General features: G+C 41.0%; 2 protein-coding genes across 2 annotated transcripts in view; both read left to right on the forward strand.

The window, feature by feature from the left end:
- Positions 1-10,076: 10,076 nt before the first annotated feature.
- On the forward strand, positions 10,077-49,206 carry LOC139475787 (taurocyamine kinase-like). Its single transcript, XM_071258993.1, has 12 exons — positions 10,077-10,642; positions 38,845-39,113; positions 39,265-39,413; positions 39,527-39,692; positions 40,141-40,321; positions 40,996-41,140; positions 41,869-42,023; positions 42,910-43,178; positions 44,275-44,423; positions 45,292-45,457; positions 45,749-45,929; positions 46,500-49,206. Exons 1-12 carry the CDS (start codon positions 10,489-10,491, stop codon positions 46,682-46,684), a joined length of 2,169 nt encoding a protein of 722 aa, XP_071115094.1. The 5' UTR covers positions 10,077-10,488; the 3' UTR covers positions 46,685-49,206.
- Positions 49,207-57,321: 8,115 nt separating this feature from the next.
- The window catches only part of LOC139474683 (transmembrane protein 181-like), a 22,257-nt gene continuing 12,797 nt past the window's right edge, over positions 57,322-66,781 (forward strand). Inside the window, exons 1-3 of the mRNA XM_071257778.1 lie at positions 57,322-57,568; positions 62,990-63,161; positions 66,135-66,225. Of these exons, the coding sequence (XP_071113879.1) occupies positions 57,432-57,568; positions 62,990-63,161; positions 66,135-66,225 (400 nt within the window). The 5' untranslated portion in view covers positions 57,322-57,431. The remainder of the gene's footprint in view (positions 57,569-62,989; positions 63,162-66,134; positions 66,226-66,781) is intronic.

Raw genomic sequence — 66,781 nt, forward strand, 5'->3', positions numbered from 1 at the left:
CCTTTAAACAAAATGTGGAACTGTTTATGCTCAGGCAGTTTGTTTACACCGTGATACTTCACTCGAACATAGGACAGGCATAGAAATCATATAAGCACGGCAACTTGGTAAGCTAACATGGGATAGGCACCTAAAGAAAACAAAGCAAGCTTCGCAAAGCTTTCGTTCTACGTTTCACGTCACCATCACTCATTGTGACGCAAAAGATGACGTCACAGTCGTATATAGAAAAGTGTCAAATTCCAAGCTCTCTGTTGTCCTCAAATCATAAAATACGTTCTCTTTGTAGATTTATATCGTGTGTATTGCAAAAAATGTATTGCCAAACATCCTTTGAATATTGTAGTCACCGCAAATTTGCATTTTAAGTTATAATTGTAGATATAATTATTAAAATACGCATTCCGACAAAATGACGCAGTTGAAAAAAATACTTTTCTATGAATATTAGCTCCCGCGGTGATGCGCTGTCAAATTGGCTGTTTCAGTCAGAGGGGGTTTATTGTGATTTGAGCTCTCTGACCAATCAGAATCGAGTAATTTCCAAATTTATGGTAGAATTTCTTTTGCCCGACAGTTTATTTTCACCCCAGTGTAATATAATATACTGAGGAGCAAAAGAAACTATACCTCTCAGTTTTATCATGTTTGATTTTCAATTTTCTTTATATTTTGAGTTCTAATTTGAATTTTCAACATTTCGATGTACGAATTTCTGTGTTTCATGTTTGTTTTTGGATGTTTTGGGAACTAGTCCGGATTATCCTGGTGTTTCTCGTGTCCGTTTTTCAGTTGCAGTTTCTAAACCTGTGTAATAGTTGCAATGATCTCTAAAAATGTCGAGAGGCGGTGAGGTAGCCTATAGTGGTTAAAGCGCTCACTCGTCACGCGTCGATTGCCCACATAATGTAGGTAAAATGTGTGAAGCCAATGTCTGCTGCCAACGCCGTGATACTGCCGGAATATTGCTAAAAGAGGCGTAAACCATACTCAGTCACTCACTCGACCCGTGAAGATCCGGGGTGGAATAGGTCTTCAGCAACCCATGCTTGCCGTAAAAGGCGACTATGCTTGTCGTAAGAGGCGACTAACGGGATCGGGTGGTCAGGCCCGCTGACATGGTTGATGCATGTCATCGTATCCTAATTGCGTGGATCGATGCTCATGGTGTCAATCGCTGGATTGTCTGGTCCAGACTCGATTATTTACAGACCGCCGTCATGTAGCTGGAACATTGCTGAGTGCGGCGTTAAACAACACTCACTCACTCACTCATTCACTGAACATGTCGAACCCGTTTCCAGGTTCCTTCTGTGCCACCTGTAAATAATCAAGTGTTAACCATGCGCCATTGGTTGATATAAGAAACGATTAATGCCGTCTTGGTACGCTAAGACACTCAGAACCGTTGCAGTCGGCTATATATGGCAGTGGACTTGGTCAATACTCAGTACAGCTTTAAACACTACAACTGCACGTATTTTTCTTCCAGTTCATGCTGGCAATGTACGTTCGCTGCACGCGCTGCTAAATATAGCCGCCCGCAGTCACCTGACTGTCGATCCTCAGCTCGGATCATTCCGGGACTTTTGTGATGTGAGGCCATTCAAGTGAAACTTTGATTTCTATGTGATGCATATATCACAAAGTTATAAATTCCCACAGCATTTGAAAATGTTTGCCTTGTTGCAGATTCATGGGCCAAAAGTCCAAGGTCCTTTCCCAGAATATAGCTCTGCCTCTTTCGGATTATATATATTAACCTCGCGATCAAAACTCAATTACATTTATCGCTAGCAAAATGGATATTTCTTGAAAAACGCACTTTGCAATTTCTGTCATTACTGTGATTAATATTTCTTATCGCCGGAATGGCTTGTTTTCACTTCAGAAGCATTAGCATACATGCAGCTATCTTCGTTAACTAATCATCACGATATTTCTTGTTTCTATTTAGAGAGGACTTCAGCTGCTCACGAAAGTTGGCCAAGGAAGCTCTATTTAGTTGCTCGTTGAAATAATTTAATATGTTCTTAGCGTTTTTAGAAGTTGTCGGAAACGTCTTGCACTAGTTTTGAACACATTACAATTTCATTGGCGTCAGATGGGAAGCCTGCTTGCGGTTAAAATCAAGGGAATTAACTCTGGTGGGTATGTACGCGATGACCATGGCCCGATCGTCTGAATCAGCCACGTGCATTGTGGATTGAGGCGAACCGAGTGACGTTCGCTATTTTGCCACGCGACTACTGAACAGTCGCGAATTGGGCACTTTGTGTTTAAAGCATGAAGCGAGTATTGTATTCATATATAAATATGTCTAATATATTACCTTTCTGAAATCATCAAATCATATATTTTGGAGCTATTTCAACATATATGTAATTAATATATTTACATATACTAACATATGGATATCGTAGTACACAGGTTCATGGTACCAAATAAAATTGAAAACACACACTCGTTGATAATGTTAAGTTGTCAGGGTGCTGAATGATGGCTAAAATCTGATTATAAGCCATTGTTAGTCAGGCTAGTGATAAAATAACACAAAACTGCCGGGCGAAAGGAGGTGTATACCCAGTGTTAGAAATTGGCACTAGTCCTATAGTCCTTACCAAACTGCCCAATAGTAAAGGTATCCTAAGGACTAGTAGAAATTGGCCCATTTTAAGGGTTTTGCTATACGTTATCCTTATAAGGACTAGTGGACAAACACTGTTAGTTTCTAAGTATGTATACCCGTGTGTAATGGTGGCTAAACATGAAACAAACAAGAAATGGCTATTCGACGCGGATGTATTTGATAGCCTAGGGGTAGCATAGTTGTGTTGGTCAAATACAATCAAGTCTATAGATTCTTTTGCCCAGCAGTTTACTTAGAAAGGGGAGTTGTTTTGACCGACACCCTCTTCTCTCCTCAAATAATGTATGAATCAGTAGTGTATTTCTTTTCCTCTATACTTCAGTTGTTTTTTGCATATTTTTGTGGAGGGAAGACGAATTGACAAAGATCAGAAATTAACTTATTACCTCTAACGGTAGAAATATTTAAATACCTTTCCGATATTTGTACATGTACATTTTAGACATCGCTAATATGCTAATCACATATTGTTCTCACTGTGGGACAATGCGTAGGACGTTACTTTTTGTTCATGGCGTCACAGATTACGTGGCCCGTGAAGATCTGGGGTAGAATAGGCCTTCAGCAACCCATGCTTGCCGTCAAAGGCGACTATGCTTGTCGTAAGAGGCGACTAACGGGATCGGGTGGTCAGGCTCACTGACTTTGTTGATGCATGTCATCGATCCCAATTGCGTGGATCGATGCTCATGATGTCTTTCACTGGAGTGTCTGGTCCAGACTGGATTACTTTTTTACAGACCGCCGTCATATAGCTGGAATATTGCTGAGTGCGGCGTTAAACAACAAAATAAACAAGCACAGATTACGTTACGTTTCTCAGTTAGATCGTACTTTACTTGACTCAGAAAATAATTCATGTATTTCCCTCCCTCTCGCTCTGGAAATACAACAATTCTGACGCCCGTTTCGTAAAATCAGTATGACACATACTCGTATTATAATCTCTATATATTTTCTGTACTGATATAGGCAAGTAATTTCTGTAATTCTCCCTGAGCATTATAACAGTTGTTCCGTAGTTGGCATTGTTTGCGAAGAGGCCCATGGCAACGGAGCCACATATGAACGTATTGGTGCATATGGTTGAAGATGACGTCATCAATTGTTCATGATCTGACGTCATTCCAACAGGAGAGTAGCTGAGCTGATTTCTCCACTGATGATCAGGAAGAAAGGACTGTGGTAATATAAGAATAACCTACTCGCAACTCGGAAAAAGCCTTGTTCAAAAGAAAATTAATTCACTCGGGATAGATACTACGTAATTCCGAGTTGCAGATTATCTCTTTCTCGTGAAGGAATGGTGATGATGATGATGATGATGAGGTTTTATCCATGTTAATGGATCATTTGGCACTCGATTTTTATTCTCAGCTCCGAGGAGAGTATATAACTCAAGCTGCCGGTGAGGCACAGAAGGCACAGTCACAGAGTTATATCTTGATATTCAGGAAAACATGTTTTCCATAAAAAGAGAGAGCTCGATATCAATCAACAAGGACATAAGCAGTGTATCTTTCTGGATCAAACAACATATGGATCAGACCTTAAAGTCGAAGTTAAACTAGGCCGGGACCATTTGGTAATCCAATAAATATAAGTCGTGTTATTCAAGACTCATTTTGTTTATTTACATCGAGACATTGTCTCAGTGTCATAACGCCTAGATCTAGGATGGAAATAGGCTCCAGAACGTGAAGAAGAGGTGTTTCCAAAAGGAAATGACTTTTTCGAATTTATTTTTAACCAGCAGTATAATGGGTACCCGGTAGGATGACGTAAGATGGTAATGTGAATGAATTAGGGGCCTAACAGACAGACTGAGCTGTATACCACGAAGCAGAGATGTAATTGAGATCACACTGGTACATTGGCTTGTGAATGATTCTGTTGCGCCTTGTGAATAGACGTTAAGATTATATGTGATGTCAAGACGGCCTATTGATGAAATCTGTTATGCAAACTTGAGGTTGACTACAGTGTGACGGACCCGTGAAGATCCCGGATAGAAAAGGTCTTCAGCAACCCATGCTTGTCGGAAGAGGCGACTATCGGAATCGGGTGGTCAGGCTCACTACCCCACCGCCCTCCATAGATCGATGATTCGTGTCATTAGTGGATATTCCCTCGAGGTTTAAGGACTGGTTTTACCCTGGCAACCTGACGAAATGTTAATCCCCAGGATGCATTCCTACTTGTCATTGTCATTTTATTAACGCAGGCACATAGGTATATGCTATCCAATTATTGGGGTACACGTAGATATCTGCAATCTAATTATTCAGGTACACGTTGGTATATGCTATTTAATTATAGAGGTACACGTGGGTATATGCTACAAAATTATAGAGGTACACGTGGGTATATGCTACAACATTATAGAGGTACACGTGGGTATATTCCACCTAATTATAGGAGCACACGTCGGTATATGCCACCCAATTATTGAGGTACACGTAGGTATATTCTACCCAATTATAGAGGTACACTTGGGTATATGCTACAACATTATAGAGGTACACGTGGGTATATTCCACCTAATTATAGGAGCACACGTCGGTATATGCCACCCAATTATTGAGGTACACGTAGGTATATTCTACCCAATTATAGAGGTACACGTGGGTATATGCTACAACATTATAGAGGTACACGTGGGTATATTCCACCTAATTATAGGAGCACACGTCGGTATATGCCACCCAATTATTGAGGTACACGTAGGTATATTCTACCCAATTATAGAGGTACACGTAGGTATATGCTACCCAATTATAGAGGTACACGTAGGTATATGCTACCTAATTATAGAGGTACACGTGGGTATATGCTACCCAATTATAGAGGTACACGTAGGTATATTCTCCCCAATTATAGAGGTACACGTAGGTATATTCTACCCAATTAAAGAGGTACACGTAGGTATATGCTACCCAATTATAGAGGTACACGTGGGTATAGTCTACCTAATTATAGAGGTACACGTGGGTATATGCTACCCAATTATAGAGGTACACGTAGGTATATTCTACCCAATTATAGAGGTACACGTAGGTATATGCTACCCAATTATAGAGGTACACGTGGGTATATTCTCCCTAATTATAGAGGTACACGTGGGTATATTCTACCTAATTATAGAGGTACACGTAGATACAGCCCACCCAATTATAGAGGTACACGTAGATATATTCTCTCTAATTATAGAGGTACACGTGGGTATATTCTCCCTAATTATAGAGGTACACGTGGGTATATTCTAACTAATTATAGAGGTACACGTAGATACTGCCTACCTAATTATAGAGGTACACGTAGGTATATTCTCCCTTATTATAGAGGTACACGTGGGTATAGTCTACCTAATTATAGAGGTACACGTAGATATAGCCTACCTAATTATAGAGGTACATGTAGCTATATTCTACCTAATTATAGAGGTACGCGTAGGTTCAAAGCACCAGGAAACTCATTTCCAATGTAAAAACTCCAGATCGCAACATTCCGCGTGGAAAGAAACTGGGCGGGGAGCACTAAAGGGAGTTAACTCTAGATCCACACATTCAAACAGGTAATGTACTGGTATTGAATTGTTTAACCTGATGATATTTGTGAAACGTTGGCCTTTGATCCCTGGCCCAAATTATCAAGATGGCTGGCACAATATTTTACATTATCTATTCTTTTGTTGCATTTTGTTTTTTGTAAGTTTATTTGATAACATTATTAACATAGTCAGAGTGAGTAAGTAAGTGATGCTTCTTTCAGCAATACCCATGCAATATCATGGCGGGGAACAAAAAGAATGGGCCTCTGTCATTTCTTTTTTTGTTTGTTTGTTTGTTGTTTAACGCCGCATTCAGCAATATTCCAACTACATGACGGCGGTCTGTATATAATCAAGTCTATATCCAGACCAGACAATCCAGTGATTGACATCATGAGCATCGATCCACAGAATTGTGAGTTAAAGCCGCTTTGAACAGTATTTCATTTATGTCAGCTTGATATGGGCGGAAAGTCCGAAGTGATACAGGTGTTGGACGTTTACTAATTTGTGAAACCAACGAGCACGGTCGTGGTGCTGATGAAGCTTGAAATATCATCAGCGCGAACCGGGATTCGAACCTACGACCATAGGTTTTCTTGCACCCTTAGCGACGCGCAGCCAATTTGACATATTTGACGACTCGGCCATCCGTTGCGCCCGTATCGTGCTTCGGTTGCAATTTTTCAAGGACAAATTGTCCCACAAATGTTAATATACTAGACTGGAACCAGTCTCCAAAACAGCACAAAAAATCTCTTATGTACCTTCGTCACTAGTGTATTCCGAATGCATTAAAAACTCTTTTTGAAACAATATTTCAGTGTTATTGTTGCAGGTTTTTTGGGTTCGATTATTTGTATAAATATTTGTTTGTTTGTTTTGTTTATTAGTGCGTTTGTTCGAGGTTATTCCCGACATGTATTATATTTGATTATTATAATTTTGTGCCTATGTCAGCATGATTGCTTACTTCCTCCTCTAGATACTGGAATACGATCCTATAACAGATGCATATAAATATGATTATGCACAAGCACTCACTTAATATGAGCGAATCGAACTTTAGCCTATTAAATGTCAGTGCCACAGTAACAACAACTATAAACAATGATTAATGGGTATGAATATTCATGTACATACTCCCAGCATGATAACAGTGCATTAGACGGCGCCAAGTTGCACCCACACGTGCAGCGCAGGCCACACAGGGAACCATGCTGACGTGCAGCCTGTCAGGGTCTGATTTGACCGGTGTGGGACACAGGAGAACTCATTCATGATCACTCGAGTCATTCCGGGACAGGTCACGGAAAGGAGCGAGCGGTGACGAATGGGGGAGCTCAGAATCCCTGAATCTTCGTTTTATGCAAACTGAAAACGTATGAAGAGACTTGATTTCGAAATGAATAAAAATATTAAAATGTGAAATGTGTTTTAGTTTCTTGGTAACATGTTAGGCCTGTCGGGGCTAACAATTTAAAGTATAAACATTAGTGGTAATACATGGCTGTCACCAGCCTCGTTCCTATTTTAACGGTGGGGTGACCATATGGTTAAAGCGTTCGCTCGTCACGCCGAAGGCCCGGGTTCGATTCCCCACATGTGTACAACTTTTAACTTTAGGGACCTGAATCGATACGTTAACTATAACGCTGCTTTGCCATTCATATGTTACTGAGTTTTTGCTTAATGCCGAAGGAAACGTTCAAAGTGATGCAGTTCGAAATAGTTAACTTCTTCGGTGAAATCTTGGATTCGAACCTACCACCAGTGCATCCTGCAACGCCTAAGGGAAAAAACTCTGTCTCACGAATCTCGGGCCAGCTTAATGCCTAATATAGACTTTTGCACATTTCGGTGATGCACATAAGGGCGGATTCGGTACAAACACACCAAGGACCGCAAACGACAAGCGCGCCTGACAGCTAAGGGGCACAACTCCGAATGACGAGTAACTGCAGCTTAAATAACAAGACCACTGGTTACTCCTGAATGGATTATTTCAATGAAAGTAATCAAAACATATTTGTGCAATGAACTGAATAATAATGATCATCATCATCATAACATTCACAGTAATACTCAGAATACTTATCACAATCCATTCACATCTCCAGCGGACCCGTGAAACAACAAACCAAACCAAACTATTTCAAAAACATTATTTCTTGAACAAACGCCAGAAAGAGAAATAGCCCATTCTCTGATTGGATTTGTCGGATTATCCCGGCGCTTTGATCCCCGTCATTAAGCACCATGGCGATGACCCTAATCACCCCGATAAGATTATCTATAATTAAATCGTTTGCTTTCAATTGACTACATTGCCGTACAAATAACCGTGAAAAAACAATGAATTAATTAAGACAATTAGACTTCATGAAGACAATAAGCCGTCATTAAGTAGCTACCGCATTCGCTGTACATTGTATGAAAATGTGGTACGGGCGAATATCTTGCGCTGACTCGCTGAAGTAGTGTTTGTTTGTTGTTGAACGCCGCACTCAGCAATATTCCAGCTATATGACGGCTGTCTGTAATAATCCAGTCTGGACCAGACAATCCAGTGATTGATATCATGAGCATCGATCCAATCAAATGGGAACGATGACATGGATCAACCAAGTCAGCGAGCCTGACGATCCGATCCCGTTAGTCACCTTTTACGGCAAGCATGGGTTGCTGAAGACCAATTCCACCCCGGAATCTTCACGGGTAGTTTTTGAAATAACATTTGGAATAAAACGCACCGGGCCTGCAATATCATTTTTGGACAATGATCTTTAAATTATGTCGGGTGGAAGAAATATTTATTCATGTTTGAACAATATATGAAAACGAAACTTTTTTATTGCTTGTGGCGACGTTTCGTGGCTACTTCTTGCGCTTTCATGGAACAATATAGTTGATTTCTGAAAAAGATAATCCTATCTATAATTCCCCCACTCATCTTCAGCTCTAAGTCGCACCTTCACGTCATGAACCCGCGAAGATTCCGGGTTAGAATAGATCTTCAGCAACCCATGCTTATCGTAAAAGGCGACTATGCTTGTCGTAAGAGGCGACTAACGGGATCGGGTGGTTGACCAGCTGGCTTGGTTGAAGCATGTCATCGATCCAAATGACGTGGATAGATGCTTATGATGTCAATCACTAGATTGTCTGGTCCAGACTCGATTATGTACAGACCGCCGTCATAGAGCTTGAATATTGCTGAGTGCGTCGAAAAACAACAAACCAACCAATCTTTACGTCACGATGTAGTGTGCATACCTTCAATAAGCAGTGTTGGGAAATGCTGTAACATTTTATCGTTGTGCTAACTTCGTTTTTAATTTTATCGCTGTATCCGCCGTGGAATAACTAGCCGTTTATAAATATATTGCTGTTAAAGTTATTTGCGGTGCCATGTCAAACCGCACCCTAAAAAACTACAACTGAAAAGCAATCTCATTTACTTTCATGGAGAAAGAAATTGACATATGAAAGAATGCAGCTTATTGTCTTGTTTTATCAACAGCTGTCTATCAAGAATTCGCGATAAGATAACGTTACACAATAATGTCAATGTGTCTTTTCACCCTAGAATGACTTATCACAAAGTAAGGCTTTATCTTTTTAAAGCAATCTTTGTACACCTGTAAATGTTATATATTTTAACGTTACGTTGCTCCCAACAGCAACACTCGTGGGAGACGAGGTGGACGGTGACGACGGCGGAATGTGTGATGCATTCGGACGGGGAGAAACATCATAGCGACAAGCCCAATGGTTGCTCGACTCGAGGCAGGCATCTATGAGACCCGTAAGGGGAACCAATGGCGACGAACAATACAGACTAGTTAGATGGTCGATTGATCGTAAACGAGAAATGCGCGTCCGTATAATGCGCTTATGTCTAATTCTATGAATGAACATCATATAACTAAACCGGTTATAGAAAACAGATACGGAAGCATGTTTCAACTCGAAAAGTGCCGGAGTTAAGCTCTCTCTCAGCCCTCCTTAAAACCCCGCACGGATCGATTCAGCAGTACGTCTGCTTGCTTCGGCTGAAACACATCGCTGTTACAGTGGCGGTAACTTAACGGGATACATTCGCTCCAAGGATAGCCGCAGAATTTGTTAAATCATTTAGTCGGTTTAGTGCCTGCCGCAGTTAACGTGTATATTCCTTGGAATATTTTGGAGCAGTGTTTGGAAAAGTACCATAAATTCAAGAAGCAACTTAATAATTTCTTTAAAAGGATCACATACGTGAAGTATATTGAGCTATCTTGTAAATATGGCCGATGAACAAGAAGCAATGTTTACCAAACTGTCTGAAGCTGAAAATTGCAACTCTCTTCTTAAGAAACACCTGACGAAAGAGGTGTATGATAAAATCAAGGAAAAGAAAACCAGTCTTGGAGGAACGCTTGCTGACTGCATACGATCAGGTGAGTTTGAACGCAGACGACAACTGTTGCATGTAGCAGACGACAGCGTGATGCATAACTTTGATGCTGTTGCATGCCAAATCGATGTTTAAATGCACCCAAAACGTTTAGAGTGTATTTGTCTCTTGCCCCTTCACACACAAGCAGGACAAGAGTCGATTTCGGTTACAGAAAAATCGTAGGAAGAATGTGTCAATGTTTAGCCAAGCTCTCACGAGCCTCCAACAAACGCCTTTCGCCTTAACACATTCTGCATAAGATGCCACCGTGTCTCACTATTACGCATCTAAAATTGGATTTGCTAGCTCACGTCGACCTATTTGTCAGTTTAATATGTCGTCCTCCCTAGCGGTATTTAGCATATTGTGCTGGTAAATATACTTGTTGTGGAATGGTGTAGGTTTCTGGTATCGGGTGGTCGTTATGGGGCGTGTGAACTGCTGGAATCAATCAATCACACCCTTCCTCTGTGCCTCCAGTGGAACAGAAGGCTTCTAGTATACGTGTATTAAGCGTGTATAAAGTTTCATGTCTCCGTGTCCTATACGTGGTCAAACGTTACGTTTCAACCCTCGCTGTGTTCAATTATTCATAACACTTGATGGAATAGATGAGTTGGTCTTATAATTGAATAACGTTCTGGTATATCGTACGAACCAGTAAACACCGAAAAATGTTTCTGACGCCAAAGATTTGTAATGTTAAATGTTCTACTGAATACATATAGAAATAAGGGTGTGTATTTTATACACTAGTGCTTTGCATGCGCGTTAACGAGGCGTATGCGTTTTAGTAATACTACACTAACCTGATGTTTTATGAATATAACGATGCTTCAAATTCGTAACCAAAAAACATCTTGAGAATACCTTTGGTTTAAATTGAAAGGTATAAAGTAATATGGATGAGATGATGTGAAATTGGGTGTAACGTCGCGTTCAAGATTATTGCACTAATAGAGCCACCAAGACGGTTTTAGTGAGATATAATCAGAAATGTAGCGATGAAGATGCATATCTGAATGTTGGGTTGGGGTTGTGGAAGGCACGGGACTTCTTTAAGATACGTTTAAGACATTTAGCTCTATTTAAAGAGAGCTGCGCCATAAACTGAATATCAGCTTCTAACGGGGAAGCTACATAGCCTCAAGAATATGTGAAATAAGGTCACGTGGAAGACTCGTAAGTTAAAAAACAGCCGAAAATCCAGAGGTCATGCAGAGGAGGACATGGGTTATGGCATTGACCCATATTAACTCGAAATCACTATTCGCAGGTGGTGTTAGATAGCACCATTACTAAGCAACCTGCTTCTGGGAATGAACACGGGTAAATAAAATGGTATAGTTTATAAGTATTAACGTATACGTGTAATTATTTATGTATATATATATACTGAAGAAAACAAGTTCGGGATCATGAATATTTTTTAGACATTTTTTACTTCAAGAACGTCCCCAAAATATTCATGATCCCTATTTTTTTGGTTCAGAATACATCCAGGTTTTTTTTATCAGCTCACAATAATGTCTTCTCGGATATACTATATCATGACATTACTTTTATTACGATATCATTCAGGTGTTCCCGTTCATGCTCTGTCATCCTGTCCGGATACAGTCAGAATATTTACTATAGAACGGTATAACATCACGATATTTACTATGTGTAAGATATATTCACGATATTTACCATGGTACGATATAATGAGGATATTTGCTATTGTACAATGCAATCACAATATTCACTCACCGCCTCCGTGGTATAGCGGAAGTACGGGGGTCGATTCCTCGCCGCGTCATACCAAAAGACCCTGCGCTCGGCATTTATGGGCTAAAACAAAGATTGGTCGACTATAAAATCGGCAATAGTCCGGACTAGCACACACACACACACACACACACACACACACACAGTGCATGCACGTTGCAGTGCACGTGCAATAATCTTGAACGCGACGTTTAACCCCTTTTCGCCTCACCTCACTTCATAATAGTCACTATGGTATGGTATAATCACGAAATTCACTATTTATGATATGATCATGATATCTGTTATTGTGACGATTATATACCTTAATAGGGTACACACTATCGATATATATGGTATGATATTATCACGATCTATACTATTGCACGATATCGTCACGATATATACCTTAGTACACTCACGATATTTATGATACGATATTATCACGATATTTACTATTGGACGATTCACGATATCTACTATTGTACGATATAATGACGATTTATACCTTAATGAGGAACACTTACGACATTTATTAATCGATGTTATCACGATAGTTACTATTATTCAATATAATCACGATATTCACAATATACGATTTTTCCTATAGTACGATATATATCCACGATATATACCTTAATGATGTACAATTACAATATTCATTATCATGTGATATTTACAACTGTACGGTACAATTACGATATTTACCTCGATACAGTAATTACGATATTCACTTTAAAATCACAACATTTGATAACACGGTATAATCGCATATAATTCAAGCACCAATTCGACAACATTACATTCTACTGTTTCCACTATACGACGAAGCCTATGAATGCTTAAAAATGCCATACATTTCTGACATTTCCACTATCTTAATCCTTTTAATGGATATTAGGTTTGACCATACAACTTAATTACGTGTTTTGGTCACTAGTGCAAGTATGCAAATGAACGCCGAAGGATTGATTAAAGAGTTTATATAGGTTAGTCACAGAAATAAGCTCCGATGACCCTTATATCACGAGCTTACACCCACGATGTACAGAACCTAGAATTGAAACACTAGACTGAATGAGCCAAACGTGTACTTGATGATATATGACCCCTATATTGTGATTTTCATTGCTAGAATAAAACGTTGTAATACGATAGCATGGCGAATGTAAAACGGTGGCATTTGAATGTATATAATTCTTTGTTCATAAATGAACAGTAAGAATTTCCAAAATGAAATTTTATACATGCGTAGTTACGGCGAGAAGGAAAATAAATAGAGGGAGAAAAGAAATGGGAACTAATTATAGAAATCTTTTGAACGCGCGCCATGGCCTTCGTCCACACAGCACCTCAGTCAAATCGAGGATAAATATCTCCAAGAACACAGTTTATTCGTCTCCGAAGAGTTAAATTAGTTGGTATCTGTACACTCGACAAACGATTCCCCATATGGCTAGAATACGAGAGGAAGAAGTCTAGTTTACTTAATGTCTTGTGTTACAGATTTGTAACTAACTCGTTGACATGAACACTCTCAGCCAGTAGGCTTAGGAGATGGTGATACGTAGAGCAATGCCAATACAATACCTGAACATTTTTAGTGAGTTAAAATTGAACGTCGCACTGGCATTATCTCAGCCATATATTATATAGCGGCTGAACATGTGTAGATGCGTGCGCGTGCGTGTGTTTAGAATAGGTCTTCAGCAACCCATGCTGCCATAAAATGCGTCTTTGCTTGTCGTCAGCCTCGCCGACTTGGTTTATGCATGTCATTGTTTCCCAACTGCGTGGATCGGTGCTCATGATGTCAATCACTGGATTGTCTGGTCAAGATTCGGGTTTTTTTACAGACCGCCGTCAATATAGCTGAAATATTGCTGCGTACAGTGTTAAGCAACAAACATACCAACTCGTGAAGATCCGGTTTAGAATTGGTCTTCAGCAACCCGTGCTTGTCGTAAGAGCGACTAACGGGATCGGGTGGTCAGGCTCGCCGACTTGGTTGATGCATGTCATCGTATCCCAATTGCGTGGATCGATGCTCATGATGTCAATAAACAAACAAACAAACAAACTGCATAGACATGAGTTTTAGGTATAGTCATGTATACAATAGGACATGGGAGTTTGCAGAGACCGTGAGGAATTCTACAGTTTGTGTTTGGTTCAGGTGTTATAACGGGGGTTTGCCTTATAAAAAGGTGCCGTAAACAACGTAAGCCTTCAAGCACATTTAGGTGCGAGTATAGCCTGTATCAACTGGCGGAATCGACACATAAAACTGCACTCTCGACTTTCAAGTGTTTAACCATGAAGATGCCGTTGTTCAAACAACGCCAGAGGGTGAGATGAATCCTATAATTTAGATATGACGCAAATATTAGTAATTAAGTGCAAACGGTTATGTTTGGAAGGTGTAGCTTAGAGAAACGCTGATTCTCCTGCCGGCAAGGGTAACAGTTTGACAACACAGTCAGTGTGTTAATCGCTTGCGGGTGAACAGTTCGCGACCAACGTTCATTCAATCAACACGTGTACATTGTTGGATGGAGGATGAAGCCATGTAGACTATTGCTGTCATCAAGCTTATTTTGACAAAATTGCATGTTATGAGTTTATGGGTGTGCTGTATACATGCATGTCGTCACCGAAGGTATCACGCCCAGGGAAGTCCTGCCTACCACATCCTCTCCCCACAGGGAAACCTTGCCCCACCCCGTATCCTCTCCTCCAAAACCACTCTGTCGTCTTTTCTTGCTTACATAGAACCGCCTCCGTGGTCTAATGGTTGAGCGTCCGCCCCGAGAGCGAAAGATCGGAGGTTCGATCCTCGGCCGCGTCATACCAAAAGACTGCTTGTGGTAAGAGGCGACTAACGGGATTGGATGGTCAGGCTTGCGGACTTGGTTGATGCATGTCATCGTATCCCAATTGCGTGGATCGATGCTCATGACATCAATCACTTGATTGTCTGGTTCAGAACCGATTATTTACAGACCGCCTTCATATAGGTGGAATATTGCTGAGTGCGGCGTTAAACAACAAACAAGTCATACCTAAAGATGTTTTAAAGATGGTTACCCTGTCTGGCGCTCGGCATTAAGGGGCTAAAACAAGGAGTGGTCGGCTCGATGTCAGTATACTGTGTCTGAGTGGGGTATTCTTGTTATGGTATCTCAGTGAGCTGGCACTATAAATCGGCATCGGTCCGGATGTGTACAAGCAGCCACACACACACGCACGCGCACACGTGTATGCACGTCGCTATATGAGTGCAATAATCTTGGACGCGACGTTAAACCCAATTTCACCTCACCTCGTTCAGGGCTGGGCGGAAGTGAACATAAAAGGGTTCAGCGAATGAAACAAAATTAGGACTGAGACAATCTCAAATCAAATCAGATCTCAGTTCTCGCAACCGCTGAGATCTGATTTTAATGAGATCGGGACTGAGACAGTCTATTTTAATACGAGTTCCTCAGCTCGCCAGTGACTTAGTCAAGGGTCTTTTATATAGCATAGTCTATGAACTATTCACGGAAATGCTTTTAGCTGCTTCGGTGCTTGAGGTTACGTTGTGTGATGTACGGCAATATGAGTTTATATCACACTATATCTGACGTGACTCTATTAATAGTGCAGCATCACCAAGATGAAGATAATACACGACCAGCCCCTTCTTCGTGGCTGATATATTGCAAAACACCACCCGAGTAAACTATTTTGTGGCTTAATTGATTATTTCAAAGTCAGTTGCGTCTTCACATCTGCTTGCTATGTGATACAACCGTACCCTTTGACCTTACACTAAATCGCCCTATCTAACCCGTTAAACCGATGTAATTGATATAGGGGTTTATTTTCTTGTGTACCTGAGAGAAGCTATACAAGAGTCAATGGTACCAGTGTTATCGCCCCTACTGATAAACATCCCACGATCTGTGTAATAGACTGGCATTAGGGCTAGAGGGCGCTGCGACCAGATGTGTAAGCTAACTCGGTTCTCCGTTGTCGCTACTTGACCGATCAATCCTGGGCTTCTACTGTGAGCAGAACACCTGGGCCCACTTGCACAAAGATATGTTAGCGCTACTGCTGTAGAGTATGTTAAAGTAAAGGATTTGCGCTAGTTTTAGCGCTAAGGTCTTTCTTGCAAGTGTGCTCCTTCGTATAGGGTGCAACCTCGCGTTAGAGAGGATTGCTCTTATATAACGACGCATGTGTGTGGCTGCTTGTACTTGTCCGAGCCGAACAGTCGTTATCCCCGTTATGCCGAGTACCAGGCAGGGTAACAACAAATACCATCACTGAACGTCGTTTTGGTATGACACAGCCGGGGATCAAACCACCGACCTACCGCTCTCCGGGCAGGCGCTCTATCCACAAGACCACGCTATCATATGTAAATCGCTTTCAGGAAGTTAGGAGTGAGTTAGGTTTAATGACGCTTAGAACAGTATTTCAGTTACCATGAATCTTCAGCTCAATCTGGAAGGAACGCCCGGGCATGGTTTTACCTCGAGCTGCAAACGTGGGATCCTCGCAGGCGATATGAGGGTCCCGTAAAGTAATGAAATGATGTAGTGTACTGTACGTTTTGATAATTACTTCAGAGCCTGGAATGAACCAATGATAACGTGGACAGTGGCCATGATTGATGGAAGAAATTACAGACACCCATATCTGCTCTTGATGTGCTGTAGGTACAATGAATATTGTTGTGCATCCTTCGGGACGCGGTATGTTCCGTTTTCGCGTCCAATCTCAACATTTGTGCGTCGTGTAATGGGAACGGTCATAATTTTGAAGGGCTATGAATCTAAATCGGGGTTAACATTTGATAAGATTTTGGATCTGAGATGGCCGAGGGACGCAACTCTTCACAGCGAAATTGCGACACCTTTGGGGGTGAGTGAGTAAGTTTGGTTCAACGCCGTTTGGAATAGCATTATAGGTACATCGCGCCATTTTAGCCTAGTGTTGGAGAGGAAAGCCAAGTGCAGGTCTTAGAATTTGGTGAAACACACGACCACAGGCATTGTTCTGACGAAGGGACGAAAGTCTGCACATCGAAATCCGATTCCATAGACGATTAGGCCACACGTAGTGGTTGCAGTAGTAGCATATGTGGTTGTAGTAGTAGTAGTAGTTGTTGTTGTAGTAGTAGTTGTAGTCGTAATGGTGGTGGTGATAGTAGTAGCAGTAGAGTTGTAGTCGTAATGGTGGTGGTGGTAGTAGTAGTGATGGTAGCAGTAGTAGTAGTATGTAGTGGTTGTAGTATTAGTAGTAGTGGTTGTAGCAGTAGTAGTAGTAGTAGTAGTTGTAGTCGTAATGGTAGTGGTAGTAGTAGTAGTAGTAGTAGTAGTAGTTGTAGTCGTAATGGTATTGGTAGTAGTAGTAGTGATCTCAGTATCACCAGTTGTGGTAGAATTAGTTTTGTTCGTGGCAGAAGTCGGAGTGGTTGTTGGTGTTGCAGTCGTATCTGCTGCGGCAGCACAAACATGGCATTGTGTGATGCGTGTGTTTCACTACCCATGGGACATTCCATCCTTCTGCACAAATACAGCCACTGGAGGCTGCACATAAACACAAAATGCCGCACATCTCACCCAACCGGCTCACATAAAGTGAGACATGTAATTACTATATTTCAATTAGCGTTAATCAGACGAATATCGTGGTGTTTTTTCCTCTAATGTATATATTCCACAGATGTGTATGAGAGTTTTAAGGGTCTGCTTCTTGGTTTGGATGTTTTTCGTCATTTAATTATCTTAATCCTATGTCGTCATCCCCAAGAGACATCGTTCTTCAACAGGGTCACGTGACCATTCACTTGTCATGCGCGGAAATGAAATGGCAAGCTATTCACGAGAAGGCACTTTTGACAACGCTGTGGTATATAGTATAAGGCGTTTCACGCCACTAGTGAAATGTTGAAGGAACACACAGAGTTTAATTGTCGGCTCGGCCACGATATTAATTATTGACCGATCACAGTCAACGAGAGTAGGGCTCCCTTTTTTAAAGGCCGTGTAAAGATCCCCCAACCAAAACGTGTTGACGTCTTACGAACTGGCGTACGTTTTATGGGGTGTATTTGCTTTGGTGTGTTTTGTCTGTATTCTATTTTGAACACGAACAGCCAAAGTCACCTCAGTGTAACACTGAACTGCCCGACATCGATTCTTGAGTTACACAGAGCATCCATCAGGTTCAACAGCATCCAATATTCTGTTGGCTAACAAGGGTAGTCCTGAAGCTATTGCCGAGATTCAGAAGAGCCCAGTGCTATGAGGTGACGCTATTGGATTGCATTTTATGACTTCTACCAACCGTTAATATTTAGTTTTCGTATCTCCGAAGTGCATCTCGCGAGAAGTGAAACATTAATTTTATTCCGTATGCATAATCATAATCAGAGTACATGCTGACAAATCAGCGGGCACGGTTAGCTCAGCTTTCTAAGACCTGCAGTTCTCAGTGGAGAGTTGTGTCCCCTTGCTTTGTCAGGATACGCTGATCATGGTTCGAATCCAGATATGCAGGGAATTTGATCTCTGGTTGGTCAGCACCATACTCTTGCTCGTAGGTTTCACCAAAGAGGGGAACGTCTTTGGTTTGTGGCACTTTGGCTCCCCAGCCCACCCCCACCCCACCCCACCCCACATCTGGCTGTCACGCCCCGTGAAGATCAGGGTTAGGATTGGTCTTCAGCAACCAATTGCTCTTGCCGTAAGAGGCGAGTAACAGGATCGGGTAATCCCAATTACGTAGATCGATGCTCATGATGTCTCTCACTGGATTGTCTGGTCCAGAGCCTCTGGTAGAGGTGATTATTTACAGGTCGTCGTCGTCATATAGCTGGGTGTGTGGTGAATGCATTGTTAAACAACAACGAAACAACTCAAGCTGACACAATGTGAAACAACTGAAACACTGATGAAACTGGCGGGGATAAATCAAGAGATAAGATACGGTTAGAAAAGACAATATACCTTTCACTAGCTAATTAATGAGGCCATGATTGCTTGACGTGTTAACGAGAGCGTGCAACACGTTAGTACCACAATTAACAACGATGACTGCAAAGCATTCTGGGTAATGACACCGGCGCCCGGGCAGCAGCTCGTGCACGTGCACCGTCACACACAAACCCGTGTTCGACACACAACTCGCTTCATGACAACCTTCTCGCACCGTGCTCCACGTGTTGGAACCTGTCATATGCACGATCTCACGTGCAGCATAAATACATATCCGGTGGCGAATTTCAATCAGCCGTGGACGAGTCTCGTGAAGAATTCAGAGCTTGTCGGTTGTGACATCTCTTTGATAGGCTTATCGGAGGTCTAGGAAAATGACGAACATTAACATGAACATCATGTGATGCTGTCATCGTTTTGCCAATGTATCATGCAAGCAGTTCGCCGTTAGAACTGCAACGGCAAACACTGCATTTTCCCAATCAGAATCCCGTTCTGGTACAGCAAACCTCGTTTTCGCGTTCATTGTATACTGGGAAATTAACTTTAATAAGCATCATACAAAATAAATTGTTGTAGGCAATGAAAATTGCAATGTCTAGACCAGATATGAAGGTTGTATTGGCAAATGTGGAATATGCACTCAGTGTATGAATATAATTCATATTCAAGTAACCGCATGTATTAACATTCATTGGCAATACAAAATATATTTTAACGTCCCCGTTATTAAAACCGCAGATACTGTTTACGATTACTCACTTTTGTTAAAATGGGGGATGACCTTTGATTTAACACTGACCAGGGATGATCATATATACATCATTAGCAATATTTCACCGCTGTTTGGAATTAACCGTGAGTAAGGCTATCATTTTTTTCTGTTTTTCTGTCTCGTCCTCTCCGCTGTCAAACCATGTGCCGGTTATTGATTTCCTGGCAACAGGATCAGACCGCATCGCCCTCTGTCGATACTTGGCTTTCGCGAATGCGTCTAAAATTTGGATTGGCTAATAGTGGCAACGAACACGGATTGTAACTCAAGCAGATAAATTCACGAGGCGGGAATCGGTGTTTGTTCTTGTCATGTTCACGAGAAAAAGAAATAGTCCGTGGTTCGTTTCGGTTGGGGGTTTGCTTTCATATTCACTTAGTTTCAAGGTTAGAACTAAATATAGACCTCGGTTCACCGATTGATCCGGGTTGACATTGCCGATCACATTATTTAATACATGATTAGTTGGAATGGTAGAGGGAACAATTATGTTCTTATCGTTGTTACGGGTTCAGAAGACGCGGTCATCATGGCGATGACTAATTGGCGAGACTGGTAACGGTGCCAAACGTCCTGCTTCCATAGCACTGCGGCTCCAATTGAAGTTAGTTGCACAGATATGGGTTTGCAAAACCTCAGGGGTGTCATCTCAGAAATTCAATTTAGCAGCACTTCATAACCTTTACGTGGAGAGGTTCTGGGCAGGCTCAATGTGTATTCGAGCGGGCCTCCCAAACTGGTCAATAACACCAAGGTGGTTCATCCAATAACAAAATACATGAATTCAACGAATCTTTCAGCAGAACGTTGTCAAATTGTGTCGATGTGTGCTCGGAATATCAATATAACGTCGTCCTACCCTACATCTAGTTTTAATCTTACCCATATATATCCACACTTCATAACCTAATATGCATATTATTATCCCACTTCGTGACAAATTACGACCGAAAGGCCGCAGCAGGGATTGTTGATTTGTGGTTGTAATTTGTTAAAAAGCGGAAATGTATCGATACCTGGATATCGGGCTGTTATCACATCAACACACTGTCGTGCCAAATTATTGAACAATACCCCAATAGTCTGTATATGTGTTCTGAGGTCCAAACACCCCTCGATGCCAACACTCGCATGTCAGGAAACATGGGCTGACAATACAAGGCGACTCTGGCTGGTCGATGAGGTGTTTTTTGGCCATTCGGCCTGCACCAGGTCACCATGTTCTAACGTTATCTTTTGCCAAATCTATTTTCCCTGTTACAAATCACATTAGCTTTGGCCAATGCATGCTTTTAGAAGAAGAGCTCTTCTCTCTTGAACAAAATCAGGTCATGCGGTCAGTGTTGCAGTGTGGTTTTACTCCAAAACCGTATTGGAATAATTTCTGGCACGCCAACTGTGTGTGATCTCTCTATATAATACCACTCTCACAGCGATTATACACATTTCATTACTTTCGTTCTAATTTTGTTTGTTTCTTGTTTAACGCCGCACTCAGCAATATTTCAGCTATGTGACAGCAGTCGGTAAATAATCGAGCCTAGAACAGACAGTCCAGTGATTGACATCATGAGCATCGATCCACGCAATTGGGACACGATGACATGCTTCAACCAAGTCACCGAGCTTGACCACCCGATCCCATTAGTCGCCTCTTACGACAAGCATAGTCGCCTTATACGGCAAGCATGGGTTGCTGAAGACCTATTCTACCCTGGATCTTCATTAATTTATCAGAATATCACCTGGTTGTAGTTTTAAGGACAACTGCGGTCAGCTGACCTACTCGAATAGGTAAAATGATAAAATGAATGATTTCACCCATCTTCTGATATAGTTATACACTGATTCTATCAAGCGTTGGTTTGTTTCTTCCAGTAAGTGAGTGAATGTTGTTGTTCGCCGCAGTCAGCATTATTACAGCTTCATAACGGTATTATGTAAGCAATGGAGTTTCGGCCACCCTATATGACAGCCAGGCAAATATGCACACTCACATCTGCTCATGCAACAAGTATGCAGTAGCAGAGACCTATTGTGACCCGGATCGTTGTTCCAGGCTCCATCTGTGTCTCTGCTGATATCTCGCATGATATCCCCATCTGTGTCTCTCATCATTTTGTTCTCGGGCGATCGGGTAGCCTAGTGGTGAAAGCGTTTGCTCGTTACACCGAAGACCCGGGTTCGATTCCTGGCATGGCTGCAATGTGTGAAGCCCATTTTTGGTGTCGCCCGCAGATATTGCTGGAATATTGCTAAAAGCGGCGTAAAACCACACTCACTCACTCACTCAGTCATCATTTCTCTGACGATGTCTCCCATCATAGGTCAACCAAAGTTATAGACACATAAATAATATTGATTAGTTATGGCATCTCCCTATATGAATAAGTCCCCTTGCTTTGTAATGGACGCTCAGACTATGTAATATTATGAAAGCGAGTGTTGCCAAGACAATGGCCTAAATTTATACGAGATGAACTTGAATACTTACATCTCCACGACTTTGCCACCAGACACCCTGTCTGCTAGAGATAATACCCTTTATCATGTAACCTAATCGTGGACACCTCTTGTCTTACGCCTACTCAAGGACATTCAATTCAGACGTTCGGTCTTAGGCTGATCTAATGATGAATTTGTTAATAGTGAGTTGGAAAGTTAAATTTTACGCCGTTTCTTGATTTTTGTAAGCCGTCACGGCGGGGAAAGCCACGGGGTTTCCGGAATTGCAGTCATGTGGGGAATCGAAAATTATTCTTTCTGCGTGACTAACCAACGCTTTAGCCACCAGACCTACCATCGCCCCGTATTTATTAAAAAACATTTGGATACATTATGGAGCTTCGAACTTCTGCATGTGAACGTTTGGGGAACACACGGGGGACAACAAAATATAAATATTGCAATGGCTATGAAAAAGTTTATAAATTATAATTCTTGGTTTGTCAGCATCATATCCAGTCTTAGATATTCACGCTTGTCCGCGGGGCGGTCGAGTAGCGGGTGGTTAAAGCGTTAGCTCGTCACGCCGAAGACCGGGGTTCGATTCCCGACATGGGTACAATGTGTGAAGCCCATTTCTGGTGTCCCCCGCCGTGATATTGCTGGAATATTGCTAAAAGCGGCGTAAAACCTCACTCACTCACTCACGCTTGTCCGCTCGCCCGAGACGATTAAATTGTGCAATATTCCAGCAATATCACGGCGGGGGACACCAGAAATGGGCTTCACACATTGTACCCATGTCGGGAATCGAACCCGGGTCTTCGGCGTGACGAGCGAACGCTTTAACCACTAGGCTACCCGACCGCCCCGACTACGTACAGACTGTGAGGACGAGTGAAATAAGGTTTAAAGTCCTTTGGATTAGTCTTGAAAAAAAAGAATTTCTAAGGCTGCTATCCACGGTAAACGGCTATGACTAATTGCCTTTACTCCCCAAATGAGTGAGTGGGTTATTGTGTTACGCCGATTTTAGAAATAATCCGTCATCGTACCTACATTGGGACTTGAACCCGGTCAGTTTTGGCGTGGCCTGTCAACACCGACTCCGCTACACCACCGCCCCTCATAGCAGAAATGATGTTTTAAGCGGCAGTAAACCCATCATCCCTCCCTCACTCACTGTCTCTCGTAATTGCCACCTCACATCAAAGGGCAACTGTGGCTCCCGGCAAGTTAGCGCATTATCAGGAGCCGCATTTGCAAACAACTCCGCCGTATACCCATTCTCTGCAACAGGATTTACTGCCACGAACAACAAGCCTCGCCTTCAGCAGCTTGAAGACTAGCAAGACCTTAACGGCCGCTGTTAAAGTCATTCCAATGCCTCGTAATTTCGTGGATTGGTATTTTTGCCATGGTAGAGGTAAATTCTACGACGATATGATCAGACAGTCTTCATCAGAAACCTGCCAATGCAGAACGCACACCAGTTAGTATTTGAGTCTGGTTGCTTCCTTTTTGTATATGAGTCACAGGGTTTGTCTGTTTGCTACAGTTCCCACGTCCTGTTAAGTTAAAAACTGGGGGAAAGTATATTTCACTGTTGGTCGTATGTCACCGATATATAGATATATGGCAAGTAGGAAACAACAAGAACGTTTACGTGAGTAGGTTTAGTTTGTTTTATTGAAACATGACACTTCTGACTTTGGTGCCAGTAGAGCAAGGTGAAACTTATGGTAAATTGTATCCAGTGGGATAGCAAATATTCTGTGCGCGTTTTTATACAGCGTCGCGACAAAACGCTCGCTCCCCTTGTCTACATTTTTTCGGCATTTTTTTAAAACTATGTTAACGGTGTAGTTACTGTATGAGTTTAGGTTTTTCGCAACGTTTTCCACGAGGTAGAATTCATGACACTGTTACAGACACAAAACTGTCTTATACAGTGCCTTAAAATGAATTTACGTGGGGTTTTAGATCATGATATCTTTTTGAGCCAACTCTTATTGCAGACAGTCTATCACACCTCTAAACAAACAGTGTTTGTCGTCGCTAGGCAACAACACAATATTTATTTTACTAAAGTGGTATTTCAAGGTTAAAGATTGAAATGTCTTAGAGAATGGGCCAAGGGTCACGTGGTCTGCGCAGCGCTTCAGGACTAACTGAAGCCTCATCTACCACCACCACCAACCAATACCCCAGCACTCAATGGAATGTTTAGACGTAGCAAATACAGTCAAATGCCATGCCACATGGCTTTTCTACATACGATTAAACTTGCACTTTGATTACAATACAAAAACATGCTAAAAATGGCATTTTTCGTTTATCTTGCAAGAACTAGCTTTTCTCCTATCAGAAATTGCCTAATCATTCCAGTTCAAATGCACAGGGGCACGTGAAGCTCATGGTTCCATATCTTCTACTGTAACATAAACATTAATTTATCTTCCAAACTATTTTTCAACATCATAATATTTGATTTCTAAACATTTTCATTTACAAAAACCTCAAATAACATGAAAAATATTTATAAAAATATATAGGTGAAATTATGTGGCAACATCTTTTAAACAGCTACAGTTTAGATCATAAAACTAAGATGAAAGAAAGAGCCAGGCTATAAATACTACTATCCACATGACTTATAAAGATGAGAAATTAAGCAGGTGTCGCTGACCTGGCTACTGCGGTAGATTGCTCTCTTCAGCGTCTAAATGAATACTTCAACAGGTGAAGCGCCTATTAAACCTCTCTGACGTAGTGTGGAGCTGGGATTGCCGTAAACGTTGCACATAGCTTCTAAATCGATGGCTCCGTTCTTGTGAAGAATAAGGTATTTTACTTGAAGCGTCAGGTCAGAAATACCGGCAACCTGAAGTACCTTTACCCCTCTTGTGCGATGGTTTAGTTAATTTCGCTTGATGGCGTGTGGTATTGAGGTCGGATGCCGAGCAATAAAACGTCGAATTCCTATCGCGAAACGTCATAAAATAAAAAGTAATACAAAACACGCTCTTCGGCATCAGGAAAATAAAGCTTTTAAGGCTAACCATTTCTACAATAGAAACAATTTGCGTTAGTGACAATGGCAATATATGTGAACATCTTTACACTATAAACATATGATTAGTTTAACTGTCACGTATAAACATAGATTACGTTTACTGTCACGTGTGGACATGATAGATTAAATGTCTCGTATAAACATATGACTAACTGTCACATATAAATATAGCAGTTAAATGTCACGTATAAACATATGATTTGTTTATTGTCACGTATAAACATATGATTTGTTTATTGCCACGTATAAAGATATGATTTGTTTATTGTCACGTATATAAACACGACTGTCACGTAGGAATATGATAGTTTATTGTCACTGTAAATATAGGATTAGTTAAATGTCACGTATAAAACATATGACTGAAACTGCCACGTATAAACATATGATTACTTTATTGTCACGTACAAAAAGGGCTATCACGTAGAAATATTATTAGTTTATTGTCACTGTAAATATAGGATTAGTTAAATGTCACGTATAAAACATATGACTGAAACTGTCACGTATAAACATAGGATTAGTTAAATGTCACGTATAACATAAACGTTGATTTGTGTCGTGTCGTTGAGGTGCTACTGGGTAGCTTTCTTGTTGCATCGTTCGCTCATCAGCACAAACACCATTATTCGATTACCCACTTCTGTAGATTATTACTAATGTGAAATCTTAAAAGCGGCGTAAAATTATTCTCAATCACTCGCTCTTCTCTGGATTACATGCACAGCTGGCAAATATTTAGCAGAATTGTGACATTGATTTATATTTTTTGTCGAAACACATTATTTTCAACAAGTCGATAAAATTGTTTGATTATGAACCTGTACGGGATGCATTGGATGAAGCCAATGACAACTGCGATCGTCTCTCCAGCCATTAAAATGTGTTATTGTTCGTGGTAGGGAGTACAGTACATGAAATGGCATGTGTTAGCGTGCATGGCGCTTCAGAAGAAATTGACATACCTAGTTGTCGTCTGCAGATGTGACCTTGATATCCTCCTCAAGGCCACAGCCAAGACGATCTGAGAACATGTGACTCACCCACGGTGTTTCTGCTGCAATTATGTGAATATTTCAAGGTTTCATGCCCCCCTGACTATATAGGATCAGATGGATCTCTGTATCGTTGAATAATCACCATCAGTTGTTAATAATCTCTATGACTTGAGATCGACCATTTTAGCTTTTTTTCAAAACGCAGCTGATTCATCGCTTGTCCATGGTTGAACCCAGACGAGACTAGCTGATAGAGGAGGGCACTCTAATCTCCATACAACATCGAGAGGCACTTTCATTTTTGAGGCGAAATCTTCCCTCAAATGACGTGAATGGTGCTGTGTACCTTGATATATACAAGACGGTAGGGTAGCCGAATGGTTAATGTGTTGGTTTGTCATACCGGAGACCGCCATGAGTGCAATGTATGCAGCCACTTCTTGGTGTGCCCATGTGTAATATTACTGGAATATTGTTAAAAGTGGTGTAAACCTCTACTCACTCACTCACTCATTCACTCATAGGTTTGTTGTTTAACGCCGCACTCAGCACTATTCCAGCTATATGACAGCGGTCTGTAAATAATCGAATCTGGACCAGACAATCCAGTGATAAATATCATGGGCAGCGATCCACACGATTGGGATACGATGACATGCATCAACCAAGTCAGCGAGCCTGAACACCCGATCCCGTTAGTCGACTTTTACGACATGCATAGTCGCCTTTTACGGCAAGCATGGGTTGCTGAAGACCTATTCTACCCCGGAATCTTCACGGGTCTCACTCATAGGTAGCAGCAGTTGACTGGGTCGATCCCGGCCGCGTCATACCAAAAGACTTTAGTAAATGGTATATAAGTGCAATAATCTTGAATGCGACGTTAATCCCCATTTTACTCACATCACCTTGGCCGTTGACAACGACTGGCTTAGGGACGATCACAGGGCATCTGAGCTACCAGACCTATTTATGGCAACTCTTGAAGTTGATAGAAGCTCAGAACTAAAATAGCATAGATTCTGTGGGAGTCCCGGTTTCTTCTATTCGAGTTTCGTTTGTCTATCGGATTCAATGACTCGGGAGGTATTAACAATATGATATGTTAGTTGTACGTAGGGCGGATTAATATTCAATAAGTCCGGCGATATCATCAATTTCAGGGTGAAAGAAGCCGACTGCAGCGTGTGTGCTTAGTCCACTTATAGGATGTGATTGAAGGCTATTGAACCGACACCAACTTCTTTGTTCAACATACGTAAATAAAGTAGCATGACTTTGATCCTTGGCGCCCAGAGGTTATTGAACCCCCCCCCCCCCCCTTTCAGTTAAGTAGCTCAGTGGGCTAGCACTATAAAACCGGCATTAGTTCGGACCAGTACAAACAGACACACACGTGCATGCACGGCGATATGATAAGTGCAATACTCTTGAACGCGACATTAACCCTACATTAACCCTACATTCAGTTAATGAACTATTATGTGCTACAGACTAGCCTTCCCTGAACGTTGGAGTAATTTAAAAATAATATTCAATTGAATTATTTAACCCAATATGATTTACTTCTTATTTCTTTGGATTTTCGTTAAAACTTATATTTAAAGAATTGGGTTGTTTTTTTAGAATGTGGAACCTAAATCAATCCTGAAAACCGTTTATCTTGCTTTCTGTCTCTTGGCAGATTGTCCTAAATCCGTAAAACAAGCGATTCAAGATCGAAAAGACGTTGTTTTCAACTGTAGCATCGCCAAAATAAAGTTTCATTACATGTGTATATATGTTCGAGTACAAGAATCTGTTTACGTCAGCAAGGAAAATAATATCCACACTGGGGTTTGTGATATCTGGGTGAAAGTATGGTGGTTTTAACGAGGTGTCGACTGCGCTCCTCTCACCGCTGATGCAAACACATAGGCATGCAAGGTGAAGGCCGCTGTCTCCACGTTGTATGCCGTAACTTTAGAACTTGGATAGATTTCAGTCTTTATTTTGCAGCGGATGAACTTGTAAATAACCATGACTTTATGACCCGGACGGTGCGCGTACATCATTGCAATAATATTCACGTAGCATGTGCGTCGACTGAAAGTACGTCCAAGCCATCACGGTTTGGATGCGTTTCAAGAGTTTTTATTTTGTTGTCAGGTTTGTGTATAAACAGCCGAGATTTAATCATGTTTACAATGTGTGTGAGTTGTCGAGAGAAAGTAGATGCTCTAAACTGCATAAAAATGTAAAGCTAAATAACATAACTGTTGTCAAGGATGTTTGTTGTAAATATATTAATTATTGTCCTAATGAATACAGGGAAGTAAGTGGACGTAGCTAAAGTCTGTTTCTTATATTATATTACCCATAAGGGTGTGAAGAAAGGGGAAATTAGCTATAGATAATCTTAATGAACATTGTATCTTTTGCTTCATGCTGACCAGCTTGTCAGGCCCACAATCAATGTGACGTATTAAATATTTGAAGACGACGTCCTCCATTGTTCGTGACGTCATAGACGGCTTTAAGTGACGTCGTTTCAACATTAGACTAATTGAGTTTATTTCTCCTGGCGGTGGGGTAGCCTAGTGGTTATTGCGTTCGCTCGTCACGCCGAAGAAACGGGTTTGATTCCCCCAACATGGGTGATATTGCTGGAATATTAGTAAAAGCGTCGTAAAACCACACTCACCCACTCGCTCATGTCTCCAGTTGAGATTAGGACATCTACAATAAGAGACAATGGATATTCAGCGATGTCATTGTAATATCCATACCAATTTATAACGTCAACACCTTTCCCCATCATAATTCCGCCTCCCACCACGCGCGTGTATCTACACTCTCTAGTGCATGACTCCCATTCACCTGTTCATTGCCTAGTCCATGTAACCTGTAAATACTGTAAATGAGAGGTGACCCCCCACCCCCCCACCCCCAACCCCCTCACATTGGTCCGCGTGCACCGAGACAAGGGATCATGTATTTAAATGTCCGGCTTCAAAACTGAGCACGTAGAGGTCCTGTAATACCTGCAACATTCTCACAGTTACCTGGTTTGTTTACCTGAGCGTCTCCACAACAAACTCCCCCCGCCCCTCCCCCCAGTGCAGGATGTCGGTTGTATTACCTCACTTAAGAGGGTTTTACACAAAGCGACGGCGACCACCACAGAATCAATCCCCTGTAATCGGCTTGCTAACAGACTCCACTTCAGCTGCAGAAGCGGTCATGATCTCGCGAAACTGGTCGGTCGAGCCTTCCATGAATATTCCAAGAATTATGGGGCCTCTCGTCTACCGGTTTTAGGAATTTATTCATCCGGCATAACTATATTCGGAATGTCTGAGGCTATATTCCGCGTCTGTTGGAAAACAAATGGAATGATGTGATTGCTTTTTTGGGTACAGACAGTGAATCCTCCTCTTGAGATGTCGAAAGGGAGACACAAGGATGATGTGCCGTGGAACTGATCCTGGGGGTAGGGCGACTGATTTTAATAAACCTACACACGAAATCAACGATGAATGAAAGTATAACAATCCTGACCGCTCTTCAAGGAGATGAGTCGGTGTTAGGCAAAATGACCCCATGCATATGTATGCGATAATAAATGTCTCTCTTGGGGTCGTTGTTACTTTGTCAAATTCGTTCTAAAATAATTGTTATATCATTATGATGTTAATCATTAGATTAGGTTAAATTTGAAATATCTATTTTTCGTACAACGGTCAATTATGCATTCTTTTATTGTTACTTTTCTTTAAAAATTACATCAAAAGTGTCCTTTTTAGACCTAAGTACATAAAGATATCTTTATTCAGGCCGATATTTCTTGGTGTAAATTGACTGATACAAGGACCTTTTAGAAGCAGATGTGCAGAGACACATGTGCTAGTTTTTGTGTTAGATTAACTCCGCTTGGAGTGAGTGAGTTTAAGTGTAACGCCGTTTTGAACATTGTTTCAGTTACATCACGGCATGTCTGATTAAGTGTTGGTAGAAAGTCTATAGTGACGGTCACATTCACCACAAAGAGCACGAAGTTATAGGTTGTTGAGTGAGTGAGTTGGGTTGAACGCCGCTTTTAACAGTATTCCAGCTACATCACGGCGTGTCAGCTTAATATGGGAAGAAAAGCCTGAAGTGATGCAGGTCTCAGACGTTTACCACTTTGGTGAAACCCAAGAGCACGGGTATGGTGCTGACAAACCTAGAAACATAATCGGGGCGAATCGGGATTCGAACCCACAGACATAGGTTTCTGGCGTGCCCAAGGGACACAACTCTGCACAGCGAATCGCGGCGCCTCAGACGACTGGGCCACCCGTGCCCCCTATATGCTGCTGAGGACCGACCAGTAACCGGTAGTCTGTCATGCAGACACTGAAACAAATATATCCAATACAGCCCATACAAGTCTATAATTGTTGGCAAGTCTACATTGCTGCAGTATCTGAAAATGAAAAGAGTCTCGGGGCTCCTTTTTAATTATAATTCATAGCGATAACTAACCTTTCCCATTCTGCCAAACACCCATCGACCCATCCTCGATTAATCAGTGTAATTTAAAACCATTTTGTTATGATAAATAAATAATGATTATTAAATAGTAATCGAGTGGAGATATAATACCCTAGATAATCGAGGATGACTCTATCATCAGTCTAGTACTTCAAGCATGTTTATACATCGTGTACATTATCTCCCGTCATACTGTTGTCCGGGTAACTACACACACATCCTTGGAACATCCACATTTGTAGTCGGGGTGCTAATAACGATAAATAACTCCCACTATCGTGTTTATCCATGAGACACGTCCTCAGACTTGGAACATCCCTCTCAATGAGAATGTATTAAAAGCGTCGGTATCTACTTTGGAGTATTTAGATTCTGAGTAAACAAAGATACGAAAATATCACTGAACAAAAATGATTGTAGCTATCTCCGTTCCAGACCTTGACTGCAAGTGGCTTCACTTAATTCAAAAACTGATTTTACTCGTCTTTCATTACGGCGGCTCAGAAGCCTAGTGGATAGTGTTGGATAGGATCACTCCGTCTTGATGCCCGTGGATGTGGCTGGTGTGATGTTATAATCAGTGTAAAACTTACTCATTCACTTACTCACTCACTCACCCCTTATATGAGGGGCTGGGTCAAATGGGTGAGTGAGTGAGTAGGGTTTTACACAGCTTAAATTCCAGCTACCAATCCAGGAGACACCAAGCATAGGCTTCGCTTGACCTTTTGTGCAAAGCCTTCTGACCCGTGAAGATCCGGGGTAGAATAGTTTTTCAGCAACCCATACTTGCCGTAAAAGGCGACCATGCTTGACGTAAAAGGCGACAAACGGGTTCGGGTAGTCAGACTTGGTTGATGCATGTCATCGATCCCAATTGTGTGGATCGATGTTCATGATATCAATCACTGGATTGTCTGGTCCAGACTCGATTATTTACAGACCGCTGTCATATATCTGGAATATTGCTGATTGCGGCGTTTAACAACAAACAACAACAGAAAAACCTTCTCAACAGATATGATTTTATTCGACACTCATCTCAGTGTAAGATCGAGATCACCATGTGTTCGAAACAACCGATTTCGAAGTTAACGTTTATGAAGACAGTTTGAGGTGTTGTTGTTTGATTATTCACACGCAGCAATATTCTAGCTATATGACGACGGCCTGTACCTAATCTTGACCAGACAATCCAGTGATTAATATTATCAGCAATGTCCCACTACATTGACGACGTAATCTTCCACGTCACCGAACCCAGCTACCTGTTCCATGCATTAGCCTTGGTTGATGCATGTCATCGTTTCCCAATTGCGTGAATCGATGCGCATGATGTCAATCACTGGATTGTCTGGTCCAGACTCGATATTTACTGACCGCCGTCATATAACTGGAATATTATTGAGTGCGGCGTTAAAGGGGAAGTGTACACGCAAAAATCACTTTCTTTCTTTTTCTAAACAAAACGCAATTTTAGAATTAGTTAGTATCTGTGTTTGAAAATATACACTCATTTTTTTTCACAGTGAAAGTAGGAAGCTCACAATAGTGTGAAAGTGATATGCCGTTATGAGGCCTTCGTTTTACGAGCGAAATAGGCCTGAGTTATCCCCCTTAGATTATAATGTAATTGGTGCCAATTCAACTGGGTCCCTGTCTATTCTCAACGCAAAAGATATCAAGGACCAGTTTGCGGTAAAACAACATGGTCTACGACACACTCCGGCGCAGTGGTGTCTCAGCATAACACAATTCTGGCTGGCATCTGAGATGCTAGAATCACAAAACTGTACCTCCCCCACGTGAAGCGGCTCTAACAAAGCATGATGACGTCATAATGTTTATCAATTGGCACCAATGACGTCATATTGCAAGGGACATAAGCCATGGTGTTTTTGTTATGGAAATAGAACACTTGGTAAATGTGTAAAATATGAATCGTTTTAGTGCAAAAAATATGTTAATTAAATATGATGTTTTTATATTTTTGTCTATGACACTTCTATGTTAACACTTTTAATGTGGAAAAAGTACAAGAAAAAATGGTTCATTTCCGTGTGAACTTGCCCTTTAAAGGGGAAGTGTACACGCAAAAATCACTTTCTTTCTTTTTCTACACAAAACGCAATTTTAGAATTAGTTAGTATCTGTGTTTGAAAATATACACTATTTTTTTTTCACAGTGAAAGTAGGAAGCTCACAATAGTGTGAAAGTGATATGCCGTTATGAGGCCTTCGTTTAACGAGCGAAATAGGCCTGAGTTATCCCCCTTAGATTATGACGTAATTGGTGCCAATTCAACTGGGTCCCTGTCTATTCTCAACGCAAAAGTTATCAAGGGCCAGTTTGCGGTAAAACAACATGGTCTACGACACACTCCGGCGCAGTGGTGACTCAGCACAACACAATTCTGGCTGGCATCTGAGGTGCTAGAATCACAAAACTGTACCTACACCACGTGAAGCGGCTCTAACAAAGCATGATGACGTCATAATGTTTATCAATTGGCACCAATGACGTCATATTGCAAGGGGCATAAGCCATGGTGTTTTTGTTATGGAAATAGAACACTTGGTAAATGTGAAAAATATAAATCGTTTTAGTGCAAAAAATATGTTAATTAAATATGATGTTTTTATATTTTTGTCTATGACACTTCTATGTTAACACATTTGATGTGGAAAAAGTACAAGAAAAAATGGTTCATTCCCGTGTGAACTTGCCCTTTAAACAACAAACCAAGAAAAAAATACAACCATTCGTTAGCTTCGGCCGACCAGCATAGATTGATGGGGGCGTGCTCTAACCCGGAATCCCCACGTTGTTTTCAGCTATGGATTAAACTGAGTTCTCTTGTAGGTGAAGGAGACGATTATCCATTTTGATTATCTATATATGGCGACATGGGATGTACAGGGCTAACTCCAACACCACGTTAACACCGGCGCATATGTTTACTTGTAACGATCGAATTATGTCTATGTCATAACAGTATGGCGCAGGTGGTGGTTTTGTTGAAATAAGAATCGTTCGAGAGGCAAAAAAATGGCGGACAAGAATAGTGATCCTCTCACCACACATGCTATGGGCGTGTACAGACGCCAACAGCGTACTCCTGTTGATTGCCAGCTGATAGCAGACAAGATATGTCTAGGCGTTTTGTTACACGTTATAATGTTGCTATGTACAACGCTAGCGTTTGCATAATACAATCTCAGGAATAGCATGCCTGTGCGGCAGTTATCTCTACGGAAACAAATTTATCTCAAGCGCTCTTCAAAACCCATGTGGTCTTCTGTTCCAACAATACGATATGTGTCACTCAAACATAATTGACAAATAAGTGGTATTGTATAGATATTGTATTTCGTACTGAGTTTACCTTTGAAGATCCGGGGTAGAATAGGTCTTCAGCAACCCATGCTTGCCGTAAAAGGCGACTAACGGGATCGGTAGGTCAGGCTCGCTGACTTGGTTGATGCATAGCATCGATCCCAATTGCGTGGATCGATGCTCATGATATCAATCATTGGATTGTCTGGTCCAGACTCGATTATTTACAGACCGCCGTCATATAGCTGGAATATTGCTTAGTGCGGCGTTAAACAACAAACAAAGAAACAAACAAACAAAAATAAGTTTACCAATGTTTATTGACATTGCGGGTTCGACTCCCAACGTGTACAATGCCTGAAGTCTGTCCCTGGGGCCCTTCGTGATATTGTTGGAATAATGCTTCAGTCGGGTTATCTTTCGTCATCAGGGTAATGGTTGGTTGTGTAGTAGACTTGCACAAGTCTCTAAGGCAATAATTTATTAGTTTAAATCATAATTTCTAGATTCTAAGAACAAGTTGGCCCTATGAGACTGGCGGCCTTCATCTTCCCGAGGCAAGGGAGTTAACTGACTATAAAAGTCCAGTTTCCACCCTTGCCGAACTAGGCTGGCATTTTGGAGTTACATTTTGGCTGGACTAACGAGTCTATGCATAGTCCAATCAAAATCGCGCAACGAAATCGTAATCCGGTTCGTAAACTGTCGTGCAGATTTCGGTCGATTGCAGGATTTGCAAAGCATGTGCACCGCCAACTCGTTGTCAACAGATATTTTCCAAATGTTTTCATGTTTTTAATGTAGGTGCTTACGTGATTTGATGCATTTCGCGATGTAAGACCCGTTTTATCACAATATAGATCTTGATTATTGATCAGATCGTCCTGACTGGACGCCGCCATTTTGTTTGAAGCAAATGCAAGTGATACGAAAAGTGGAATCTCATTGGTCCATGGGTGAGGCTGAGAAGGGACATAACTCGTAATAGCCACTGTTGGCGCTACGATCGAGCCAGAAATTCCAGCCATGTTCGGCAAGGGTGGAAACAGGACTTTTAAAGTCAGTTAACTCTCTTGCCTCGGGAAGATGGGAGTCTTAAGACTGCCCACAGATCTAGACTTGCTTATTAGGAGGATAGAATTACTACATATCCATATACTTATCTTTCAGTACAGCCTTGGAGCAAGGCTAGTTGTGTGGTTATAGTGTTGGAATCTTACGCCGGGACCGGGTTCGATTCTTCATACAGAACTGTTTTCCCCCGTTGTATAACTGGGATTAAAGCAACCATAATCAGCCGCATGGATAAAAGCCCTGTTTTATGTTGTTTCAAGTTTCATGATCCGGGACATTTCAGTAAAATGGACAATGCTAGGTTTGAAACGATTTGTTAATAAAAGAACATCTTGAAGACGTCTTATCTGGAGACGCCTATGAGTTACGTTAAACTAAGACTCATATGAAGGGAAGAGATTGTGTAGAATTCTTACTTTTAAAAAAAAATAAAAGATTTCTGAGCCGTCAGTGTAGTACGGAATGCTGTGTCTGTCTGCCCGCGGCTGCTTCATGTATTTGTGTTGCTGTCTGCCCCTCTTATCAAATTTCTCTTGGGGGGGAGGGGGACTAGATACGCTGCGCTCTAGCACGTGCCGCGGGTGGGATAGATTTATATTGGTGGTAATTCGTGTCGAATATCGCCATGCGCTGGCTTGTATCTCGAGCTGACCCGGAAACGATACGATGACCCTGACAGGTGCGCGAGCATTCCATCACTCTTGTTGCCGATTGCTGTATGGTTTGAAATACAAGCGCACGTTGTCTACGAACTTGAGACGAGCGGGGAAATTGAGAATTAAAATAAATGGAGGCGCATTTTGGCGATAACCATCACATTCTCTTAGCAGTGTTTTATATCTTGGCATCGTGTAATTAAGTGCGTTTGTTTTATCGCGTGGTTTTGGCGTTAACGTACAGGGAACGTAAACAACGCCATACACTTCTACTCAGCTCATAACCAGTGTGTACAGTTCTTAATAATTATTTCTGTGTTGAAATGGTAGTTGTGGTAGAGATTATGCAGTACCCTGTTTGTTGACACTGACAGTTCTGTATACAGAACATACCTTCGGGTTCCATGAAGCGCGCTCACACACTGATTTGTAAACAGGGAAAAATGTCGTCCGATTATCGGTGAGTTAAGAGTATTACTGAGTGAGTGAGCGAGTGCATATGGTTTAACGCCCCTTTAAGCAATATTCCAGCAATATCACAGCGGAGGACACCAGAAATGGGCTTTTCCACGATTATTCCCACATGGAGTGAGATGACGTGAAATGCGGTTTATGTCGCGTTCAAGAGTAAATGCAGTTATACAGCGACGTGCACGCAGAGATAGAAATGTTCGAATCAGTAAAGACATGAAGCCGAATTGTTACAGAAAGCTGACATCTGATTGGCTCACACATCCTTCGTTTTGATTGGGCGATCAAAATTTCCTGTGGGTTCACCTGAAGCGATCTTCCATGCATGTGTTCTCATATTTGTGACGCAGAGAGGTATCTATCGGAGGAAAATATCGGATTTTCATGAGATTAGTTTCACACGAATCTCTTGTTTGTACAGGGGGCACGGGTGGCCCAGTCGTCTAAGGCGCCGCGATTCGCTGTGCAGAGTTGCGTCCCTTGGACACGCCAGAAACCTCTGGTTATGGGTTCGAATCCCGGTTCGCCCCGATTATGTTTCTAGGTTTGTTAGCACCATACCCGTGCTCGTGGGTTTCACCGAAGTGGTAAACGTCTGAGACCTGCATCACTTCGGGCTTTCCTCCCACATTAAGCTGACACGCCGTGATATAACTGGAATACTGTTAAAAGCGGCGTTAAACCCAACTCACTCACTCACTCACTCTTGTTTGTACAACCAGTCGACTGTTTCTCGAATGGTGACAACATATGTGACTTGGCTGATTGTATGCCATTTCATCCCGACCCAGGCATGAGCTGGTGTGTCTTGTCCAGACTCATCCACAAGCCGTCCTGTGTATTGGAATAGTTGACTTAAAACAAAATGCCATTACTCACCAATCAAGAGTGAGTGAGTAAATACATAAAAAATATATATGTGTAACTGATGTTGTACTTCGTCAGTCACCCGTGAAGATCCGGGGTAGAATAGGTCTTCAACAACCCATGCTTGCCACAAAAGATGACTATGCTTGTCGTAAGAGACGACTAACGGGATTGGGTGGTTAGGCTTGCTGACTTGGTTGAAGCCTGTCATCGATCCCAATTGCGCAGATCGATGCTCATGATGTCAATCACTGGATTGTCTAGTCCAGATTCGATTATTTACAGACCGCCGTCATATAGCTGGAATATCGCTGATGAATACACAGTTACGGTTTGTTTCCACTCAGTTTGGAGTGAGTGAGTATGGTTTACGCCGCTTTTAGCAATATTCCAGCAATATCACGGCGGGGGACACCAGAAATGGGTTTCACACATTGTACCCATGTCGGGAATCGAACCCGGGTCTTCGGCGTGACGAGCGAACGCTTTAACCACTAGGCTACCCGACCGTCCCACACTCAGTTTGTAGACCTGCCTTCAACACATGCCTACATCTATCGCTATGGAAATATATAAGATGTTTTGAAGACATTAGCCCACGAGGCAAGAAAACATATCTGTTTACACTGTCATATATCCATCGTCACCATTATCAAAATGTCAAGGCCTGCATACGATATATAACCCTATATATAATACTACACTGACGTCACTGTGTCATGTTCATTAAAAAGAAAATGGAATTCTGTAATGCGTTTTGCCCCAATATATCTGTTCTGAGTGTGTACTCAATCGCAGCTCCAAGCTTTACTCTAATTCAGATTCCCTAAAAGATTGCCCGAGTTTCCGGCTTCCAGACTAACGAAACATAAACAAGAGCATAATGCCATCGTTTTCAATTATTCCAAAATGTATGTATGAAAGGAAGGTGATGCAGGTCTTTGAGTTCTACCACGTTGGTGAAACCCACGAGGATTCGAACCAGGATTCCAACCTACACTTATACGTTTCTGGAGAGCCCAGGGGCGCAAATCTGCACAGCAAATCCGGCACTTTAGAGACCTGTATATACCGAACTCTCGTTAATCTGGATGGGAGGGTTCCCAAAGAGATTACCCTTGTAGTTATGTTCCCAACGAGATAAACGGGGTCCGGCTTAATGAGGTACATATTAATGTAAGACTTTCCATTAATAACTTTGAACAACGTTAACATTGGACAATATATAATGTCATGTTTTCGTTACAGGGTGTGAAAACCTGGATAGCGGTGTTGGCATCTATGCTTGTGACCCAGAAGCCTACACGACGTTTTCTGACGTCTTTGACGCCGTCATCAAGGACTACCACAAGGTCCCGGACAACAAGCCCATCAAACATCCAAACTGCGACTTCGGAGATGTCGAAAAGATGAAGCTGGAAGATCTTGACCCGGAAGGGAAATATATCATCTCCACCAGGGTCAGAGTTGGAAGGTCACATGATGGACTCGGCTTTCCGCCAATTCTTACCAAAGAGGTTCGGGTTTTTTTTAAATACTTCTGGAATCAGTGGGTTATTTTCTTAACATATCTATATTTGATATAGTGTCATTCAGCATCAGTTGTAGTATCAGCCGAACGTGGGTTTACTAATAAGTTGGACTGTACTTGATGCCTTTTCGTTTCAGCAAAGAGAAGAGATGGAGAAAAAGACAACAGAAGCTTTTGATAAGCTCCCTGAAGAACTGAAGGGAACGTATCACCCTCTGACGGGCATGACACCGGAAACCCAGAAGGAGCTGACAGATGAACACTTCCTGTTTAACGACCATGACAGGTATTCCGTCTTTGAGGCATTACTATATTGTTCTCAAAGTAGAATCAATTTCCTTTTTCAAAAGTAATAATTCATTTGCTGCACATACTTACTGTAAACTGAATATGTTTCAGATTTTTGCGTGCATCCGGCGGCTACAACGACTGGCCAACAGGCAGAGGCATCTTCTTCAACAACGACAAGACCTTCCTTGTGTGGGTGAATGAGGAGGACCATCTCCGTCTCATCTCCATGCAGAAGGGCGGCGATATCGGAGCTGTCTACAAGCGTCTAGTATCGGTAAGGAACCTTCAGTAGAACTTCTACACTGATGGAGTGTTCAGAAAAATGTTGTTTTGACTCACATTTGAAATGTAACTACACCTTTGTCTGAGATACAAGGGTCGTATCATTTGTTTGTTGTTTAACGCCGCACTCAGCAATATTCAAGCTATATGACGGCGGTCTAAAAAATAATCGAGTCTGGACAAGTCAATCCGGTGATTGACATCATGAGCATCGATCTTCGCTATTTGGATACGATGACATGCATCAACCAAGTCAGCGAGCCTGACCACCCGATCCCCTTAGTTGCCTCTTACGACAAGCACAGTCGCTTTTTACGGCAAGCATTCTATTCTACCCCGGATCTTCACGGGTGGTCCAAGGGTCGGATAAGAACAGCAGTGATGTGGACACATTATACATGATGCACACCTCTATTCACAGCATTCATGTTCATTTCCAGGCTGTCAAGTCCATGGAACAAACCCTGAAATTCGCCCGGAACGACCATCTTGGCTTCCTGACGTTCTGTCCTAGCAACCTAGGGACGACCCTGCGAGCGTCTGTGCACATCAAGATCCCAGCCGTTGCGGCCAAGCCCGACTTCAAGGAGATTTGTGACAAGTACAACCTTCAGGCAAGAGGTGAGGAACATACAGAAACACAATTGACATCACCCCCGATAGACCCCTCGATGAACGAGTGGTAAAGCCAACAGAAAATGATATCGTTTACAAGCCAATGTTTCATCATGTATGCGAGACAAAAGATGCTTAGTAGGCCCGTTTTTTAAAATCTTAGTATAGTCATTCTGTGCATTTCCCATGGTATATGCATCTTACGACTTGATGTAATTTAGCAGTTAGCATGGCTATTGGTGTATATTCTAAATTGTTTGATAGGCATTACTTAGAAGTTGACGGATGACAAGATAGACACAATTTTATGGATAACAACTTCTTTAATACTTTGAAAAGCGACGTTTCGGTATAGATCCTTATACCGTTGCTTTCCGAAACGTCGCTTTTCACAGTATTAAAGAAGTTGTTATCCATAAAATTGTGTCTATCTTGGTGTATATTCTATTGTTAAAATGTACCCTCAAATACTTTCTATACATGAAATGTAGGCCTATGGCCGTATCAGTAATAAGAAATTGAGAAAAAGAGTGACAAATCGTTAAGAATATACCACAATCTATCTGCAAACATATTTTCTTGTATTCCAAAATACAAATTTATTTATTCGGAAAAAATGCCTTTAAAAATTAAACAACGTTATTTTGATTCAAATATTCAAAGAACTATGTTTTTTTCAGGTATCCACGGCGAGCACACCGAGAGCGAGGGCGGCGTGTACGACATCTCCAACAAGCGTCGTCTTGGGCTGACGGAGGCGCAAGCCGTTACTGAAATGTACAACGGTGTGAAGGAGATCCTGAGACTAGAGAAGGAACTGACATGGTGAGAGTTTAGTGTTTAACGCCGCACTTACCAGCTATGTGGCGACGGCCTGTAAATAGTCAAGGAACCAGTTATTGATATCAAAAGCAACGCTAGGGTACGATTTTATCGAAAAAAATAAATTGTCCCTAAAATTCTTAAAAAATAATTATGGTTATAAGTGTTAGAAAATAATTGCCTGACACAAAGATTACATTGTTGCAAGGTGTTTTTCTTAAAAATGAAGCTCGTAGTTTTAACTTAAAATATCCGGTGGGGGGGGGGGGGGGGGGGCACGCAAGAAACCTACGCCCCGATTATGTTTCTGTGTTTGTCAGCACCATACCCCTGCTCATGGGTTTCACCGAAGTGGTAAAAGTCTTAGACCTGCATCACTGCGGGCTTTCCTCCCACATTAAGCTCACACGCCGTGATATAACTGGAGTACTGTTAACAGCGGCGTTAATCCCAACTCACTCACTCACTCATAGGACCGGAATGAATCAAATTTTAAATTTTGTGACTGGTTGATTGTAATCCATTTTGCCTAGACCGCGTGGATCGTTTCACATTGCTGTCAAACATTGGTGTGCTGGTTGCATCACTTGCTAAAACAGACTGCCGTGATGCAGCTGGTATAATGATGTGGCGTGAACCGACATGCAATCGTTAGCTCCGATATTATTCCTTAATAACTGTCAATCCATTGAACGTTTTGAGACGATCTGTCACATGTTTCTCTGCTTCAGGAACCCCGATAGTCTGGAGGAAATGTACGAACACGTGTCCAAGGCCAAGAACTGCAAGTCATTGATGAAGAAGTACTTCAGCAAGGATGTCCTTGAAAAGTGCAAGGACAAGAAGACATCTCACAATGCAACACTGTCGGACTGCATTATGTCAGGTATAGAAAACAAACAAGTCCGCAAATTATTCTTTCGTTTCGTGTTTTAGTTCGAGTTTTGAACGTTCGGGGGTTATATCGAAATGTATTTCCCCAGGCAACCTAGATAGGTTATAAGTAGGCCCCTGAATACGTCACTGTCATCACTAAGTGTCTTCGTAGCTTAGTATTAAGTCCATGCGAGATAACACGAGACTGTCATAAGTCACACTGAAATTGAGGCTCCTGAGTGACGCGTTTGGGACACGTTAATTATGTTTTCGAAGATACAACAGGCAAATAGTATCGCGAATCTGCAACCTTGCATAGCAAATTAAGCCTGAAATAATGTACAACATATTCGTGAACGGAATATAAGAACAAACATGCCTGCGTTCACCCAGCAGTGAAAGGGTACCCGGTAGGTTGGAGTACGTATGTGGTTGAAGACCTTCCAACGCCTTATAATGTACATTGGGTTGGTTGTATACTCCAGTAGCTGATACTGAATTCGAATGCACACTGATCTACTGACCTGGGTAATGATACCTTTTTCGATGATGCATGATTAGAAAACATATTCCGACTGTCACTTTCCTGCTCTGGTAAGCTACCGTTTGATTGGTCGGATGAAAAGACGTTCTGACGTGACCCGTAATGGGATATCCTCAGACCTTTGTTTAGCCATAGCGAGAACTAAGATCCGATTTTAATTAGATTGTCGTCGTCATCATCATCATCATCATCATCATCATCATCGTCACTATCATTATCATCATCATCATCATAATCAAGGAAGGTGGTTGGGAAGGTAGAGCTACCCGTCACATGACAATAGTTAAATATCCCCGCTAGTTGCCAAGTGTATCATGCATATTTAACCCTATATCTCTCCCTCCTCCACCAGGGGTGAAGAACCTTGACAGCGGGGTGGGTATCTACGCCGCCGACCCTGAATCCTACAACACGTTTGCTGAAATCTTCGACCCGGTCATCCGGGACTACCACAAGCTGTCCACCAAAGAGCCAATCTCCCACCCGCCGTCAAACTTCGGCGACATCGAAAACTTGGGTTTTTCTGACCTTGACCCCGAAGGTGACCTCATCGTTTCTACCAGGATCCGCGTTGGAAGAAGTCACAAGGAGTATGCGTTCCCCCCAGTTCTTACTAAAGAGGTAAGAGAGGCGGGTCCTTAGTGCTCGTTAGGGAGAGGTTTAAGAGATAGTTGTGTGTGGTTCAGATAAGATAATGTAACGTACAGCTGTCACTGCAGATGGCAGGACGTTATGACTCATTACGTAATAATCGAATCTGCAACAGAGCACATATTTTTTTCTTATTTCATTATCTGGTGCGGAGTAATTTCAAGCCACAATTCCAGTGATAATGCTGTCAACAATTGACATGACTGTGAGCAGACACGAGTGGAGAAGTACTTGTTAATCAACATCGCGACATTCCTATCTCATCCCTTAAGAGGGAATTACGTTTGTAAAACATTTAAATCATAATCCGATCGTTATTGTTCAGAATATTTGATATTTTGAAATACGAACACTAATTTCAAGGTATGATCCCAGACTATGTCCATACTCAGAATAACATGCATTAACCAAGAGGATAAATACACAACGTATTTATTCTCGCTTCCCCACTTTAATAAATAAATAAAAACATTCCATTTCCCCCCTGTTCCGTCATATACGCGACTCAAGGCGGTTTGGATTAGGGGTAGTAGTAGGTACTAAGTATACTGATACATAATGATACACTAATATGTATCATTACACGTGATGTAGCCTTGAATATAACATACTGAGTTTACATTCGGAAATGTTACAGGTGATTGAGCACCTTACATGTTTTTTTGTATTTTCTTGGTTGTTGTTTGTTGTTAAACGCCGCGCTCAGCAATATTCCAGCTATATGACGGTGGTCTGAAAATAATCGAATCTGGACCAAACAATCCAGTGATTGACATCATGAGCATCTTTCCACTCAAATTGGGATACGATGACATGCATCAACCAAGTCAGCGAGCCTGAACACTCGATCCCGCTTGTCGCATTTTACGACAAGCATGGGTTGCTGAAGACCTATTCTACCCCGGATCTTTACGGGTGGTCCAAGGGTCAGATTAGAACAGCAACAAAATAACACGATTACTAAACGCGAACAACAAGTGCACCCCTCCTAGTCCAAAGCTCCGTGTTTGCATCCCAGTATGCCTGTTCTATGTTTAATTACCATGGCACTTGTACGTGTTGTCAGGACCGCGAGGCTATGGAGAAGAAGTGTCAGGAGGTGCTGGGCTCCCTGGAAGGGCCACTGAAGGGCTCCTATCATCCACTGGAGGGCATGACTTCGGAAATGCAAGACCAGCTCACCAAGGATCACTTCCTGTTTAACGATCACGACAGGTGAGTTTTCTTTCCAAACTTACCTATTAGACTAACACTTAATCAATGAAAAAAGTCTTTGAAATAATTTTAAAAAATTCGAAAGCACCTTTCCTCTTCTGCTGTGGATTCAAGCAAACTAGACTTGGTTAGTTTGATCTAGACTTACCTAGGCTTTTAGTAAAAATAAATTCCTAAAAAATATAAATTCCACAGTAATGGTGCAGGACTACGTTATATATGGTACACGTGTTGGGGGTTGGGGGAACAGATGAAAGAGTTTGGTTCTCGGGCCGGGAGTCAAAGACTGGTTAGGTTGCCCCCTGCAATATCAAAGCACTGGCGTATCAAAAGGATGCAGGGATATCCAGATAATTAGAATGAATAGGAAATGGGATATCTCGAGGTCATGACTGCTACTAGATACGAACTTTACCTAGGCTTTACTTAACATCGTATCACAGAACTGGCATGCTGTGCAGCGTTTGGAAACAAACACTTACTTCCTATAGAAATTATGTGAGTGGCGGGTGCAACCAACATGCTTAATCTTTTCGCGAACACCTGGTGTCATCACTGATTTTCAATTATCCATCCAAAATTTTCACAACTATTTTGCCGTTTACGCCCAATGGAATGTGTCGCGGCACATAATCGTCACTGGTTATTGTCGGGCGTGTACGTTAATTCATATTTACTTCTTACTGAAAATCATGACCAGGGTTAGAAATTGGCCATAGTCATATAATCCTTGCCAAACTGCCCAGTAGTAAAGGTATCCTAAGGACTAGTAGAAATTAGCCATTTTTAAAGGTTATCATTATCAGGACTAGTGGACTGAAACTGTTAGTTTCTACCGCTGATGACTATGCACGTGCATCTTTTGTAGATTCCTGAAGGCAGCCCGTGGCTATGACGACTGGCCAACTGGCAGGGGCATCTACTTCAACGACGAAAAGACCTTCCTTGTGTGGGTGAACGAGGAGGACCATCTTAGAATTATCTCCATGCAGAAGGGCGGCGACATCGGAGCTGTCTATAAAAGGCTTGTGTCGGTAAGTACTTCTGCTGTGATAGTCTGCAGAATAGTGTGCGTGAGTGAGTTAGTTGAGTTCAACGCCTCCTTGCACAGTATTTCACCGCAATGGGGAAGCAAACCCAAAGTGATGTATGTCCTAGACATTTACCATATTGGAAAAACCTACGACCACTGAACATAACGCTAACAAAGAATTATTAAGAGTTATTCCCAATCTCATAGGATTCTGGCACAACAAAGGGACGCAACTCTGCTCGGCTCTTTATGATTTTGAGTATGCACTGTATTTTGACCCTTGTTGCTACAGGCTATACAAGAGATGGAGAAGAAGCTGACCTTTGCTAGGGACGAGCGTCTGGGCTACCTGACGTTCTGTCCCTCCAACCTGGGCACCACCCTCCGTGCGTCCGTCCACATCAAGATCCCCAAACTTGCCGCCAAGAAAGACTTCAAGAACATCTGTGAGAAATACAAATTGCAAGCAAGAGGTGGGTAAAATACCAGCATATTCAATGAAATTTGGCCCCACTTTGGCACGATAACGAATGTTTTATGGTAGAAAGAGGACGAACATAATCCCACATTGTCCGTAAGGTAAATGTTGACTAATAATTAAAATTTACATATGTAACCAACCCCCAAAACAACCACTTAACAGAAATAACAATAACTAAAATAAACACATCATCATTGTCATCATCATCACTATCATCATCATTGTATTTAGGCTATGAATTTCAATAAGTAATTCCCACCCGTGAACATCCGGGTTAGAATAGGTCTTCAGCAACCCATGCATGCCATAAACGGCGACTATGCTTGTCGAAAGAGGCTGACTTGGCTGATGCATGTCATCGTATCCCAATTACGTGTATCGATGCTCATGATGTCAATCACAGGACTGTCTGGTACAGACTACGTTATTTACAGTCTGCCGTCAAATAGTCTGAATATTGCTAAGCGCGACGTTAAACAACAAACAAACAAACAAAGTAATATCACACAGATGTCTAACAATAATTCCTTTCTGTGGCTTGAAATAGTTCGTTGTTGTCCAGGTATCCACGGCGAGCACACCGAGAGCGAGGGCGGCGTGTACGACATCTCCAACAAACGTCGTCTTGGTCTCTCGGAAATTCAAGCCGTACAGGAGATGGTGACAGGAGTGCAAGAGATCATTAAGCTGGAAAGGGAACTCCAGAAAGGAAAGGGGAACAAATCGTCATCATGCGCCATCTTGTAAGCTACCCCGTCACCCTTGTCCAGGCAGCCGCCATCTTGATCCAACCAGTGTATCTGTGCAGCCGCCATCTTGAAACTATTGGCCGCCATTTTGATTCAACCAGTATGGTGATCAGGCCGCCTTTTTGAATGTACCAGTACCTATATACGGATATCATTTTGAAACGTCACTCTTATATATGCCCTTGAACATCATTTGTTTGTATGTCATTTAAGACAAAGACGTGTATATGACATCAACAGACATTTTCATGCAGAAGAATACCGAACCTTATCGGAAAATGCCGAATTCAAAGTACCACGTGACATTCATCTAGTCTAACGGTCACCTTATTCGGAAATATCACCTGATATTTCGAAATCGGCATTTTCCGGCAAAGCTCGGACATCTTCGGTATGGACATATCTATTGTTTTACCCAGCTGATGTGAGTGTGCAGATGTATATTACAAGTCGTCATGTTCAATCGATTATTTTTCAAGCATGCGCACTGCTTGAATCGGTGACGTCAGTGCCAAAATATTTATGTAATGAAACACCAATGATCTTCCAATCCAAGTTAGATGTTCTTCAGCCAAAGATTACTGTGAATAATATTCATGCTCTCTCTATGCTATAGTGTCGGGAATGCTAATTCTACTTACAGCAGTATTATTTGTTCGTGTAATTATGCTTATATGCAATAGATTCTTATGCAAGTAAAGCTTAAGTGAAAATATGTTATTGTCATTAATATTGCAACAAGCATTGGATCCTTTCACTAACTCAACGAATACGCATTTATTGGTCACTGGTGTAATAATGGATTGATGATAATGTAAGCTCTTCATAGTCCCTGCTTTCCGTATATTGTAAGTATTTTTGTCGAGATATATATATATATATATATACGTTCGGCGCCTTCAATACAAACCAAGTGATATTGTGCGTCATCATTTGCTGAATGAGGCAACTGGTCTCAGTAATTGTAGCTGTGAAAATACAACCTCTTTTTGATACCAGACATGTTAAGGAACGGCACAGATTGAAATCCGCCTTCAAATAGGGTCTTTGAAAGGCATTTAGAAGTGATACACATAAGGAAGAGAATATATGGATATCAACTTATTTATTATGAGGAACACTACCTTTCGGGGTATATGCTTACTCCTTCATCAGGTGAATGAAGGAGTTAGCATATACTCCGAAACGTTGTGTTCCTCAATATAAAGAAGTTGACATCCATAAATTCTCTTCCTCGCCTTTAAATGCTCAACGGTCTGGGGCCAAACAAACCAACAATAGGCCGGCCCCGAATATCCATAGGTCTGCCCTTAGACCCTGGGTTGACTGGTAGATTATATATGCGTGAGCAAAAGTAAGTTAGCAGACAAACATGATAGACTGTTTCTGGAATCACACTGTCATTAGGCCATTGCCTGGTTCTAGATTCTTTATTTCTCCGTAGACCACCGACGGTGGTTCAAGAGCATATATACAGAACAGGGATAAGTATAATATGTACATCATGAAGGCTGTGCACTTGAATGAAGTTTCCACTCAATAGGTTGTATTTTCTCGGCTGTGGAAGTTCTGCTTTATTGTGTTGAGGTATATTTTTCTACCACAATAAGTCTCATATTTTACGCTCTGTTGTTTTTTTTATTATATACCAAGCGCCTTGCGTCTGTTCTTGTAAAGTTTGGTGGCATTTTGTCTGTGTTCGCCTTCATTTCCGCTCATGCGCAGACGGTAACATCGCTCAAACAGCGTATATATTTATGAATATGTATTTTGCTATTCCTCTATATTGGTATTTCACTTTTATAACGTTTTTTGTACTTGATGGTTCTATCGTACCAACATGAAAATGAGAGTGAATAATTTTGTCCCTCTTTCTCTTTGATATTCTTCCAGTAAAACCGGAAGTAATAATCTTCAGTATTAGAACTGAATAGAAGTTGTTAGGGTTATTGTCAATACATACAATGTAAAAATAACGTTAGAAATAACATCAGTCCATCTTTTTGTAAACATCTCTTCAAATATAGAACTGAACTAGCCGCAACGTGCGCATAGCAACAAGGTCGTATCTCTCATAAATGTTGTTTATGGCTAAATGCGCAAATGGCTTGGTTGTTAAGAGGGAAGTCGACTTGGTTCTCTCCGAAAACCCATGATAATGTGTCTGGTATATTATCTAAGTCGTTGTGTCGACTGACGTTGGTTAAGTTGGTGCAATGCAAGCAGTCAGTCCTGTTGAATGCGTTATATTCATTGTCGAAGCGTTACTATTTATTCCGTAGGTTGTAGGCGCCAGTGAAGTCGGCACAAGTGGTATATAGTATCTCTTTGTATTTATTTATTGCCGGAATAAATGTGATTTTTGTATTATTAATCTCCGAATACATCATGTGATATAATGATAAGCTGTCTCTTGTTAACATTACTCGAAGCGTGTTGTTTTAATAAAGCATGCGCATTGTCTAAAGGCGTCGTGTAATTTATTTGTAATAACAGCTAGCATGCTAAGAATAAAATGGTTGAAACTTCAAAACTGTTTGTTATATGCCTCAGTTTCTTTTACAGACGATACAAAAATGTCTTCAGCTTGATGTGGGAGGCATCAACAAAACCACTAAAACTAGTATATAATCTATTGTCGCAGTTATAGCAGGGTTGGAGTATGCATCTTATGTATGGCCAAGTCCCGAAGAACAGTTCTTCAAACATGCAGCATCATGCATGAGGCTGCACAGCAACCATTTGACGAAATATGACAGCATTTGGTTCAGCCTTCCTAGTTTACGTTCATATTGCAATAGTGAGTGAGTGAGTATGGTTTTATGCAGCTTTTAGCAATATTCCAGCAACATCACGGCGGAGGACACCAGAAATGGGCTTCACACATTGTACCCATGTCGGGAACAGAACCCGGGTCTTCGGCGTGACGAGCGAACGCTTTAACCACTAGGCTACCCGACCGCCCCTCATATTGCTATAATGTCGTGAAGGATACTATTGATACAATGGAGCATATGGATTACCGTCAAGGATGTCAATGGGCATCTTCCTCCGTGTAACACAAGGTTTGTTGTGGAGAACATTTTCGTGGACTTTCGTAAATCAACGGACACAGCCCCCGCCTGTTGTAAACCCCGACTTAGACCTGCCTCGGTTTCTAGCCTAGAATCTAGAATACTATGAACATCGCAACGTAACAATTGGAACGGGATTCTTAAAACAATAGTATCCATACTAATATGCACATGTATATGTTTAAAGAGAGCATGTTGCAATCACGGAAAAGAGTGCACAGGGGTTAGCGAGAAAGAAGTGTAACATAAGGGAGGTAACTCTAAATATTCCCGGTTTCTTGCTCAGAGACGTGTTTAGAGTGCAAATCAAGTTAAGAAACCCTTCAGGTGAGCTGTAGGGATAATTTAACATGCCTAAAAATAGGCCGTGATATTTCTGGAATATTGCTAAAAGCTGCGTAAAAACATACTCATTCACTCACTATAGCAATATGATCGTAAACTAGGAAGGCTGAACCAGCTGTAACAGTGTCGTAGCCAGACGGGGGTTGGGGGCAGATTTTTTTTTATAGGAAACAGTTTTATTTGAATCAAGTTGGGGACAAGTGATACTTGTACAAATATTTCGACATTAAGTGTATAATATCTAAGAGCTGGTTTTGATCCAAATTGAGCTTTAATTATGGAAGTTATCAGTGTTACAAATACAGCCAATCAAATGACAGTTTGCCTATTGTTATGTACAAGTATGTAAAAATTGGGTATACACAATGTCACAAATATTGGCATGCTAAACCTAAAGGTCAAGTTTGGTCCAATGTGGTTTGCATTTACAGGTGATATAAATTCAATCAACTACGTTATAACTTGCAGATTTACACTGCATAATTAATATAATAATGGATTGAAAATATGTGACTACTTATACTCAGATTATTTGAAGGCAAATTCAAACAATTCTTTACGGGATAAAGGCAAGCTGTCACACACAAAACTGCTTGAAAGTGGGCGTGGGCGTTATTTAGATCTTAAATCACATAATCGGTACCAATTTCGTTCACAGATGATATGGCCCCACTGTGTAGTCATCTTCCCGAGGTAAGGTGTTAACTGACTGTAAAAGTCCAGTTTCCACTTCTGTAGTCACTGACCGTGTGCGAAATACGCTACAGTCAGAGAGCGCACGTTAAATCTCCTATATCAGTCAGCCAGTTCTGTAGTCAGTTGACACCCTTGCCTCGGGAAGATGTTGTGGTGTATGCAGAGCTGATAACTGATCTTTTAATATTTTCCAATATGGCTCCTGGCAGCCATATTTGATTTCCGATCAAAATCCCTTGCACACATTTGGCACGACATATCACCCAATGGGTTTCACGCTACTTGATCATTTAACATCATAATAGAGTGGAGGTATATATACACTGAATAATCGAGGATGTAAGTTGTCGGCACTTCCTGTTTTACTTATAGTGTATACTTTTGTTTGAAACTATACAACTATAAACACTAAAGGAAATGAAAACTAGCTGTTTGGGCCTTAAATAATCATGACGAGATACACCTGCCATCATGTCTCATTTGTTGCCGTCGGGGATTGATATGAGTGAGTGAGTGAGTTTGGTTTAACGCCGCTTTTAACAGTATTCCAGTTATATCACGGCGTGTCAGCTTAATGTGGGAGGAAAGCCCGAAGTGATGCAGGTCTCAGACGTATACCACGAAACCCACGAGCACGGGTATGGGGCTGACAAACCTAGAAACATAATCGTGGCGAACCGGGATTCGAACCCACAATTATATGTTTCTGGCGTGCCCAAGGGACGCAAATCTGCACAGCGAATCGCGGCGCCGTAGACGACTGGGCCACCCGTGCCCCCTGGGGGTTGATATGAAATTTATATATAAAGTAACCTTTTGTTGAGAGAGCTCATTGACAACTCCAACAACAAAGGGCACAGAATTTAATATGAGTAAGACATTTCAATTGAAAACAAGTCGTGTATGACATCTTATGCCTGTTTTCAACAACAAAATCTTTACATAAGTTTTTAAGTGAAAAGCATATATAATTTTGAGGCTGCACAGTGATGAGTACGTAACGAACATTGGAAGACCAGGGGCGATAAATTTGAAAAAGATCCATGGGAACTGTTTTATTATTAATATTTCTATGTGCATTGGTTTGTTTGTTGGTTGTTTAACGCCGCTCTCAGAATTATTCTGGCTATATGACGGCGGTCTGTAAATAATCGAGTCTGGGCCAGACATGAGCATCGATCGCAGTTTGGATACGATGACATGCATCAACCAAGTCAGCGAGCCTGACCACCCGATCCCGTTAGTCGCCTCTTACGATTATCTGCATATGAAATCTAATCACAATAAAACATATTTGTATAAATGCTTTAATGCGTATATATCCCAAGCTAATAACTCCATTTATCAAAGTAAACTTTGTTAATCCGGACACCTCTCCTTCCAGACGACTACTGTTGACGTGAGTGAGTTGGGTTCAACGTCAGTTATAACATTATTCCAGTTGCATCACGGCGCGTCAGTCTATTGTGGGAGGAAAGACCCCTTGTCTAGGAGTGAGTGAGTGAGCTGGGTTTAACGCCGCTTTTAACAGTATTCCAGTTACATCACGGAGGGATGTGGGAGGAAAGCCCGAAGTGATACAGGTCTCAGATGTTTTCAACTTCGCTGAAACCCACGAGCAATAGGTACGGTGCTGACAAAAATAGAAACATAATCGGGACGAACCGGCATTTCGAACACACAATCATAGATTTCTGGTGTGTCCAAGGGACGCAACTCTGCACAGCGAATTGTTGAACTACTGTTGAAACGTCTACACATACACTTAGGAATAGTACTCCACACGTAGGATTCTTTTAAACGGAAATATGTTAATCAGGAGGGTGTCATTTGGATTGGTGTCATATGAATTAACATCAGATCGATAAATTGAAATCATATATAGGTAATTGATTTTATAACAGTATAACGACAAGGCCAGAGAACAACCTCGATTAACCGCCGAAACAGATTCCACTGAACATAAAAGCCATAATAACGGTTGAAATTAGATGATTGGATCTCAGAAAAGCATCGATGACACGAGGTGTTTGCGGAAAAGGTAAGCATGTCCTGCTCTACCGTTAGAATCCGACACTAACACAATAAAGCATGACATGGTATTGCGACAGTAAGATTAATAGCTTCACTACACTGAAAGTTATTTTACGCCTCAGTCGGCAGTATTCCTGCTCTTTCATGGCGACCTGTAAATACGAGGGCTGGTCAAAAAGTTCTAAGCCTGGGTAACGTTCAACTGTGTCCATAAAAAAAGTAAACTTGTCAATGTAGTACATTGTTTGAGTAGTTCATTGCAAGTGTATTTGGTATTCCACTGTTAGCTATTCGACTGTTGGGCAGCTAGGACAAACCTTGATGATGACCCTTGTTCGGGACGTCCTTCACCTTCCATCAATGACGATTCAATCAAGGAGACAGAAAAGCTTATACTGTCAGATAGACATATTACCATTGCTGAACTTAGGGAAACACAGCCATGGAGCCATCGAACTTATTATTCATGAACATTCAAAGATGAATAAGACATCTGCTCGTTGGGTGCCAAAGTTTCTAAATTCTTATCTTAAGGTTGGTTAGTTGGTTGGTTGTTTAACGCCGCACTCAGCAATATTCCAGGTATATGACGGCGGTGTGTAAATAATCGAGTCTGGACCAGACAATCCAGTGATTGACATCATGAGCATCGATCCACGCATTTGGGATCGATGACACGCATCAACCAAGTCAAGCGAGCCTGACCACCCGATCCCGTTAGTCGCCTCTAACGACAAGCATGGTCGCTGATCTTGAGGGAAAAAAGCACTGACATTGCCAAAGAAAAAAGAACTATTTGAGGAGGCTTTCGTCAAATTCAAATACAAATAAGTAACGTTTGATGAAACATGGGTCTACCACTATGATACAGAGTCAAAACGTCAGTCCATGGAATGGCATCATTCCACTTCTCCGGCACCGCAGAAATGGCCACTGCATTCTGGGATGCAAATGATGTGATCTTTGATGATTATACTTAGAAAGTCATAAGACGATTACCGGTGCCTAATATGCTGATTTGCTTCATCGCCTGAGAGATTCTATCAAAGAAAAGCTGCGAGGAATGCTGACTGCTGGAGTTCTACCATTTCATTACAATGCCTATTCTCACACCTCTCGACTTGCAAAGGCTGTTGTGCGGCAATGTGGGTTCGAAGAGCTTCCTCATCCTCCATACTCGCCAGACCTGGCACCAAGTGATTTCCACCTGTTTCCTAAACTGAAAGAACACCTTCGTGGAAAGCGCTATGACGACAACGATGACCTCATAGCTGCGGTGAATGGGTTTTCATGGTGGCTTCAGAAACCTTCTTCCTGACTGCATGAAGTGAAAAGCTTCACTATCGATATGAGAGGTGTATTGAAAAGCATGGAGATTATGTTGCAAAATAAAATTTAAAACACTTTCATAATCGTTGGTTGGTTTGTTAGGCTTAGAACATTTTGACCAGCCCTCGTAATGGAGTCTAGAACAACAAACAAGGGGTTGATAGCATGACCAACCACCCGCCGTTGAAGTACAAATACACGACATTAAGTCAGGCCACCAGTGAAGATCCGGGGCAGAATAGGTATGTCGTAAAAGGCTACTATGCTTGTCGTAAGAGGTGACTAGCGGGATCGGGTGGTCAGGCTCGCTGACTTGGTTGCATGTCATCGTATTCCAATTGCGTGGATCGATGCTCTTGTAGACGTATGGTCAGTCCTGATCCCAGGCACCCAATACCCAACATGCGGAAACTCACATGTGCAACATCAGTGAATAATGCCATCTTCCCGAGGCGAGGGCGTTAACTGACTTTATAAACCTACTGGCTGTTTGTGTAACTCGATATGGAGTTTTAGAAATTGTGGTAACACCTCGCAGGAGGGCTTATAATCATTGTAAACCCTTGATAGAACAAAAACTTCGAACAGCCTGCGAGACACACGTGCAGATTTCGCACCGTTTCGAAACTCACGTGCTGAGGTCACCGGTTTCATTGAACCGAGTTCACGACTGCAGGCGATATTTCATCTCCGATACAATTTATACATTTGAGAGTTTTTATTACAGTTATTTAATTAAAAACGTTGTCTATGCGATGAGTCGGTTTATAAGTTGGATAAACCATGTCTCCTCGAGATTACTAGAGATTGTAAACCCTCACATTCGGGAACGTCCCTCATGTGAGGGTTTACAATCTCTAGTAGTCAGTCCCTCGGAGACATGGTTTCTCCTACACTTAAAAGTGGAAACTGAACTTTTATAGTCAGTTAACATCCTTGCCTCAGGAAGATGGAATACTGCATGCGAAGGTAACCTCTACCAACCCGGACCCTGAAACCTTAGGGAATAAAAGTATTTTAAAATTCGTGGCAAAAGGAAGTATACACCCTTGGTGGCTTAAAATGAAACAACCAAGCAGTGGTTAGTCGGTGGTGATGTATGTACACTGTAGTTATGTTTTGGGCCTAGTTTGCAGTGTTCAGGCGACTGGTTTACATTTAACATTTTGATAACATTTATGAATGTTTGGTCAAATCCAATTTTCAAGAGTATACCTTCCTTTGCCAAGCATTTTAGTTATAAGGAAATAACATTAAAAGTATTTCGTTTAGCAAGATAGACACAATTTTTTTTATGGATAACAACTTCTTTAATACTGTAAAAGGCGACGTTTCGGTATAGATCCTTATACCGTTGTCAATCCTTGCTTGACAACGGTATAAGGATCTATACCGAAACGTCGCCTTTTACAGTATTAAAGAAGTTGTTATCCATAAAAAATTGTGTCTATCTTGTCATCCGTCAACTTCTAAGTAATGCCTATCAAACAATTTATTTCGTTTAAATTTCAAAAATATTTATAAGTAACTTTAAGAAAGAGAGTTTTGTTACTGAACCTGATGCGAACTTTACATGTACTACAAGTACTTATGTATATTATAAGTTTATTATAATCATATTTCTAGGGACGCATACATACAGATCGTAATTTGTATCATGTTATACTGTACTAACATGGAAACTGCTTCAATCTAGATACAGGTGAGAATCCATGCACCTTTAAATGATGTACATGTACAGGGAATATAGGAATATACAACTGAACGAGTTATTTAACCTCTTCTTACACGCGTAACAAACCACAGTGACATTATAAGGTTGATTTTGTGTGGAAAACCCCATTAATAATGATCGAACAGATAAAAAATTTCAAGCAATTTTCCTGCAAATTAAGTTAATGTATTGACGTACCATCAATTTTACTATCAAATTATTCCACTCTGCGTTTTGTTTTTGTTGTTAACACATCCGCAATCGATTCATTATACAGTACAATTGGGGAATTTTAATAGGGAAGAATTAATAATAAATACATTAAGCTTGCTAAGCGCATTTACATCTATTCTCTCCTTGTGCGAGCATGTATGACTTTCGTCAACTAATTATCAGTGCCCGTTCAGTGTGAACGCGTACTCCAATGAAGCGAGATCGATGAATTCTTTATTGTACAAAACATATTTAATATGCATATCTCATTGAGGACGACCTCGTGTGTAAAATATGTTAGTGCATAAAATTCAAATATGAAAATTAATCATGAAAATTAAGGGGAGACTGTAGGCTCGGGTCAATTGGACGGCCTAGCGATTTTGATTCAAGCCCGTTTCGTGTCTGTTTTTCATACTTAATGGCGTATATCAACCTAGCAGTCGTTGAATTCCCTAAATACAAAGAGTATATGTCTCAGTTTGTCACAAGTCACTAATTGAATGTCTAAACCTACACGAGTCTCTTTCACAGTCCCCTAGAGCTTATATCTAAACATTCACACCCATTCCACTTGCACCCCTTTCTCAGCTCTAGCAGGCCATGACATTAAGACCCTTGGGGTTCCTTAATATATGAGACTTTCTTTGTAGAATTATGTTTATTTGACCATATTCTTAACTCAATTCGGGTACTATATGTTAGTCTAGACCAAGACGGAAAATGGGTGAAAACATAAGAATTATTTTTGCACCTGAAATAACAGTGAATCAATGTTAATAAGTTTTGGTGGAAGGGATAAATCTGGGTTTTTTAATATGACCTTTCAATCATCCGTGTGCATTGCACATGCCAATTGTATCACAGGAGAATTTATTGTGTTTTGATCACATATTTCAAAGTGTTTCAGCTGTCAAAATCAATCAAACTAATCGAGTTTGCCTTTCATTTCTTTTTTGTGCGTGCGTCTATATAGGATCATCTAAGAACTATTTAGTTCGATTCTTCAACTGATGAAATGCATTTTCAAATTGCATATAGATCGCATCGATTACGTTATTATTTCAAAAGATCACACTTTAGACATTGTAGAAAATGACAGTTCGGAGGCAGTCTCACGTGCTCCCATGGTAACGCTGACCACCACGTGACTAAGCATCGCGATCGATGGCGAAAGCAACGTCGAGTCTTGGAATGAGCTCATTAATAATTCAATCTGAAAAGCAGGAAACAAAATGGCGTGAGGCAGCGTAGTACGGTTGTATCATAAGCTGTTTCGGGGCTGTTGGCTGACAGTCCGCCTGTCCACCTGGCCGTCCGCTTGTCCACAAGGACACGAGATGGATAACTACACATTCTCTTTCTCCACGCCAAGCTGGCCCAACAAGGTCCGAGCATTTCTCACCCAATTCTCCGATTTCTTCAGCGCTTTCGCCAAGCATATAGCGCCCTCGTATCACCATGACCGTTGCGAAAGGTAAGAACACCCGGTTTTGTTGATAGTAAATGTACCCTGTCGTCAGCATGTTGTAGACTTAACTATTTTTCTTCGTTTAGATAGAAAACAATATCCACAATGGTACATGCACATAGAGAATGATTACACTGGGTATGCATCTTGAATACATTGGCATTGTGCCAGGGGGTATGTGTTATTGGGGTATATATGATATTATATAATATTTATTATATATTTATTTGACCATGTTGACGTTGGGCATAGTTTATTGTGTACCATACTATATATGGGATGCTTTTTTGTAGGAATGACATCATTTATACTTTATATATATTTAGCCTAGTATGTGTCATTATATGTTGATGCAAACCAGCCCATCGTATACACATATTGTGCGTGTGTGTGTGCGCGTGCGTGCGTGCGTGAAGGTAAAAAGGAAGTGCTATCTTTGCAATATCAAAACAAAATAAAGTCACTGAGAATTAATACAGAGGATTCTTCTTCAATAGATTTTTTCATGTATTCACACATTTATGCTCGGGAGTATGCACGCTCGTGTGCATGCCAAACACAACAGAACATGGAAGGAAGACATCATAGTTTACTCAGACGTCGCATCCCTACATGACGTCATCATATGACGTAACGAGATAATGTTTCCTTGGATATTGCGGGAAACTGTATCACACAAGATGTAAACAACTATAAGGAGAATACACTACTCTATATTTATATGCGTATACTCTACATGGTGCAATATCTTTATTTAGTGATACAGGTATGTTTTATAGTTTAACCATTACAACTGAGCACATACTCTTGAGCTTTTGTGCTTTGTATATTCCATTATGTTGTTGATACGCCCTGAAGCAGGCTACTTCATTGTTGTATTTACAACAGGACCTCATTCCACATCTGCCCGAGGAGAGGTGTCAACTATTGTTCTGTAAAAGGTGTCATCGCAAGGCCGAGATTCGGGTTAATTAATTCCATTGTATGCCCCTGCTGATAACAAAACCCTAAATCCTTGTAAACATATTGATGTCATTTTCGTAGTCATTCAATCAATATGTATTGTTCCAGAGCCAACTGACCCATAATTCGTACTGTCATAAATTATATTAGTACAATTAATTGTGTTGTAATAATAACAATAATAATTGTTATTATTACAACACAATTAATTTAACAATAATAATTGTTATTATTCCATTTTCGTAGTGCACATATGATATTTACGAATTGAAAGAACTTGATCGGGTAGATCTATGTGAACTAAAAGACACTATTTATGGATAACAACTTCTTTGATATACTAAAATAGCGAGTTATATGACTATTCCGTGTCTACCTTGTCATCCGTCAACTTCTAAGAAATGCCAATCAAGCAGATCATCTCAACTATGGTAGAAAGGAAATAATACATTGTCAAAAACATAATGAGTGAGTGAATGGGTTGGACTTTACGTCGCTTTTAGCAATATCCCAGCAATATCACGGCGGGAGACACCAGAAATGGGCTTCACACATTGTACCAAGGTGGGGAGTCGAAACCGGGGCTTGGACGTGAGAAGCGAACGCTTTCACCACAGGGCTAAGCTTCCCCACCGCCCCCTACAATTAACATGTCTTTGAGAACGCAATATGACTTCGATCGTTGCGACTGAAGGGTTGATTTCTAAATTTAGCTTATCATTAAAAAACCTTACAATTTGTTATGTCGGTTTCTTTAGGTTGTCGATCTATAACCGTGAACCACAGTTGCTGTTCTAGATTCTAGGTTCGTACGTGATATATTACATATTCCAAAACTTAAAGCTTAATCAAAGGATTTTTCATCTCTTTAAAAACATTGATATATCAACATCAAACGTGTTTCAATCAAAAGATATGCCATTATATGGCCCACGTTTTAGGGGGACATTCTTGATAATGATTCATAATCAACAGCTCATCGATTTACAAACTCGCGTCGTCTGCTGTCACGTGGAACTTACACATTTCCGGTTGAAGGGCGCATGCGTCAAAAGAAATTGGTGTCTCAAAACAAAACATGCCAACATGGCACGTGAAATTGAATCGTAAGTGCAATGTTATGCATTGTTTTTTAATTACATACGGTGTTTGCATATATTGATAATATCTAGTCTGGCACGAGAACTCATAATTAGACCATTACGTTGTTTCCCGTACAAGCGAAGGAAACGTCCCCTTTTTTCGTGGTACTGGTTTCTGCACAAATTCGTCGTTTCCATTTGACAAAAGATGCATGTGGTCTTACGTGTAATTTATTTGTGACATTAAGGATTGAGTTGTCAGTGTATTAGTGTAGATAGATCAATGATCATCTGTTATATGTCGATCTACTGTAATCACACTTGGGAATCAGAAGTCCTATGTGTCACTGTTATGACTGGTAGGTCGTTGTCGAGACGAGTACTACAGATATCCCCGTGGTGTGGGTTTTAAGACGCTTTAGAAACATTTGTAATTTTCTCCTAAATCACAATTAAAAACTGTAAAACATCTCACTCATATAAAAGACGACTTTATCTTAAATAAAACAGGTCATCACCTGAGTATTTACAATGTCTGCATGTGATGCCACACCCGTTGTTATAGCGCGAGTAATCGCAATAACCATGGCCATCCGAAAAAACTATCATCTGACGGTATGTACCCTAGGTGTGTTTCAGTGTACAGAAATGTACACTAGCCAAAATCCAGACACTTATCCTAGGATGAGTCCATTCTGCATGTCACAGAATGCTTAACCGGTTCCTTGAACATTTATGCACTCAGTCGCTATTTGTCCTGTGACCTGAAAAGGCTCTGTCCATTGTCAGTTTGTATGTACAGTTGCATATTCTTTCATTTAGGGGTTGTAATATTACCTTTTTTACCCACAACGTAATGATTGGTAAGCTGTACCGTCAGTTTGCCTCTTGAGAGTTTCCAGGGCTTGACCCTGCCCTATACACTGAAGCACTTGTAGCACAAGTGTTGTCACTTCAGGCAACCTCTGTTCATGCAGCATTGAGTGCAACTGAGTGGGTACCAGGTAGGATGAGATGGTAATGTAACTGTTAGCCTCCTCACAGGCAGCTTGGGTTGTATACTCCCCAGGAAACTGAGCACACACTAATCCATTAAACATAATATTGTAGTGCCGTGAGCATTCAACCGAATTTGGCATATTATAAATGGACTTATTATTATAGCATGATACTCAAGTCTCAGTGACGAACAACTTAGTGTGAGTGAGTATGGTTTTATGATGCTTGTAGCAATATTCCAGCAATATCAAGGCGGGGGACACCAGAAATGGGATTCACACATTGTACCCATGTCGGGAACAGAACACAGGTCTTCGGTGTGACGAGCGAACGCTTTAACCATGAGGTTACCCGACCACCCCTTTACAACTTAGAACTATTGTTAGAGTCACAAACTACTTACCTGCATTGCAGATTATCTTAATCAATAATCATTAAATCTGTGTATTTAAGCCGTTACAGGCGTCTTTGTCGTTGTAATAGCAAATGTGAGGTTAGCAGGTATCTATTGATTCCCCCTGGCAGCAGCTGTAACTGCACCTACAGCTCAGTATGTTGGAGGGAGTGTGGTTTTACGCTGCTTTTATCAATATTTCAATAGTCTACCCGACCGTCCCTGATACAAGAGAAAGTCACACAACATGCACTTTGCTATTGTTTTATCTCATTAAAAGCAGGGGTGGTGGGATAGCCTAGTGCATGTAGTGGTTAATGTATTCATCTGTCAAGCTGAAGACCGGGGTTCGATTCCCCACATGGGTACAATGTGTGAAGCCCCTTTCTGGTGTCCCCCGCCATGATATTGCTGAAATATTGCTAAAAGCAGCATAAAACCATACTCACTCGTTCATAAAAATCATATATTTCAGGGTTAGAAACTTACAGTTGTTGTCCACTAGTCCTTATAATGATAACATATAGCAAACCCCTTAAAATGGGACAATTTCTACTAGTCCTTAGGATACCTTTACTATTCGGCAGTTTGATGAGGACTACAGGACTAGCGCTAATTTCTAACGCTGTATTTTGGTCCAAGACAACACTTTTCTGTGTGATCTAAGGAAACATGCTAAATTCTCGGTACATGTGAGCGAAGCACACAGACAAGCATATCTGACTTCTGAATCTCGGAAAATAAAAATAAAAATTGGGGACTGCCAAAAAATATGGCCGTGTAGTGGATATGTTATCATGGCATCTACACCTAAACTTGCTAAAAGGGCATATATACAGTCAAGGGAATGTTTGTGCTTACGTTGGAATTTCTTCTGTACAAATCAAATTGTCCGAATCAAGGTGGTAGAAAAATGAAGCCAAATCATTTTGAAACGCTGACATCTGATTGGCTCAAGAACCCATGCACCCTTCATTGTAATTGTTCTTTCAAAGTTTGTTTGGTTTCACCTGATGTGGTCATCTTTGGGGGTGTCTTTAGATTTGACAGAGAGGTTTTGTTGAATATAAGACAGTCACTGTAGCAGAAGGAGAGGCAATTTTCTGAAGTATGTCCACCGGCCTGTATTAACATGATGAAGGGTATTTACCAATTTCTGTGATAATTATTTCTAAAATATGTATGATTTAGTCTTAACTGTTGATTGAAAAAAGATGGGTCTAGGGTACATTATATTGTGCTAGCTGCTCTAAACTACAGCTCCAAATACACATTGTACTATAGACATGATAAAGGCGAGGGAAATTACTCGTCTTTACAGTGTTGCATAGTTCTATAAATAATGGTATTTAACTTACTTAAATATTTTACCCACATATGGATCAAACATTCTGCTATGAGAAAACATGATAATTTCTATATGTTAGAGTGTTATGTTATACGTTTTGTTTGATATGTATAATGCCCTATTTTGGACGTTTTTTTACTTTTAGTCTACAGGGTATTATTCTCACATTTGTTGGGGCGATAGATTGACTTAACATGCTTAATATCAGTGTTCCCGCTGGCTTTTGAAACTGCCAGTCACTTGACACTATGCTTGACTCAACACCTGATTCACAATACTTGACTCCCAGTACCTGACTCACAATACTTGACTCACTATACCTGCATCACAATACTTGACTCACAGTACCTGACTCACAATAATTGACTCACTGTACTTGACTCACAGTACCCGACTCACAATACTTGACTCACAATACCTGACTCACAGTACCTGACTCACAATACTTGACTCACTGTACCTGACTCACAATACTTGACTCACAGTTACTGACTGACAATATGTGATTCACAGTACCTGACTCACAATACTTGACTCACAGTACCTGAATGACAATGCTTAATTCCGAGTACTTGATTCACAACACTTTTACTCACAACTCTCAACTCACAACTCTTGACTCCCCATACTTGATGTTTCAGGTCAGTCCAGATGCGACTGTATGCTCTCAACAAGAGGCAGTTTGTTCTGGTGTTCATCTCGCTCTTTGTGTGCTTCGGTATCAGCATCCTCATCGGTATAGCTGGGCCACCCATCACGGACAATGTCACCAAGGACAGTGCCTCCCTCATCCCGAGACCCAATGACACGAAGGTAACACTCCTACAGCATGTACGTTAACACACACTTAATGCAGCTACTGTGTCCTGTAATGAGAGACTGGTAGTTTCAAAATCCTGCTTATTGGCCATTAAACATGTTTGATGTTTGGAATTTCTGTATATGGTCAAAAAGGAACATCACAATGTATGCATGATTCCTTCATCTGGAAATTTGCGGTCTGGAGGAATTCACCAGTTACAATACAGTTGTGCCCCGCTTATACGGACTTCAGATATCCGGAAACCTCGGTTCCCGGACGATTTTCATTCAAAACGAAATAATTACTATATAAATTTACCCGTATAGCCGGAAATTCAGTTTCCGGAACCGGACGGTCATTTTCATACACAAAACACTGAAATGCACTCAAAATTGTCTCACTTATCCGGACAGTACACTTCCACTGGTGGTAATCCTTTGATACGTTTGAGACGAGCTTGTTTATTGTACATGTAATCCCCTTCGATAAATATGGCGTCTGTGGAGGTCAGAGGTCAAAGTTGACCTTCATTACGTATTACGAGGCATTGTTTTATATCTAGGGATTAAGATTACCTTGTGTATTTTCCCGTAAACTACGCCGGAAACAGCAATCAGCTGTACACACGTTTTCTTGGAATCGACCGGTTATTCGGTCAAGACACACCCAATGATATAACTTTATAGGATTTTTAATGCAAGGATCGGCAACAATTGTATCTGAAACTATTTTGTTTTATCATGAATAATATATTCCATTATTTTCTTAATTATATGCAGCCTTTACTAAACATATTTAAAATAATAATAACCCTAAGCGAAGCAGCTGATCGCTATTCTCGGGTATTATTTTTTTAAGGGAAGTAACTCTTCCAGTAAGTAAGCTGGTTTCAGTTATACGGAAATTCGTTTATACGGACGAATTGTGAAATGACGCAAGTGTCCGTATAAACGAGGCACGACTGTACTGCCTCAATTTTTGTTTATTTGTTGTTTAAAGCCACACTGAGCAATATTCAAACTGTATGACAACAGTTTGTAAATAATCTGGACCAGACATTCCATTGGTTGATGTGAGCATCGATCTACGTGATCTCGTTAGTCACTTTATGACAAGCATGGGTTGCTGAAGACCAATTCTAACCCAGATCTTCACAGGGGTACCTTTATTAGAGGAGGACTAGGCTCTGACCAGTGGGCAGTTTCAAGAAGTTAGATTCAAGTCCCTTCTCGTGAGACACTACTTTGTTTGCTACCTCAGATGTTTTCACATGTATTGTCATAGTTCAGGGCTTTACAAGCATGTCTATTTTGAGTCATTCCGAAACAATTACTGATGTCATCAAGGTCACATCATCATGATCATTGCACATACTTAGAAGTATTTAGTAGGGGTGACAATTGGTCTGGAAATCACTTTTGCCAGGGTTAGAAACTAACAGTTTTTGTCCACTAGTCCTTATAATGATAAAATATAGCAAAACCCTTAAAATGGGCCAATTTCTACTAGACCTTAGGATACATTTACTATTGGGCAGTTTGGTAAGGACTACAAGACTAGTGCCAATGTCTAACGCTGATTGTGATAACTATTGATATTGCAAGCAACTATTGCGATAAATATCGATAGTGTTCAGTGTATCATTTTAGGTGGATTTTAGAGTTGAATTTAACCTTGGAACTGAAGTTTCCTTTGAATGTGATAACCATAACAACAAATAAAAAGTAAAGTTTGAGATATGACTGATTTGTTTTTTCTTAAGTCTAATAATTTAAGAAAAAGAAACTTCCACATTATCATGTGTAAATTACTACCACTCATGATCAAAAGAAGAACAAATTTGAACAGAATTGCATATATTTTATTGATACGGTAAATATAATCGAAACTATCGAAAATGAAATCAATACTATTGATCGGAAACTGATTTAACAATCGATTTATTAACTTTAAGTGCTTATCAATAGCAATATATCGATATTTCGATTTATCGTGACACCCCTATTGTATTTAGACTATTATTTGGGGACTTCAGTGTTCTTTTGAGGAAAATCAATCACTGACACTCTGAATATGCTGCTGAACTGCTGAGTGCATTTGGTATCAATAGGATGCAATATAGTGGTCACACTACGAGGCCAACGATACAAAACCTTGATTTACAACTTCTCTATCTTGATACATAAGGTACATTACAAGTTATTTTGGCTGAAAAACATGTGAATATTAACAGAAACTTTCAACCACCAGTTTACGCAGATTCTCTAGTATTTCATTGTTAGACAAAAAGGCATAACCTTCACAGCTAATATGTTTTTGCCCTACAATATCCCATCTTTGATCGCTGAAATTTAAAAACATAGGATTTAGGGTTCTGATTCATATGCAAAATGAAAGAATATCAACTTGTGTAATAAAAGTACAGTATCTGGAAACGAATCATATCACACCAATAGCTTCGGGATATATATGGTATCATGACCCCAATTAACATGCTTAATGATTACCGTCTTTACATAAAGACATAGGCCTCGTATCCAACATCATGTACAGACCTGTGAAGATCCGGGGTAGAATAGGTCTTCAGAAACCCATGCTTGCCCTGAAAGCGACTATGCTTGTTGTAAGAGGCAACTAACGGGATCGGGTGGTCAGGTTCTCTAACTTGGTTGATCCATGTCATCGATCCCAATTGCGTGGATCGATGCCCATGCTGTCAATCACTGGATTGTCTGGTCCAGACTCCATTATTTACAGACTGCCGTCATATAGCTGGAATATTGCTGAGTGTGGCGTTAAACAACAAACAAACAAAACATCATGGTACATGGAACTTGTCTACAATGTCTAAACCAAGACAGGACAAAATCTTTGTGTTTAAAGTTATTTCCAATTTTTGTGCCATTGTAAAGATCAGTGCATGAACATGTGGTCCATGTGGAAGCTATGTTTCAAGCCATCATGTATTGTCTGTTGTAACACAGAGTGGCCCCTTCTATCTCAAGTCTCCTCCCATGTCCACCTTCCACCAACAGCTGTGGCTTACAGCCAACATCGTCACCGACAACAAGGGAGGTAAGTCAGTGTTGAGCCTTATCTATGTGTACCACCACCACTTCCTACATGGTTGTTGATATTGGAACACATTAACCTTGTGTCAGAAATCAAAGATAACCTTGTGTGAGTTATTGTTACTAAATCAGAACTGTTGTTGGATTATTGGAACGACCATATTGATAGGTAACAGAACGCACTGCTTCAATTAAATGTTGTTATTCATGAACATCCATTTATATAACTGACACACATCATTTTAATTCACATCAATGCCACATAGTGCCAATACTATACTGACGTCAACATGGATCTGATTCTCATGGAAATGAGACTAAGTACTCCTGGGAATGAGAGTTATCTCCCTTGTATCAATATGCTTTGTGACCCTGACATTTGTTTCAAATACATTGTAAACAATTCATAATAAAAAAAGCTATGTGCTTTTGGTGCGCCAGAATCCTATGATTGTCCGGTTTGAATCCCGGTTCGCCCCAATTATGTTTCTAGGTTTGTCAGCACCATAACCATGCTCTTGGGTTTCACCAAAGTGGTAAAAGTCTGAGACCTGCACCAC

Source organism: Haliotis cracherodii, unplaced genomic scaffold, assembly GCF_022045235.1.
Source record: "Haliotis cracherodii isolate W230 unplaced genomic scaffold, xgHalCrac1.p SCAF_3, whole genome shotgun sequence".
Taxonomy (NCBI): Eukaryota; Metazoa; Mollusca; class Gastropoda; order Lepetellida; family Haliotidae; genus Haliotis; species Haliotis cracherodii.

Excerpts from the sequence above, each read along its gene's own strand:
- LOC139475787 (XM_071258993.1), top strand. The coding sequence starts at position 10,489 with ATGGCCGATGAACAAGAAGCAATGTTTACCAAACTGTCTGAAGCTGAA. Across the intron at positions 39,414-39,526 it reads CTGTTTAACGACCATGACAG|ATTTTTGCGTGCATCCGGCG; the intron begins GTATTCCGTCTT and ends AATATGTTTCAG. Across the intron at positions 45,930-46,499 it reads ATACAAATTGCAAGCAAGAG|GTATCCACGGCGAGCACACC; the intron begins GTGGGTAAAATA and ends GTTGTTGTCCAG.